This window comes from Tachypleus tridentatus, chromosome 10, assembly GCF_004210375.1.
Source record: "Tachypleus tridentatus isolate NWPU-2018 chromosome 10, ASM421037v1, whole genome shotgun sequence".
NCBI classification, from domain to species: domain Eukaryota; kingdom Metazoa; phylum Arthropoda; class Merostomata; order Xiphosura; family Limulidae; genus Tachypleus; species Tachypleus tridentatus.
Window position 1 is genome coordinate 86019645 of NC_134834.1, and position 72089 is coordinate 86091733.

A 72089-nucleotide genomic window follows, 5' to 3' on the forward strand; every position below is an offset into this window, starting at 1 on the left:
TACCAACAAACATTTTATGTGGATAGCACTGTGTTGAAAGAAAAACATCATAAATGTGTCATATAATTTTGCTTAGAATTATTGATAGGGAAAGATTTCTCAAAACACTCCACTTATTTCATTTCTGATTTTAAAACCTCTTATCGTTACGAGATTCCCAGAAAATGTGATTTCGATCGACAAACAAGGTGATGTTGTATTTTTGTTTCAAATGTACATCACGATGCAGTCCTTCACGATGAGATACGTGTAGTTCATCTACGTCCATTGTAAATAAATTTAAACGTAAAAATAACGAACAGAAAACATGCTAATCCAGCTAATAAATCGATTGGGAGTGTATTGAGCATTTTTATAAAGACACGTGTCTGTCGAAAGTTTAAATAACTTCTAATATAAAAGTTTTAAGTCTTAAATATGCTTTAAAATCATGCATAGAGCATAAAATAGATAGTTAAGAAAATCTGGAAAAGTAGATTATGCTAAGATAATTTTGAAATTTACACAGGCCCGTGAATTTAAACTTCATAAAAGTTGTTTTGGTTTTAAAAACGGATTTTCTGAAATTCAACTATGAAATTTTCGGAAACAATAGTAATTTTTTATCAAGTAAGGGTTTTTACAAATCGAGAAGAAAAAACTCTAACTTCGTTCAAATTATTATTTCGTTTATCATAACGAATATTTTTCATTATTACGTTAGGGTTCTAGAACGATCGATAAAATTCTCACGTCTCGATTGGTCTAGAGAAATCTATAGCCAGTGGTTGTCAACATTTTAATTGTAACAAAATGTGACCAGATTCAATGAAAATAATTCATTTATGTAAAAGTACATATGATATTTTGTGAAACATCTGTACGCGATGGAGAAAAATTGATATAATTTTCGATTTCAATTTACAGGAGTTACTGTAAAAAAAGTAAAAATTTCAGGACAGTAAAACCATCACAGGCCTAGGCTATTGGCCGGTAAATCCTGTTTTACCCAGTACTTAAGCTTTTAAAGGAAGACCAGATTTCTGTGAAAAAGCTAACTTCAGAGGATAATGATAACGTCTTTTACATGACAGTTATGTTGTTTTGAATTACTACTAGTTATTACGATTTAACGATGACATCGGGCAGATTTAGGTTTAAACTTACTTTAGCGATAGAGTAGTTGTAGAGTTATATAGACTGAAACAAGAAGAAAAAAACGAAGAATATGGTAAATTGGTCAACATAATAATAAAAAATATACACTGTGGTAAACAAAATAATAATTTGATCTGAGTAACACTATTTTTCCTTCCCAATTTGTAAAAAAAATCCTTACACGATAGAAAAAAGTATGAATATTATTTTCGAAATATGCGTACCTGAATTACAGAAAATCCGTTATTGGAACCGAATTAACTTTTATGAAGATTAAATTTGCAGGTTTGGATGTTATGTAAAAGGTAAGTCAGAGTAGGAAAATGATTGTTTGTTTGTTTTGGATTTCTCGCAAAGCTACACGAGAGCTATCTGCGCTAACCGTCCCTAATTTAGCAGTGTAAGACTAGAGGGAAGGCAGCTAGTCATCACCACTCACCGCCAACTCTTGGGCTGCTCTTTTACTAACGAATAGTGGGACTGACCGTCACATTATAACGTCTCCACGGTTGAAAGGGCGTACATGTTTGGTGCAACAGGGATTCGAACCCGCGATCCTCAGATTACGAGTCGAACGTCTTAACCTACATAGCCGTAGAAAAATGAAACTAATATCATTGGGAAGATGTGACGTCATGTAAGGAACGTAAAACAAACATGTTATGAAAGAGATATGTCTTAGAAAAATAAATACGGTGATATAAGTTGAAAAGTCTGGGAAAAATAAATCTATGTGGTATCGAAGGGTTGGATCTAAGTAGTTAGAAGGCCATTTTGGTTCGAAAGATGTTCTTCTGTTTCGAAGAGTAAACCGTATTGATATAAAAGTGCAACATTTAAGTATAGGTAAGTTATGATGGTATACTAGAGTGTCACCTTTACAGGAAAGTAAGACCAGAGTGATATAGAAAATATAACATCTAGTGTAACCATAATGATATAATAAACATACTTCTAAAGTCTAAAACCCATGAAGATATGTAAGAACGTCTATTAAGGTTAAAATAAGGTCACAATAGAATAGAGTAGATATTGCTGTCAAATAAGTTTATACCACTTCGAATTCTTTCAATTCGCAATATATATGTTCAACTAAAATCGAAAGCGAAGTTACGGTGGTATGAAATAGTTATTGATATCGTGGTGCTGGGGAAAAATTAGAGACGTTACTGTTTTAATGGCATTTTACCAAGTGTGTATTTTCTTATAGCAAAGCCACATCGGGCATTTTGCTGAGTCCACCAAGAATAACTAAACCTATTATTTTAGCGGTGAAAATCCAGACTTGTAACTGTCTCACCAGGGGACCTTTACTGAGTGGCTCAACTGTTCATAAAAAACAAACAAACAAAGCAACATTAAGTTTCAGTGTATAAGGGGATAATTATCGAAAATGCCTGCATTGCAAAGATGCCTGTATATATATGTATAAAAGAAGCAACAACAGTAACTTCCAGTGTATTATGAAAAAATTAATTTTTCTTTTATGGTCAGTACCATTAATCAACTGAGTTGCTGATTAAAAAACTGTCTCAAATATTGATGTAAAAAAACAAATCAGCAGTGCCTTCCATTGGAAAATATAAGAGCTATTATTTTGATACAAAATCCAAGAAATAGGGAACATTAGGTGTTTATAAAGCAGTTAAAATAATGGTACGCAATGTTATGAAATACAATATGCATGCAACATAAATATAGTCAAGATAGATATTTTTAAGTGATATTATTAACAAATGCTTAAAACGAAACTTAGAGATTTTACATAAAGATTATCTAACGAATTCTGTATAAGGTAAAAACTATACTTATGTATTTCTCTAAAAATCCAGCATTACATATTTAATTAAAGATGCTACTAAGACTGACAGTATGAGAAAATTGATGAAGTAATATTCATGATTGGAGAAAGAAAGAAATATTTGATTTATCACAAAATATAAACTGTTAAGGGATTGTTATATCGTTACTGATGTTAACGCCATATTAGCATTTTATTTACTCTAGTGTAAATTGTACATGGAACTAACAAACTTGACATAGACAACTATCTCGGATATCTATCAAAAAATTTCATGTTTAGTTTTTTGTAATCCGAAAAATTTCGCAGATATTCAGACATTTTTTTTCTCGTAACATCAAAGACTTTTAACTCAGAAGCTTCTGAAATTCCCGGATGGTGGAGATACGAGTACAGAGATTAAACCATATATACTTCTCAAAACATTAAAGGAACAAGTACATGTTTCAGTATATTTTTGTCGTAACTAAATTTATGTATGAAAAACATATCTGTTTGTCTACAAGTGTATTTTGTTAGCTTGCGAGTGAAGTTTGAATCAACTCAAACGAAACTCACCTCACTCAAGAATAATACAACTCAAGGTATCCTATATAAGGTTGTTACGTGAAACTATACATTCCTCATTAATTCTCGAAACAAATACCAACATGGATCTTTTACTGCTCGTTTTGTGTACCTGCATCTTGTGTACCCAAATAGTCAGGGGCCATTTGACAGAGAATGAGATAGCAAGGGCGGTCCAGATGCTGGAGGATGGCCAGACCCAAAGGAGGACGGTGTGTCACCAAGCGTCATCATCGCTACACAACAGCCATAGAGGACTGTTACATCGTGACTACCGCTCTGCGGGACAGGTTAGCTACGGCTCGGTCACTGCAAAATGACCTTCAGCATTTCACTGGAACCCGTATGTCGACCCAAACAGTTCGCAATCGTCTGCACGAAGGACGCCTTAGGGCAAGACGGCCCGCAAGAGGTGTTATTCTGACAGTGCGACACCGTACAGCCTGGTTGGAGTTTGCTCGTCAGCAACTGGACTGGGAACTTTGTCAATGGGCCACCGTGCTGTGGACAGACGAGAGCAGGTTCACTGTGTCTCGTGATGATGGACGTGCAAGAGTGTGGAGACACCGAGGAGAGCGATTCTACACCTGTAACGTTGTGCAAGTCGACGCTTATGGAGGAGGTTTTGTAACGGTCTGGGCAGGCATATGCTTGGGTGGCCGCACGGACAGGGGTGTTCTGAACGCATGACGATATAAAGACGAAATTCTGGAACCCATTGCGAGGCTTTTGCCGGTGCTGTCGACCATGGGTTCATTCTCATGCAGGTTAACTCACGAGCCCACGTCGCCAGACTGGGCATGAACTTCCTTGACGAGAAAGGAATAGAGACTTTTGAGTGGCCCGCCAGATCTCCAGATTTAAATCCGATTGTACATTGTTGGGATATGTTGTTGAGGCGTGTTAGTGAGCGCCAGCACCATCCTCAGAATGTACAGGAACTCCGACAAGCCCTGGTAGACAGTGGGCTGCCATACCCCAAGATAACATCGATAGACTGATTCGAAGTGTGCCTAATCGGTGTCAGGAGTGTGTTACAGCCCGTGGTGGTCACACTAGATATTGAATGTTTCAAACATTTCTTAGATAAACGCATGTAAACTGTTTGAAGTATTGTTTCATATGGGATATCAGTTTTGGTGATATTGGCCATTTAAAAAATATTATATATCCATGTCTCATCACCCATTAAAAAATAGATACAGATGGAACTGAAAAGAGGCAAATTACCTAAAAAATAAAACTATTATTACATTTGTTCCTTTAATTTTTTTAGCAGTTTATTTACATATTTCAAAAGAATGTTTTTCTTTTCGAAAACTAAGTTATGATCTGTTCTAGATAAAACTTTTCCATTTATTAATATCTTTAATATTTTTACACATTCATGCAAAATAGTTTATTATGCGAACAAAAGGATATTTTATCAGGTGAGTAGTAAATATTGTGCCAGGACAGTAACTGTAAATATTAGTTCATTAATTGGCCTATTGGAAATAATTACGTATGACGCGAAAGATTATTTAGTTTCTGATAAATATTTTGTGATTTTAACTCATGTTCATTTGACTTTCTTAAACATTTTTCGTCTTCTGACAACATTTCTTTCTCCCATAGTTTCTTGTACTTGTGTCTGATCAGGTTAGTAAGTATCTTTTGAAATTATTTCTACAAAGCGATTTATACCGACGCAACCATTTCCGATTTAAGCTACTGAACATTTATTTTCCGTCCAACAATACTTTTCACGGAAGACGTTCTTTATGAAAGAATTGTTGTGTTATTATTGTGTTATTTTTTGAATTTCGCGCAAAGCTACTCAATATCTGCGCTAGCCGTCACTAATTTAGCAGTGTGAGACTAGAGGGAAGGCAACTAGCCATCACCACCCACCGCCAACTCTTGGGCTACTCTTTCACCAAAAAATAGTGGAATTGACCGTCACATTACAACGCCCCTACGATTGAATCGGCGAGCATATTTTGTGCGAGCAGGATTCGAATTGTTGTGAATCAGAATGTTAAAAACAATGAATACAGAACACGTAAACCAATTCGTGCATCGTAAAAACAACAACAAAAATATTCGAACTCGTTTTATAAAACATTTTGAGAAGTGGCACAGAAGTCTGTGGTAAGAAAATATTAATGTTTATTACACAGTAAACCAGTGAACCAACATTTTTTAAAAACTTAAGCCAAAAAAAAAACACGAAATTGGCAATGATTTTGGATAAACGATTTAACAAGGTAATTAATTAACCTGTTAAAAAGATGAAAAATATTCATGAGCAATCAACACACAGCTTTTTAAAACTTATCAAAATATCTTTACACACTATATATATATAGATATTGTAATACACAATGAACAAATTTAACACCACTTACACCAGAACAGACAATAATACTGATAAACAAAGATCGAGTCACATGTCACGAAACTGCCACCCAGTAAGTGATATACAACACGCACGTACACATGCCTACATAAATCGAGCACCACCTAGAATACTGATATTTATGGTATTTTTTATTGTTTTTTTTACCCCTCCTTTAAGTCTTCTATATCGGACTCCAGTTCGGGAGGGCTTTTTGGGAACCAAGACTGTCGTCTGTAGTCTAAATTATCACAGTGAATTTCACAACAATACGCAATCTTGCTGGCAAGACGAGTGCAGTCAGCTAAGTAAAGCAAGCAACAAGCGCTCTTCTCTGAGTCACCGTTATGTCTCTCTTTTCACTCTTTGCTTTGGATTCGCTTCACTGTGAGTGGGGTCATCACTTAACCGTTTTCACTATTTTAGAACTCGTCACGTGATTACCTTCTTAACCCGACTGTAAGCACGATTCGTTCAATTAAACTCATGTCAACGACAAAGTGAAAACTAGAGAAGCTGAAGTTTCGCTGCTAAACAGACTTTTTGAAGAAGTGTCACGTTTTTACTGAAAAATTTGTCACCCTATTTGATAATCCACCTTGCAATGAAACCATGGAGAGTTGCATAAATAAAATACGTTTTACTGTAAATTTACGTTACTGTTTTAAGAATTTCTTTATACGTTTACTTTCACAATATTTTTAAGCAGGTAGTGAGAATATGATAGCCATTTAATGACCACGCGACTTACGTAAATAACAAGACATCGTAAACATACCATTTTACAAATACTAAGTTAATTAACCTTTAACTTCAGACTGGAATAATTGGTAAAAAAACAGTTCATATTTAGCAAGAAAGTTAATAGAACGATACCGAACAAAAGTCTAGTAGCGTAACATGTACTTTTAACATTTCAGTAATAGCTAAATTTCTAGACATTATTGGTTTGCATCCTAGATTTACATGATTTATAGTTGCATTTAATTTAACGTATACAATTTGAGAAGAAACGAATTTTGGAGGCAGAATCAAAACATAGGATGTAAATATTGCATTATATAATATATTTCTAAAAGGCTAGGAAACAATAGCTTTTCAGACATGACCACTGAACATATAATACAATTATTACATGTAGAATGCCATCTTTAATTTTTCAGAGCGCTACTGGTTATATTTCAGTCTTTATAATATCATAGTTAAACAAAGACTTCGTGGTTAGGATTATTAATTGTTTTTTAATAGATCCAGTATTGAAAGATTTTAGAATTGATCCTTTCTTTTCTATCCAGTACAATTCATCCTAAAATAAGATTTTTTGTCGTTTTGTAAAATTTAATTTTTCACTTTTTTTGAGGGGAAAAAGGAAAGAGTTATTTTGACAGGAATATTTGAGACTATTAATGATTCAATACACTTTGAAACATAGTGTATGACCGAAGAGAAAATAATGTTATTATTTAGCTTTCTGTGTGTCAAAAAAAAAAGAAATAAATAAGTTACGATAAAAACATAAAACCATCTTAAATATTCTTCTGTTGTTTGGATGATAAAAGAACTAAAGCGACATCACCAGTCTCGGTTCTTCTGCAGCTTGTCACCAACTACACCTAACAGTTTTCAGTTCGTGAACCAATGCATGCAGTCTTGGTTTTGTTAAAACGATGCAAAATTATATTCAAAATCAACTATGTGAGAGTTTGTTAAATATATAATAAATTTATAGTCTGGAAGTCTAATATTTGATAGATAAATCTGTTTTGAAGCACACATTGTTGAGGTATCCTTACATACCCCTCTAGTTTACATACTGTAGTTTTGTTTGAGGCTAGTGCTAGTTTCCTAGAATGTTTTAGATATATCTTTTCAGCATAATATTTATCTTTAGTTTTCTTTGAAGCAGAAACTATAATTTCTGAACCTTTCTTTTTCTGGTTTGTTACGATCATCAGGTCTCAATGTAAGCTCTTCCTCCATATTCAAGCCATTAATCTGTAATTACTTCTGATTTTTGATCAACACAGTAGAACAACATATTTCATAAACTTTTCACAAAAATTCTTGTGTTTCTTTAAAATTAGCAACTCCACCAAACTTTCGGCATGCTCTTATTTCATATAAAATCTAAACTTTAAAAAAACAAAGACACAAGTGTCAACCGAAATAATTTCTATATTAAACACAAATATAGTAATTTCATTATCTAGTCAGACCCATTCTTCCAGCCGAGATTAAAACCAAAATAAAATTTGTGTTTAACTTCAAACAAACAAAATATTTTTATATCTCTTCACCAGTTTTGACTGTCACCCTATGTCTCCTTTAAACCTGGCTTCAGTTCTTTCAGTCGGGCAAATTTTAATTACCAGTCGCTCTAAGTTCTCCACAAAATCAACAATAAGTTTCTATTAAACTACTACAGGGCGCATTGCTGTTCGGTCATATTTTGTGCTTTGTAATTCATTTTTATTTTGTCATTTTTTCAGAAAAAAGTAAGCTGTCCCTCTGTCAGAGAAAGCAATATTTTTCATTACACAGAAAAAAACTAACAAAAAATCACAAAACGTATTACACAAAAAGTGTTGCTACCTTTTTGAAGGGTGCACTACTTTTTTCTGCGCTAGCGTAAATTTAACACCTTTCACGTTACTTTATACCGTTCTCGGATTTTCTCAAATTAAAAAACAAACAAACAATACAACAGTTAATTCGCTCCTTAACTTCCAGGTGAAACTTCTTCAGTCTTCAATCATATAGATACTTATACAACAGACCAAGAACGAGCTGTGTGCGACTGCGCACATGAGTTCTGTCGTAAAGGTAGACAGCAACGAGGCAGGTGGTTTGTAAGTAATGCCAATAGTTTCTGTCTTTCCAATTTCAGACTCTGGATTTCCGTTCTTAAAGCAAAATTATCTGCTTCTAGGTGATCCGACTCCTGAAAATATAATGGCAAAGCAATTACAGAAATATAAAATGAGAAAAGTTTTATATTTGAAGCTACTGATATCAAATTACAGGTTTTAATCACTTTGCAGATCGCATGTGCAATCACATAACCACAAACATAATTTGCTTGATTGGTAACGCCATTAAAAAACCATCTTAGTGACCTTAGAAGTTTCACATTCTAACTTTACTGAAATTCGTCTCTAGGCCTTACCAGTTTTCAAGACAATTAAAGCACAAGTGTTTGCGGAAGTGTCTATCATGTGAACACCTTTTCTAAACTGTCGAAGCATGGTTATATTTAAATATACCGAAGCATGGTTATATTTAAATATACCGAAGCATGGTTATATTTAAATACATATGTCATAAGACATTAGTATTAGGTCTATCATATTTTTAACACTACATATCGCATCTAGTTTCTTAGGAGTTTCCAAGAATTAGAATAGTGTACAAAACTAATATTCCATCCACATCCATTGCCGACGACGTGTTTCGTTCAGTCCAGAGCTCATCGGGCTAAAATGGGAGTTTAGAACGTCTCGACAGTAAAAGAGCAAATAGCCCATCTAATAGTTTTACGCTCAAACATACAAACAGACAAATATGTGGCTCGATAATGTCTTAATTGTTACCATAACGGACAGTCAGTCTCGCTGTTTAATTAGAAGCTGCTGCTAGCTATCGGCTTTGAAGCGGATGAAGTGCATAGGATGGCGGTGAACTCAACAGATAACCAAATGTGGCTTTTCCTATAAGAAAAACACACACAAACACACGTATAAGATGGTGTTCAGGTGAAGAATGAATTACATTTAATTTTCCTTTCCTCCTTCATACCAGCATTCATTACGTCATCACTGATTAAGAAAATGCGTCCCAACTCGCCGAAATTCGTTAAAAAGAAATCTGTGAAACGTGTAAGTCACGATTTTATAAGACTCGCTGAACAAACCACGAGTTATTAAGCAGAACAAGTCATGACACTCTAGGATTTATCAGAAACATTTCGTTAGGTACACGAACAGGTTCTGTACGTAATACATCAGAACTTGAATGTAAGACGTCGACACAACAGAGCCACACTAACGACAAAAATGTGAATCAAACCGGTAAGGCATGCTAGCTTTCATTAGGCAGGAAAACAATGCAGAAAAAAAAGTAAAATAAAGCCTAATATCCAAACATCGTTGGTAAAAACACAATCATTTATCAAAGAGAAACAGGTGTGTGATAAATGGATTTTATAGAAGATAGATTTAAAATGCTAAATATTCTTTTTTTCTACTTAATTGGTAAGGTACTTACTATATAGCTATAGTAGGTACTTACTACCGTTAGTTCATGTGGTAAGGTGCTTACTATAGCTATTTCATGTGGTAAGGTGCTTACTATAGCTAGTTCATGTGGTAAGGTGCTTACTATAGCTAGTTCATGTGGTAAGGTACTTACTATAGTTAGTTTATATGGTAAGGTACTTACTATAGTTAGTTTATATGTTCTTTCCTTCTTAAGTTTCCTGCATTTGGCGGCTGCTACTTTGTTCCTCTCTTTTCGTTTCATCCTCCGCATTTCGTCCTCTAGGGTAAGCTGTATATATACACATGAGGAATTATTATATTGAATTTTTGAAAACACAAAGAACTGCATGTTACAAAATGCCTAAAAGGCTTCAATTACGTGTATATATGTATATACATGCAGTATTTGTTTATATATATATTATTTATTTTTTAACAATATCTAACGGAAAAGTGTGCAGAAGTAATACAATCTCGTTGTGAAATATCGAGAAAAGCCAATTAATCACTGTGTGCCTCAGCGACATCTTCTGGAGGTAAAGACAACAAGGTATAGTTTATCTCAACTCATTGAAGTTTACTTGAATTTTTGTTATGGCGCCAGAAAAGAAGGAACGCATCAGTCATAATGAACACGTCAGTGTAGAGAGGTTTTACATGTTATTACATAGGCTTAACAAACTAGGCTTTTCCGATTGACGTTTTTACTTTAAGGTTAGCGATTAATTTTACTGGTACGAAAGACTCAAAACTTGTTATTCAAAATTAGAGTGTGAAAGTTTAACATTGGTGTTAAAGAATGACCTGTAGAGAAAATTTAAGACTATTTTTAGACTTAGGCGTTTAGTTGATTTATTTTGTTTTAGAGTTTACGTATTATATACGGTGTTCTGTAACTCCTATCCGAACTTAAATATGCTCAGTTCTTACTGGTACAATTAGTTCGAGCCCTTTAGAAAATCAATAGCAAAACTAAATTACTGCCTGGAACAACACCGAAACTTTCTTCCAACGTAATATCTATTTTCTTTAACAAATCAGGATATCTTGAATGGAATCGCTAAAATATTTGATCCTGGAACACAATTTTAAACTGATGAACATAGGCAATTTACCTTCAATTTATATTGAAACAGCTTTGAATAAGCAAATCAGCCAATCACGTGAAAACCACACCGACATAAACTTGAGGTAGAACGGAATGTATCAAAACTACAGTTGACGATGTTCGGCGGTCGTAGATAGTATGACGTCAAAAAACTGATTTTTTTTTTTGAAGACTATATAATAAACCTTTTCAATGCAAAATATCCACACACTCAGTTAATAAAAAGGGTGTTCAGATGGGGAACCTAGAATTTCCAAGATGGGGATATTTATAATTAATGGCATTGAAAACAAAGGAATATGAATTAATTTAGGGACAAAGACCATCCAATAAAATAATAGTAATAATAGTTGGGGAGTTTCCGAACAAGTAAGATTTCACAAAACACAAAGGTCAATAGCAAAAGCTGTCTATGTATCCCAAGCAACAGTACGCAACATGAAAGTGATACAAGGCACATGTACATGCTTAATTCTCTAGCTGCTTGATGGATATTCATGTTGTTCCTTACAAATACATTGCTGGTCAAGTTGATGAATCCAGTACCTATAGATTTGTATATGACTGGACTGTTGAAACGGTCCCTCTGATATCATCATACCCGTACACAAGATGGTTTGTAGGGAACGACAAGGATGGTAAGTGGGCCTTGGACATGACAATCTTACGACGTAGCGTTTTGCAACGGAAACTACGCTGCAGTGCTTTTGTCCACATGTATAGTTATCAGACTGAACACAAATGTATGTGGCGACATAGATATAAACGATGTGGTGAGACTCATAATCTAACATACTCAACGCCTGTGTTCAGTTTGTTATTGTTTAAACGCTTATCTAGTGATGAAACGGTTAAGTATACGTTAATGACTGGTAGGTGAACCTACTTATACTTTAGTTTATGATTTACAATGACATCTTACTTATCACTAGAGTATTTAATTTCGTATTACCAATGTTCTTTCAAATCTAGATAAATTTAACAACCAGCAAGAACAAGTAATGGATTATTGCTTTTCTACGCTTTTGTATGAATTACAACCAATATATTGGGAATACTTTTTATAATTTGTTCATCAAATATCTTTTGTATATAAGGTTTAATTTAGTGTAAAACCATATTAAGATATCTGTGCTCAGTTCACCGGGTGAAATCAAACCTCAAATTTTAACGTTGTAAGTCCAAGAGCTTAATGCTGTCTCACTGGAGGATCCCATTATCTCACATTCAATAAACATTCAACATGGATTACAATCAATATCTTGTGAATATTTCCAGAGCTTTTGAGTATAATATTTTAATATCTGCTATCTGATGCCTAATAATCAATACGAATTACAATAAATATTTTATGAATATTTCAGGGCTTATTTAAAGAAAACATTTAATACCATGTTCCTCGGTAATATTTGAGATCCCTAATTTGTACAAAGATAGAGCATTTTTCTCAAGATTAATTAAGATCACTACAAAACAGCTAAGAGAATGCATGTGGTGTTTTAGCATCCATTCACCCATTACTATTCTCTGGTTACATTGTTTTTGCTTGTAACTAGCACCCCCTTAATGACCTGGTTACAGTTTTCCAAGTGTATCTTCCTTATCTTCCTCAATAGTGGGGTGTTGAAGAAACATCGTTCACCTTTCAAGAACGTTATGTTGATGATTTTGTCATGCGTTAATATGCTAGTATTTCTTTTTTGGTATTTCTAAAATTATATATCCAGAGTTATTTGGAATGTAACTGCAACAATTGTGACTAGACAATACAGTAAAGATTAATTAGCATATTTTTATTAAAATGTTAAAAATCGACCTTATTATTACAGACAGTTTGGATCAAATGTATTCTTATTTCCAACAAAAATATCAGGTGACCACTCACTGGTCAAATCTGACCTACTTGTTTTCTAGCTTCTCAAGTTTGTCTTTAAACTTGGCAGCTATCCAGCAGGATGTTACTACGACGACTTTCGTAAACACTTAGTTAATCCGTGTTTATTACCATAGACGGTCAGTTCATCCGTGTTTATTACCATAAACTCTCAGTTCATCCGTGTTTATTACCATAACAATGAATTGAAAGAATTCCAGTGGTTCGGACCATCAGTCTTTCAAGAATTTTTTCTTGTATTTTATATGTGGTTGGTGTCGATATTCATTTGTTATTTTATTTTTCCTATTCATACATATATAATCATTGTATTTGAAAATAATGATGGTATAATTCATTTTACCTGTTATCATATAACACAGAAATAGATAGATTAATTAGTTAAACACTTTAACCAAAATTATTATATATTTTATATCCTAAATGGTTTGGTACGTATGAGACGGCGAATCAAAGGGGCATGAAAACGTACACTCTGACGTAGAACAATAGACATTAGAAGCGACAACGATGCCAAAATGTGTTGATGAAACAAAATGTCACAGCTGAACAGTCAAGTATTATGTCATTATCCTCCATGTTGACGCACCAAGGTAATAAACAACAAATACAGAAACGCCGAAATGTTACGTCTCTTGTCAATATTTCGTAGAATTTATGCCTTCTATCAAAGTGATTACATTATTCGTTAGACATGTATTGAAGCATACGTCAATCAATAAGTACCTTGTTTTAGTTTCTACGTGTGAAAGGGCTATATTGACAAGGATTATTTTAAAACAAAATTTATTCCGAGTAAATAGATGATTAATAATGATTATTTCTGGAAGAATTATTTATACCAATTTTTTATTTTCAAGCGTTTAAAAAGCTGTCAGTAAACCCTTGCAAATTAGAATTTTAAATGTACGGTCGTTATTTTTTCTTTGAATTTCGCACAAAGCTACTCGTGGAATATCTGAGCTAGTCGTCCCTAATTTAGCAGTATAAGACAACAGGGAAGGCAGCTAGTTATCACCACCCACCGGCAACTCTTGGACTACTTTTTTACCAACTAATAGTGGGACTGACCGTCACATTATAACGCCCCCACGGCTGAAAGGGCGAGCATATTTGGTGAGATTTGGATTGGAACTCGCGACCCATAGATTACGAGTCGAACGCCTTAACCCACCTGGCCGTGCCGGGCGTTAAATGTACAGCTGTTTGTTTTCAACATATGTATATATTAAGAATTAAAACTGTTCGTTAATCGTTTTCGCGTCTTACAAACAAGACTTTTTTTATTATTATTATCATCTAGAAATCTAGTTTTAAGTCATGGATACTATTGCGTCTTTCCTTTTTTTTATTTTTTTCAAGGCGCTACCTCGCCAAATAAACATCTTGTATATCACTTGATAACATAACATGGAAGGAGAAGCCATGTATCCTTAAGGAATATTTATGGTTCATGAAATGTCTCTTCACTGATAGTTACTCCTGTGTTATGCAGTGATAACGTAAATTGGACTATGGCTTTTATTAGTCTAACGAAGGTACACTAGCAGATATCCGTGTCTGTTTCGTATAGCGTGGTGACGTATGTCAACGAAATTATCGATTTCAAATGTATCATGTCGAGTTCATCAGATAAACATTTGATGCCAGTTTCTATTTTGGTGCTCTTGACTCTGGAACTTGTTTTTATTTTTTATCTTTGGTTATTTGGTTTGAATTTTGCGCAATGTAACACTTGGGCTATCTACGCTAGCTGTTCTTAATTTAGCAGTGGTAGACTAGAGGGACGATAGCTGGTCAACACCACCCACTGCCAACTCTTTGGCTACTCTTTTATCAACGAATAGCGGAATTAATTGTTACATTATAATGTCTCTACGGCTGCCTAAGCACTGGTCATGCATGGCTACGACAAATGAAGCTTGCTTTCTTATGCTTTATTACATGTATTTTTCGGTATACTTTTATAACTTTCATCTAACTTAAAAACTGACCTGATCTTGATAAGGTTCTCGATGTTCTGGTATAATCTGGTCCTTGCCCTGAATCTTTCTCTTCGTCTGTATGGTCATCTTTAACCCTTCCTTAACAAGTAATGACATGGTGGCCTGGACACTAGGCGGTCGACTAGTGGGGGACGGGATACTGCACGAGCTAGTGGACGAAGAGCTTGGACTCAGAAGAAACTGCGGGGGCGAGTTCAAAACCTGTGAGGTTGGTACTTCTGGAAGAATTGGCATCTCGATTAATTCGCTGAGAACATCGGGAGTTTGGGGTCTCATTCTATTTTTCTGGCTATCTTCTAAGGGGTGAGTAATGTCCAAAAGCCCCCATGTGTCAAACTTAGGATAGTCGGGAGTAGTGGGCGACGTGGCATCATAGCCAAACATGGTGGCGTTAGTGGAGAAAACTGCTAAATTTCAACTCATTAACTATGGAAAATAAGTCCGTGTAGCTGAATATTTCCAGATTTCTGCATCAAATCGTTTTAGATGGTCTCTCTTTTTTCTTACGTGTCATTACCCTTTGCATCAGGATCCAAAGGTCACATCAACCTGAAAAACAAATTATAATATGGATGAACCACTTGTACTATCCTCATTTGCATTGATATTTTATAACAATAAGAAAGACACGACCAGCGTTTCTAATCATCAACGGCGCTGATAAAGCAAGATTATTTCAACACCACTGACTTATTACAATACCTTTTAACATTGAACAATGAGACGTTACAATAAATTACATGTTTAATTGTGATGAAATATCGTAAAATATATTATCATCAAAGTACGCCTTTAAAGGATCCTCACGTGACCATTCACAGATTTTGCAATATTATTAATCATAAAATGGCTTAAACACGTCTTTAAAACAAAATTCGAATTTCGATTAATTTTACATTACACATTTAGGAAAATAAAATAAAAAGTTATAACCAACTTAAAGAAACAGTCTACACAAAAAAAATGTTCTCCATCGAAAGAAAAGTAATATAATCATAGGATTTTGAATATAAAGATGATTGGCAAGAAATCATTTAAATAATGTTACGATTTTGTAAATGAAGAAATAAAAAGTTGACAAATAACTGGTGCATGTCCGATATATGGAAGTAAACCTTTGCCAGATTCTTAAACTGATGTTGAAAACAATGTGTGTTGCAGTGTTATTTAAACAGTAAAAGACAAATAATAAAGTGTTTGATGTTTTAATAAGAATAATTTCATTTTCTACAGTTCACGACTCTTTAAATTCTGTGCCATTAAAGCCTAGAATAGTAGTTGTTAAAAAACTACTGAAAGTCCAAACTTAAACATACAGAATAAGCTATCTTTGGTAAAATCACTTTGTATTATGTGCATGACATTTAAGCATGACGTTCATTTAAGTTGCTCCAATTCACCCGTTTTTGTTTTTGTTTTTTTGTGTGTTAAGTCAGATTATATTTATTTATTATAAGAGTCAAGTGAAGTTACACTACAGTCGAGAGCCCTGCATGGCTAGGCGGTTAAAGCGCTCGACTCGTACTCGCGGGCTTCGAATCCCCGTCACACCAAATATGCTCGCCCTTTCAGCTGTTGGACGTTATAATGTAACGGTCAGTCACCCCATTCGTTGATAAAAGAGTAGCCCACGAGCTAGCGGTGGATAGTGATCACTAGCTGCCTTCCCTCTTGTCTTACACTGTTAAATTAGGAACGGCTAGCACAGATAGCCCTCCTGTAGCTATGCGCGAAATTCAAAACAAACATTATGGTTATATGCAATTTTTGAAAGACCTTTAGAATTCAGCACATTATATGAAACTTTTGAAAGACTCTTGTAAGTTAACAAAACGATTTGTCAACAGCAGTTTCTCAGAAGAAACTTTTCAGATAAAAAGCGAATCGTCTGAACCAAACTGTCAAAATAGAAATACTTCATTTGTTTATTATTAAGCACAAACTACACAAAAGGCTGCCTGTGATCCGCATACCGCGGGTATTGAAACTCGATTTTTAGCGTCGTAAGCATGTAGGCTTCCGCTGGGCTAGTGGGAAGATGTAGAGGATTTAGTTTGGTTTGTTTTGAATTTCACGAAAAAATACACGAGGGCTATCTGCGCTAGCCATCCCTAATTTTGCAGTGCAAGACTAGAGGGAAGGCAACTAATCATCACCACCAACCGCCAATCTCTTAGACTACTCTTTTACCAACGAATAGTGTGATTGGCTGTTACATTATAATACTCCAACGGCTGAAAGGGCGAGCATGTTTGGTACAACGGAAATTCGAACCCGCGACCCTCGAATTACGAGTCGAGTGCCTTAACCACCTGATCATGCCGGGGCCTGTAGAGAGAAAGACCGGAAGTTCCGTGATGTTTTTCTTAGTATGTTTCTTTAAACATAATATTAAAATAAATACACTCTGCGGTTTATTTCAGAAATGAAATATTTGATTTTACTTATTTACTGTATTGTTCATTATTAATAGTCTGAACCACAAAGCTAGAGTACCTTGGTCAGAAATTGTTAAAACTGTATACACCCTGTGCACCAATGTTTTTAATACTGTAGATATCGACGGGAAAAAAAAAAGTATAATGTAACAGGTACAAGTTACAAAAGGGTTATTATTCCTCTGCGTATAACACTTTGTTTGTTGAATTTTGCATGAAGCTACATGAGGACTATATGAGTTAACAGTCCCTTTTTTTTTAAATGATAAACTCTAGGGGTAAGCAGTTAGTTAAAACAATTTATTAAGTTTTAGGTTGCTCTTGTCTGATCCCAAAGTGGAACGTGGCCATCACTTTTATAACACAACCATACCTCCACCGTGAGGAAAGCGATTTTGTTTGGCTAACGATACGAACCATAAAACCTCGGCATGTTAACTACAAGGTCACCCTCAACCATAAGAAACAAGCAAAAAAATAATCCACAAGATATGTTCTGGTATTGTATTCTGTAACCATTGGCTGAAAATAGTTGAAATATAAAAAAAAACAATATGGGAAAAATAGCAGTATTTATAGGGAAAACAAACAACAAAAACACGATCAGAACACCATAAGAGTTAAGGGGTAAAAAAATAAGATAAATGAGACAAAAGCTTCCCACAACTTGCTACAAAAGTCTACAAACAGTATGATTTCAACACGTTTTGGGTTTAAACACATGGTATCTGTCGTCTCTTTATCTTCTCTGTCTTCTCTTTAATTTGTTTTTATTTTTAACGTCGCTTTGGTTCCCACTTCCGTAAATAACTTTCTTAATGAGGAACATTTTACTGTTCCCACGTTGTAAGCAGTTTTGTTAGTTATTTCTTCTTTATATATGTTTCGGTTTTGGCATAGTGTTCGAAAATTATATATATATATATATATACACACACACACAACGAAATAAAGTAATACAATAAATTGTAATGTCATGTTTATACATAAATAGTGTAGTTCTTAAGAAATTAATAAAATGAGTTATTTTGAAACGTATATCAACAATCAGATGCTTGTTACAACAATTAAAAGGTATTTTTTTAAATAGCAATGAATAAATGTAAAATGTGCAGTCAATTCCATCTCTTGGATCATTGGCCCGGCATGGCCAAGTGTGTTAAAGCGTTTGACTCGTAAAACTATGATGTTATTCTATTCTGGGCAAGTGTACTACCCATGCGACTGTTGGTTATTGCAGTAAAAAAAAACGGCCTGGCATGGCCAAGCGCGTAAGGCGTGCGACTCGTAATCCGAGGGTCGCGGGTTCGCGCCCGCGTCGCGCTAAACATGCTCGCCCTCCCAGCCGTGGGGGTGTATAATGTGACGGTCAATCCCACTATTCGTTGGTAAAAGAGTAGCCCAAGAGCTGGCATGGGTGGTGATGACCAGCTGCCTTCCCTCTAGTCTTACGCTGTTAAATTAGGGACGGCTAGCGCAGATAGCCCTCGAGTAGCTTTGCGCAAATTCCAAAACAACAACAACTGCAGTCAAAGAAAGAGCGTTTTTACAAATTTTTACCAGTTTCACTAGTAAAAATATTGTTGAACGCTTTTATATAGTGTAATTTATTTCGTGACCCGGCATGGCCAAGCGTGTTAAGGCGTGCGACTCCTAATCTGAGGGTCGTGGGTTCGCAACCCCGTCGCGCCAACCATGCTCGCTTTTTCAGCCGTGGGGGCGTTATAAAGTTACGGTTAATCCCACTATTCTATGGTAAAAGAGTAGCTAAGAGTTGGCGGTGGGTTGTGATGACTAGCTGCCTTTCCTCTAGTCTTACACTGTTAAATTAGGGACGGCTAGCGCAGATAGCCCTCGAGTAGCTTTGCACGAAATTCAAAAAACAAACAAGGAACATTTTAAAAGAGTGTTCATATTCAGTAACAAGTCGTGCGGAATTTTTTCCCGCTGGATGCAGCCGTTCCTTGTCATTTTATTGAGTGCAAGAAAAGACAGTTACGGAAATTCAACACAGTACAATAAAGTCATGCATGTGTATACTACCCACATTAATATATGTATATAAATAAACCGAACAACAACAAATATCTACTAAAACAGGTGCTTCTCGTTCTGCATTTCTTCCTTTCATTTTTCTATCTTCGAAACATTTCATTCAATCGGTCAATGGAGCAAATCCCGTTATATTGGTGAAATTCAGTCACAGAAAGAGACATTTTTGTTTGTAATAAATTTTTCTGAGATTGATTGTTCAGCACGTATTGTAAAGAACTGTAATTTTCCTGTATTTTACTCTTAAAAAGAATGCTTTATATATATATACTACGATTAATCGTTCAGGAAATACAAAATTGCAGATAGACACTTGGCTTTTATATATATATATTGATATACAGCAATAATTATTTATCTACTGTATCCCAAAGGCACAAAAACTTTTCTCCCTACAAAGAAACGCAGCGGTGGAATGACGTAACCCAACATAGCATAAAACCAATCGTATGGTGGGAAAATATAAAATATACCCTAGTTTTGGAGGTGTCTGAAAACATACAATCCACACGATGGTAGGGATATACGTTTGCCAGATCGATCCTCACTCGGCCTACCTTACAGCTTGGGAATATAGAACCAGATGTGGGTGCTCTAATGAAAAACATCCCACATCCTTAACACCTGTCTGCAGCCGATTGTGGGAAAGTGACTGATGTAGAAAAAATTAATAATTATAAAAATATATACACGTGTGAGAGTGTGTGTGTGTATTTATGACTTTGACATCATTCTAGTAAAATAGTTTCTGTATGATCAACTCAGACCTTAAGTTATTGGAATATTATCGTTGACTAGTAATATTATTTATACGAGTATGTCTATCATAATATTTTTAAATATCGTCAAATGGTTTTAAATGAAAAATTTCGCAAGGGAGAAGAGTAAAAGAAATACAAGAACGAATTTATTTTCCTACTAAAATAAGCTCGTCTTTAAGAACAATCAGCTCATATATTTTATTATTTGTTTTTTGGTGTATCTTTACATCTGTGCAGAAAGCAAGAGTTTTTATTTTCAGGTTAAGAAGTTTAGGTACCATGAAAGTGGAAGAACGTGGTTTCTTACGAGTTTCGATAATCGAAGTAGTTATATTGTTATTTAGATAAATATATTTGTACGTAGAAAAATTATAATTGAACTAATAGTTTGCAAGATTTATAATATAGAGGGTGTTTCATATCTGAAATAAGACCAAACAACAGTTTGTGTGTACATGATGTTAGAAAAAAATACATAGGTTCAAAAAGTTTTGATAGAAATGTGAATTGGGTTCATGTTCTTCAAGTGGTGGTACATTCATGATGTTAGAAAAACACGCAGTTATACATTACGTGTAATCGAAGATGGTTCTAGTCATTATCGTTTGATGGTGTAAAATTCCTATATCCGAAAGTTTAATTAAAATTAGTATGACATAAATAACAGTAATAATAAGCTATTGCAGTTACAAATATACCAGGTACCTTATGTCCCCATTACTTAACTCTGAAGTTAAAAAATATTTTTTCAGATGTATAACCGGCATGAAGATTTAAAGTAAAATGTTGGTTAAGAAAGTGCCTAAATTTTCTTTCACTCTAGTTACCTATTGTCCTGAGGCACTCCCCTTCGATGTCATGTGTATTTTCTCCTGGAAAGATTTTTACAAAATAAAGCATACTATGTAAAAGTGTTCAACAATATTTTTACTAGTGAAACTGGTAAAATTTGAAGAAACGCTCTTCCTTATTTTTTGACTGCAATAACCAACAGTCACATGGGTAGTACACTTGCCCAGAATATAACAACATCATAGTTTTGTGTACTCTCTTTTTTTTTTTTTATTGGAATGGCCAACAATAGCATAGATAGCACCACAGCCTGAAAATAATAGCTTGAAAGTTCTGTATATACAATAGAATGCTTTGTTAGCCTGGGGAAAAAATTCACCACTTACAATGGATTGAATACAGTAAAGGTGTCGTCCTTTGTGACTACAATTATTTTAAATGTATTTTGTGATATTAATAAAGATTGTCTTCATTGCATTTTTACAGTTATTCAGATTTGTTTCATTTCATGACTCAAACAAAATCAGAGAAATCATTTTACCTCACAGAAGATTTCTGGTGAATTTCCTGGCTACACGTAAAAGAAATAAATAAACTTGAAAATACCACACTACTGATGTTATCACGAAACGACAACTCCGAATACAGTAATGAGTTAAACTAAACTTATGTTTCCATAACTTAAAGCCCATTCAGGACTAAAGCGGTGTAAAATCCTTTTAATATCGAGTTTTATTCACAGCCAAGTTCTTAGTAGCTTCAGGAAACAATTACGCAACAAGCATATTTTATGCAAACATAAACGTTAGATAATGAATAGTAATAGATTCTATACATTTTTTAGTTTACGACATATTAAAAATTTGAAATAACTAAAATTAATATAAACTATATTTACAAGTGATAAAATAGTGCTATTACTATAATTAATCATGGGGTTCCCGCTAGTACAGCGATAAGTCTGCGGATTTACAACGCTAAAATGAGGGGTTCAATTTCTCTTGGTGAATTGCCTGATGTGGCTTTGCAATAAGAGAAACGTACATACAAACCTACATTAATTATGGGATATTTATATCTGAGTGCATTAAGTTGAAGTAAGCAGAGTTAAGTAACGTTTCGTTGTGAAGTTTCCACATTCAGTTATTACCAGTTTATTATGAGTAAGATTGTAGTTGCCATATTTATTCAAATCATCAACTAAACTATATTTTGTTACTTAGTACCTGTTTCCTTATTAGAGTTGTGTTAACAGTCTAACATTGTGAACAAAAATTGTTGGCAAAAATAAGGTTTGAGATAATTTAAATTATTGTTGTTATCTTTAATAAAATTTTGACATTGAAATAAAAGAGAAACTTTGAAATAGCCGGGTTGTTATGGCGCTCGTCTCCCATTCTGAAGGTTGCGGGTTCAAATTTCCCTCACACCAAACATACCCTTTCAGCCATGGTGGCGTTATAATATTCGATCAATCCAACTATGCGCTGGCTAAAGAGTAGCCCAAGAGTTGGCAGTAGCTGATGATAACTAGCTGCCTTCCCTCCATTCTTGGCCTGGTATGGCCAAGCGCGTAACGCGTGCGACTCGTAATCCGAGGGTCGCGGGTTCGAGCCCGCGTCGCGCTAAACATGCTCGCCCTCCCAGCCGTTGGGGTGTATAATGTGACGGTCAATCCCACTATTCGTTGGTAAAAGAGTAGCCCAAGAGTTGGCGGTGGGTGGTGATGACTAGCTGCCTTCCTCTAGTCTTACACTACTAAATTAGGGACGGCTAGCACAGATAGCCCTCGAATAGCTTTGTGCGAAATTCCAAAACAAAACAAAAAACCCTCCATTCTTACACCACTAAATTAGGGACGGCTAGTGCAAATGGGCCTCGTGTATCCTTGCGCGTAATTTAAAATAAACGCTTTCGATGAGGGCTTACGAACGTTTTGCTATAAAGTAACAAATAAATCAAACATAACATGCTGGCCTTTCACTGCTTGCTATTTGGTTCCCAGCCTTCTACTACCCTCATGTAAGTACATGTAGGTTTTATTGCGTCTTAATATTTTATTTGACCTAAATAAAATAAAATCACACCTATTTTAGTTAGTCTACATGTTACCAAGACTAGCATGCCATGTAATTTATAGAAAATCCATAAGAAAATAAATCCTTGAATGTCTATATGTTTGTTAGGGTTTTTATAGCACGCGCATAGCAGAACATTTACACGAGTGTTTCTATTTGAGTATAAACGCTTAACATTAATTATTAATGTTAGTTATTTAAATTAAAAAAATAACCCTGTTAATGATGGATTTAGACTGCGACATCTGGGGCTCACCAACAAAAAAAGTAAAATAATATTCATTACCAGTTAATCTTGAGTGAATGTTGTTTTATTGTTAACTATGCTAAGTCTGACACATTAAATGATCATGTGTGTATTGGATTAGTATGAAGAATAACTTATCGAGGCAATGTCTTACCCATTACGTAATCATGTGCATATTATATTAGCATCAAGAATAAGTTTTGCCCACATTTTTAGTGTCTGCCTTTTCTCTAAAATTAATGTTAGAAAATCACGTTTCCACCAATGCAGTCTTAGTATTTTTCTGTGAAGTGAAGATAAAGTCAATATACGTTAAGACTTACTCTTATGTGGTGAGGAGATTTAAAATAGATTTCAACAGCGATATCAACATCAGTTACTCACACGTATGACATTTATTTGTTAAGCGCAAAGCTACACAATGGGCTCTCTGTCATGCTCAACGCGAGTATCGAAAAACATTTTTAGCGCTTTAAGCCTTTAGACTTATCGCTGAGTCATTGAAGAAGGGAATATTTATTTCATTGATGTTATCAAATTGGTTGGAATTATAGGTTGCGTTTTGTAGTGTTCATAAAATTTATTAGGTATAAAATGTTCGATTAAGCAGATAATTCGAAACGTAGAAACACAAGTGACATATAAACATTGACTGTGGCTTTGGTTTGCTGGGACACTAACAGCAATACAAAAGACGGTTTAAGAAGCTTACTAACTTGGTTACTTGCTAATAGCAACTCTGTTAAACTAAGACGCATTTTGGCATTAAGATTCCTGACGTTAAACCTGTTTTCAATAGCAACTCTGACTTTGAACCTCTGTAAGACTGTTTAGTTTTAATTTACCATATTTGTATGACTGGGTTTCTGGTTTATCTACTTATACCCTGTCAACAGGATTAACGCAATTTGTTTATCAGTTTCAATAGACGTAGTTGCGACTAAGATCTCAGTCACTGCCATTACTAATAGCCTGTACGAGCACCTAAGTCTATTATTGTATCTTACAACGAGATACTAACTACTAACTAGTTCCATTCTATGATTCGACTGCTAATATGCTGCCATGTTCTGGATTAACTAATAGTGTGCAGGTTTCGATCGTTGATCATCCTGAATAATGTCTTGAATTTTATTTAATTGACAAAAGATTGCCCATATTTATAATGAAATTGAGGACTTAGAAAAACTTAACTGTAAATTAGCCAATGAAATAGACAGTAAACCTTTCTCCATAAATATAAATATATAATTTAATTTCCAAAATACCGAAGTTTAATTTACCTATCGACAATCCATGATGTCAGATATTAATGGAAAAACGTGATAAAGCCATCCTTCAAGATATGATCAAATCTCGCCATACAAGGTGTAGAATAATATTAACAGCCTATGTCAAAAGATAGGTAAGGCAATAGATAACGTACGTTTTATCAAGATGCATACAACTATTCAAATTTCATACGAACAAAATAACTACACATAAAGAATCTCAATTCACTCGTCAACGTTCCAACAGAAAGCCTCCTAATGCCATAAACACACCTAAACGTAACTAACGACCATTAACAGGGCCTGGAGAAAGTATGCTAAGTAAAGAAATAAACTTCGTTCTAACCCATAAACTACTCATCTTATATGAAGCTACAGAAAAAACTTAAAACCTATCAGAATAAGAAAAAAAAGAATTCAGAATAAAAATAAAGTAAGCAGTCCAGAAATTAATGAAATTTAAACCCATCCAATGACATTGTCCAAGTATAAAATAACTGTCCTCAGGAACTTAGAAGAAGACAACATTGCAACTACGGACAAAGAGGATTACTCCATCAAATCCAAAAGTTGAAGGTGACCACTCCATAAAGTCTAACTGAACTGTTAACATAGAGAGAACAATTAACCAACTGGGAGTTTGATAAAATGAGAAAGAACCTGTAATAGAAACAGTTAGACAATTAACAGTACAAAACAGCACCACACGCGAGAAACAAAGATAAAAGACATTTTACAGGTTTATTTACCTGGTAACAAACTCAGTAAACCTGACATAGAAGTCAGCAAAATATGAATACCCCTTTTGAAACCATTTAAATATTTAGGTGAAGAAGACCAAATATCAAATCACAGTCACACATGATTTCCTGAAGACGACACTAGTTTAGCAGATAAAACATGTTAGTAATTCGTATCGATTTACAATAATAAATAAATTGTGAATTGTGAATTTCTAATTATTGGTGCAATAAAAACCTGCTGGTTTATAGGTGTCCCTGGATGTCTAGTGGTGCTGTGTTTATCCATGTTGGACATAATAATTAGATTAGACTGGGCCCGGCATGGCCAAGTGGGTTAAGGCGTTCGACTCCTAACTTGAGGGTCGCGGGTTCGAATCCCCCGTTACACCAGACATTTCGTGGCGTGGGGGCTTCATAATGTGACGTTCAATTCCACTATTCGTTGGTAAAACAGTAGTCCAAGAGTTGGCGGTGGGTGGTGATGGCTAGCAGCCTTCCCTCTGGTCTGACACTGCTAAATTAGGGATGGCTAGCGCAAATAGCCCTCGTGTAGCTTTGCGCGAATTTCGAAACAAACAAACAAGAATAGACTGGAGCAGTCGTACAGGTTACTAAGGATAATAATGATATCTATTACAGGTTAACACTGATTTCCTGCCAATAAACATGTGCACTGTGCTTATCTATCTGTAAACCTCTTGGTAAAACGAGCTGGTTATCAATAGGAAAAAATATAAGATTCTACCTAATTTATTTTTTAATATACGCATCCTCTTACACGTTGATCTTGACCTGAAAAGGTAAGATACCGTGTTTCTCCGAAAATAAGACAGAGCTTATATTAATTTTCACTCCAAAATATGACACTAGGGCTTATTTTCGGGGGATGTCTTATTTTGATATATTAAAAAAATGAAGTTACAAAGTAAAACTATTAAACTAACCATTTAAAATAAACTATTATTAAACTATTAAACTAACTGATTAATACTTAAACAAACTAATTAACTAACTATTAAACTAATTAATAAATTAATTTTTTTATTTCTTTCCTCTTCCTGCCACTCTTAACTAGGGCTTATTTTAAGGGTAGGGCTTATATTAAAACTATCCCCAAAAATCGCACTAGGTCTTATTATCGGAGAAACACGGTACTACATGGACATCTTCCCTCCTTGACAATGTCATTTCTAACGGACACTAGAACGTTTCTCCGTAAACATGTCCAAGTATATTGTACGTTGCGATTCTCTTAGCTTGAATGTGCATGCAGTATTTTATTTACAAGTTACTTCACACACGCACAACTGATAGTCTTTTGATATTGTATTTAGACATAGATAAAACCTTTTTTTTTAATACAAAATTAAGAACAATAAGTCTAGCAATGAAAATTAGCGACTGGTTTTTGTATAAAATTCCTTGGAAATATTTGACCGAAATGTCAAGAAGTCTGTCTAACAAGTAATGTATAGTTGCGTACCTGTGTAAGAATTGTGAATTTCTAATTATTGGTGCAATAAAAACCTACTGGTTTATAGGTGACCCTGGATGTCCAGTGGTGCTGTGTTTATCCATGTTGGACATACATGTTGTTATATGCAAGCTTCAGATATTTTGTACAAACGAGTCTTGATTTTTGTCAGTAAGAGTACTGACATAGTTCGTTGTCTCACTGATTTTATAGATTATCATTTGGAACTATGTAAGTTTGTAGTCAAATAATATATCAGATTTACCTCAGACTCAGAATATGCGCTGATAAAAAGCATTATTTGTCGATGAAAGATATCCCGAATCATTTACCGTATAAAATTAAGTTCAACAGATATCAGCATATCCAGTTTAACTACAGTGTACCAAACCAGCATTTACATCTTGCAATTAATTATATTTAACGTTATTATTATTATTATTATTATTATGAGGTAATACATCACATTACTTCCAAGTGATCGTAGACGTATAGGCTAATGTAACCCAATGATTAAACTCTAGACAGTTTCAGGCCCGCCATGTCCAGGTAGGTCAAGGCGTTCGACTCGTAATCTGAAGGTCGCGAGTTCGAATCCCGGTCGTACCAAACATGCTCGCCCTTTCAGCCGTGGTGGCGTTATAATGTGACGGTCAATCCCACTATTCATTGGTAAAAGAGTAGCCCAAGAGTTGGCGGTGGGTGGTGATGACTAGCTGTCTTCCCTCTAGTCTTACACCACTGAATTAGGGACGGCTAGCGCAGATAGCTCTTGTGTAGCTTTGCGCGAAATTCGAAACAAACTGAACCAGTTATCTATCAAATATAAATTTAAGCGAAGAACGAGACTGAAATTTGCCTAAATCAAAATATAGCTTATATTGGATTTATTATTTACTTCATAAGACATATAAAACTTTATCAATGTATCCAGGGGGAGGAGGCTCTTAACTCCCTTACCCGATGCGAAAAAAAAAAAACATTGAAACGAATAGAAAAATTGATATGCAAATAGTAAAAATATTCAATTTTTGTGTATGTTATGCATTGTTCATATTCCTGCGTGAAAAAGGCATCTAGTCCGCCTGTTATTTATAAATGATTGAAGGTAAACGTAAAGAATTTCTTATTTTAAAATATTATGACCGATTTAAACCTCAACAGAGGTCTATGAAAGAGTCCATTTCATCGGTTTGGCCATCACACTTTTCACCACTCTCTCATAACCCATTAATTTATTCCAGATACCTTGTTTGTTCGTTTGTTGTTAAGCAACAGGCTATCTGTGCTATGCCCACCAGGGGTATCGAAACCAAGTTTTTAGTGTTAAATTTTCAAAAACTTGCCACTGGTGGATTCTGTGATTCACTTTAAGATTTTGATTCTAACAGTTAGCTCCGAATATGAAAGCATGTATGTTCTCGATAGTAACAGAAAGTACTGGACATTCATATTTATTATTGCTCATTCACAGTGGTAGTGACTGGTAAAAACACAAACATGAAGTGTAAGGATTTAGACTTAGCGAGATGTCGAAAGTTTTAGGACATTTTGTTCTGGCGCATCAATCTAGTGAAAATTAAGTGTCCTAATGCAAGAGCACTAGAAGTTATGGATCGAAAGACTTGAAACTTTGGTAGTCACCTTTTGCATTTTTATGATAATTATAAAGTGCTCTATGATACTGTCGTACTCCAAAATATTTTGTTGAAAATGTTTACACTGAGTAAAAGAGGGAGCCACGCATATATATAATATATATATTTTCTTTTTCTCTTTTTTTTTATACAAAACCGGAACCTATTACGTCACGTTTCCTCCAACTCGAGTTTTACGTAGTACAAAGTGATCTCACTCAACGTTCAGACGTAACTAAATCTTTGACGTCAACAGTGACCTTACGTAAAATGACGATTTAGTGACGTACGTTATTGGCGGAATTTGAATTAAGGAAGTGTAATTCAGTTCCAAAAGTTGTTAATATTCTAAAGAAATATCAAATGGTTTAGATTTTGAAACTAAATTTAACATTTTTATGTGGTTTCAAATGTTTTCTATACAACGATACAAGTTTGTCAGTGTGCATATCTCCACTTTTCCATTTAACCACTACACAACTATACAAGTTTGTTTATAAATTTCGCGCAAAGTTAAACGAGAGCTATCTGCGCTAGCCGCCCCTATTTTTGTAGTGTAAGACTAGAGAGAGACAACTAGTCATCAACACCCAACGCCAACTGTTGGGCTGCTCTTTTACCAACGAATCGTGGGATTGACCGAAACATTGTAACGCCCCCACGGTTGAAAATGCGAGTGTGTTTGGTGTAACGGGGATTCGAACCTGCGACCCTCAGATTATGAGTTAAGTTCAGCTTACTGTACAAGTAAACCATTGTACAAGGCTCTATTTAATAACAATAGAGTACACCAATGAACATATTTTTACTTGCTTACAAAGCAACTATAAAAGTATATCAGTTTACATAGTTCTGCTTACCTCTAAACTTCACTGTACAAATAGAATAAAAAATGTTAGTGTTCCTGAAAAGCACGTGCTTTCTTTTTATAGTTTAAATTACAACATTGTAATAGAATAATAACATATATAACATCTTTTAAATTTGCTTCCTTATATCTAAAAACGATTTAGATTACTGGAATACTCTGTTTCGTTTCTCAAAATGGCTGATATGGGTAATAAAACTTTAATTAAAATAAAGTGTTACTACCCATAATAACTGTCGTCATAATACATTTTTACTGCAAGTGGGTTTCTCGTCATCACGAATCTGTTCCGATTCCTTCCTTCTTTTCTTCCTTACCTATCTATTCAGTATATTAATATTTTACGGTTTCTAGTTACTTAGTGGTTAGAGTAATAATAATAATATTTTACGGTTTCTAGTTACTTAGTGGTTAGAGTAATAATAATAATATTTTACGGTTTCTAGTTACTTAGTGGTTAGAGTAAAACTAATATTTTATGGTCTAGTTTAGTGGTTAAAGTTATAATACAGGGTGTTCGGAAAGTCACTGTGCAGTTTTGTAATCATATTTTATTCAGTCTATTTCAAGCCAGCATATGATAGCGGTGTTTAGAAACAAAATAAGAAGGATCCAGGCCTGTATTGATGCTAACGGGGGTCACTTTCAACATTGTTTATAATTGTCATTCATATTTACCTCCTGTGTTCTATATTGAAAGAAGTCTGTTAATTAATATATAAGTGCACAGTGACTTTCGAACACCCTGTATTTAATGGGTCTAGTAATTTAGTGGTTCGGGTAGTAATAAGAATATTTAATGGTCTCTATTTATTTAGTGGTTAGAGTAGTAATAACAATATTTAATGGTCTCTATTTATTTAGTGGTTAGAGTAGTAATAACAATATTTAATGGTCACTAGTAAGTGGTTGGAGTACTAATCATAATATTTTATAGTTTGTAGTTATCTTGTGGTTGGAATACTAATTATAATATTTTATGGTATCTAGTTATTTGGTAGTTAAAATACATGTAATAATATTAATATTTTATGGTCTAGTTGCTTAGTGGTTAGAGTAATAATAATAATAATAATAATACTTTATGGTCTGTAGTTATTTAATGGTTAGAGTAATAATAATAATAATACTTTATGGTCTGTAGTTATTTAATGGTTAAAGTAATAATAATAATAATATTTAATGATCTAGTTAATTAGTGGTTAAAGTAATAATAATAATATTTAATGATCTAGTTAATTAGTGGTTAAAGTAATAATAATAATATTTAATGATCTAGTTAATTAGTGGTTAAAATAATAATAATATTTAACGGTTTCTAGTTATTTAATGGTTAGAGTAATAATAATATTTAAAGGTTTCTAGGGTTAATAATAATATTTAAAGGTTTCTAGTTATCTAATGGTCAGAGTAATAATAATATTTAAAGGTTTCTAGTTATTTAATGGTTAGAGTAATAATAATATTTAAAGGTTTCTAGTTATTTAATGGTTAGAGTAATAATAATATTTAAAGGTTTCTAGTTATTTAATGGTTAGAGTAATAATAATATTTAAAGGTTTCTAGTTATTTAATGGTTAGAGTAATAATAATATTTAAAGGTTTCTAGTTATTTAATGGTTAGAGTAATAATAATATTTAATGGTTTCTAGTTATTTAATGGTTAGAGTAATAATAATATTTAAAGGTTTCTAGTTATTTAATGGTTCATTTAATGGTTAGAGTACCTGACTGGTACCTGGTCGAAAAGTTTTGTTATCGTAATGTTGAAATTGTAATTGATGTCATAATTGTTTCATGATTGAAGTGTTTATGAACTCCATGTAGTTAAAACTATACAAAACCGTCAATATTTTTAGGCTTAAAAACTTTACAAAACCCTCTCTTTCGAAAATTAGGCATCACTTCATGCATGAATTTTGCATCGCTGTTTTGCATTAGGAAATGTCCTTCGACGCCTTAGCGATAAACGTGAGATCTGATAAACGTAATACTAAAATTTGAGATTCGATCTTTGCGTTAGGCTCTAAATAAATAGTCCAATATGCAGATTTGTGCTTAAACAAACTTCAGAAAACAGATTTTAGGAAATTTAAATTCAATTGAGTGAGGCACAGGAAAGGGCTGTTCAAACAACAGCCTTGAACCACATGTATTTTCTAAATGTTGAATATTTAAATTACTTCCCTTACCATAACAAAAGCGCCAGCTCAGTTTTGGTCTAATTACCAAGTCCAGGAAAGAAGTAACAAGGCGCTGTGTTGAAAAGAATGGATTTCTTCAACACTAGATTTGTTAACATTCACTTTGTCTTTACTTAATATATTAGAGATACATTTTTTGGTTATATTTTACCTTTCTATCAGTTGTTATGGTTATATTCACAGAAATGAAACCTATGTTGTTCGCAATTTAACAGTCTTTTGAATGAATCAACACCATTGGTGGAGTAGTCATTTAATTTCACGTGCTACTCAATTTTTCTTAGTTTCAATAACCAAAATAACAATGGAAAACTATTTGTACAATACAAACTGAACAATTTCTAAGAGAAAAGCAACTTATTTACAAGTCTATCAGTATACAAGTTTACAAGTATATAAAAATTCTAACAACCGTAAATGTCTATCGGTGTACAAAATTCTATTTAAGCACCATACATGTCCACCGGTGTACAAAATGCTATATATATAGCCACCAGAGATGTCTACTAGTGTACAAAAATCTACTTAACTAATATTTAAGTCCGCTAGTTTACATAATACTAATTAACGAATACAAAGTCTACCTATTTACAAAATGGTACTTAACCACCATACATGTTTACAGATGGGCAAAATTCTATTTAAATCTATTCACAGTTTACAAAATTCTACTTAACTAGCATAGAATACTACGAACGCATATAATTTTGTTGAAATCTCTCTATTAGATACCAAGCACTTTGAATATTAACTGAAGATAGACAAAAACATATTGTGTTCAAAAGATATTTTAAGGAGAGTTTGGTTTGTTTGTTTTAAACTTCGCGCAAATGTACACGAGAGATATCTGCGTTAGCCATCCCAAATTTAGCAGTAATAAACAACATGGAAAGCAGCAAATCAAAACCACCCACCGCCAACTCTTGAGCTACTCTTTTACCAACGAACAGTGGGATTGACTATAACATTTAACATTTATATATTGGAAAGGCGAGCTTGTTTGGTGATGATGGAATTCGAATGCACGACCATTTCAAGGAGAAAAAACACAGGAAACCAAAACATAGCATTGGCTAAAGGTGGAAATTCTACGATTTGATGTATTTGCACAAGGGTAAAAAATAATGCTAGTGCAACTCTTATTGTATAGAGGTTTCTTTGCACCATGAATATATAAGATTGTAAAATAAGCATCACGTCTGCCTTTAACACATATTTAACAAATTCCGTGTGTTATTATTTAGGAACTACCAGCTTCAGTGAGGAACATTCAAATTCTGTAGTGTAGATGTCATAACAGCACTTTATTTCTATTAATTGGACAGAATGATCAAAAAAGTTGGTTACGCTTTTAACCAAATAATCATGGCATTGTGCCAGAAAATTATACAGTATTGTTAGATCTTTTATGAATTTTTTTTAATTTTGCGCAAAGCTACTCAACGGCCATCTGCGCTAGCCGTCCCTAATTTAGCAGTGCAAGACAAAAGGTAAGGCATCTAGTAATCACCACCCACCGCCAACTGTTAGGCTATTCTTTTACCAACGAGTGGTGGGATTAACCGTAACTTTATAACACCCCTACCATGTTTGGTATAACGGAGATTCGAACCCGCGACCCTCGGATTATGAACAGAACGCCTTAACCCACCTGGCCGTGCCGGACATGTGATAATAATTACAATTACTTTGTGAAATAATTTTATATCATGTTTTTTTTAAAAAAAAGCATAACCAGTAAAAAAAAAAAACATCGATGTAAACAAATTAATTAATTTTATTTAAATAATTCGCACAAGTGTTAGAGGAGAAACAGTTTGTTGAAAAACATGTTTAAAATTTTTTTATTATTTATTTATAATGTATATAACTTAACGTAAACAACTGTATTAGTATTTTAGTCACGTATTTATTTTATAGGAAATTAAACTTGCCTCCCAGTGGCTCAGCGGTATGTTTGTGGACCTACACCGCTAAAAACCGGGTTTCGATACCCGTGGTGGGCAGAGCACAGACAGCTCATTGTGTAGCTTTGTGCTTAATTTAAAAACAACAATAACAAATTAAACTTATGCTTGAAAGTTGATAGGTTCACATATTAAAGTGTTCTAGGACGTTCATTGCGATATTTTACAGTGACTCCTTCAGAGGAGTGGCCCTTATGCCCCCAAACTGTCCCGTTTTTTCTGTCGTAAAATTGACAACTACAACGAAAAGATAATCTGAATTTACTTACTGTTAAGGGGGAAGAGGACCTAATCTTTAAAATAAACGAAATACAGGATCTTGTAGGAGTTTTCGTTTAAAAATTGTAATATTAAGTTTTGATACCGACAAAAATCATTGTTTAGTCTCAGATCATAAAATAATTTACGATTTATTTATTTACAAATGTGCTACAAAGACAATCGACAGGGTCAACGGTTTCCTCTAACACTCCCACCCCCAAACATCTCGTCTTGCAATGCTTGAAAAGTGCTCTTGTTTTGTTAATGAGCCTTTGTTCTTTTAATGTCCTCCACGCAGTACTGATGTTTTAATTACCTTCAGTTTATCTTTGGGACTCCAGTACATTTAGACCTAACTCATTAGAATTATAAAACAAAGCAAGAGATTATTTTATCGATACAATTCAAAAGGTGTGAATTGTTAAGATAATACTATTTTTTTCTGTTTGTGTGTGCATTTCAGTACACTTATGTCTGAATATGCGAAAGAATTACGTACACAGCAGACACAATTGAAGATATTTTATCTAATCTATGCTACACACGACGACAACTAAATGTATACAAGAACTGAATGTTATCGACATTACTATCGACAAACAAGCAAAGAAACGTAAAGGAAGTTTACATGCTTTCCTTTCTGATAAGGATTTGCACACCTGACTGAAGAGTTAAATCGGAATTAAATGTTCAGAGATAGCGCTAGTCATATCAGGAAACATTCCAATAAGACGTTATCAGATCGTGCAACATTCCGATAAGACGATATCAGAATTAGTTGCCACCTGATCTATCAACCAGGCTTTCTTTTTATTTTAAAAGAGTTTTGTAGACGAACACCTGTCACCAGATCTATCCACTTTAGAGAGAGAAAGAAACAAAAACTTAAGAGTTAGCCATATAAAATCTACCAGAGATGCTACTAGAATAGCTACCTCTTACAACTATTCTTGGAAAACTTAATTCTGAAAAGTTGTGAAATGAAACTGAAACCAACAGAATAACGTATTTCCCAAAGATAACTGAATAATCCTGAAAAAAATCAGATTAATTTTTGTAGGTTTGTCCAAATCGAAACGATGATTAGACCATCTAGAAGTTCGTGTTACTCGTTCTACAAAACTTCTTAAAAGTTCAGCCTTTTTCATATATATAATCTTCCTTTTATAGAAGAACAAAGATGGCATATACTTAATACATATGAAAATAAACGCCATGAAGCACATAAATCTGAATAGTAAACCCGACAGTAGAATAACCCAGTAGAGTATTATCGATCCATGGTGGAAGATGTTACAATAGAATGTTAGTAAGAGATTTGTGGAATCGCATCAGAAAATAAATATCTGCTGCCTCTCTTAGCTTAAAAGTTGAAATATTATTTTTATAGAAACATAGCAGTTATAACTTTTTCATAAAACTTACCCTTTCGATTTATGTTTTATTTACACAGAAATATTTGTGCATGTTTTATGCCAAGTGACAAATAAAAGAAACGGTGCAACAAGAAGCAGTTGTTATGGGATCAAATAAAGGAGACGACAAGACATGCGTTATTTTTATAAGTTCAAATAAAAGAAACAGTACGGCAGGCAATAGTTGTTATGGGATGAAATATAAAATGGTACAACAGGCAGTAATTATTGTGGTATTAAATAAGGTAAACGACAAGACATGTAGTAGTTGTCATGGGATCAAATAATACAACCCATTTAGTCATGTACTGATAACCTAATTGTGCGCTTCTCCTAAATTATGAAAGCACTATCACTTTAAATTTTGTTTTTAATTTAATGGAAATTATTCATTATGAACATGAGAAATTCTAGCACCTGTTTGTGAATATTCACAAATTTTATCGCACCAAAAGGGTAATAGCCTATAGCCGAAACGTTGCACCATAAAAGTGTGAAAGCAGTAGCCCCCAGTGGCACAGCGGTACGTCTGCAGACTCGCATCGCTAGAAACCGGATTTCAATACTCGTGGTGGGCAGAGCACAGATACCCCATTGTGTAGCTTTGTGCTTAATTCTAAAACAAACAAACAAATCAAAGTAGTAAAACTGTGCCAAGCTACATAATGGGCGAGCTACACTGTGAGAAATTTAAACCCCGAATTTGAGCATTATAACTTCTCAGTTTATCAGAGAACTACCGGATAAATGCGTTAGCAGTTTTAGGCCAGTACTTCCATCTTTTCTCGAGATATTTCGAAAAATGTGTATGTCGTAGAAAACTTATTTTTTCTCTCATTGTCGTTCAGTTATTTCCCTTTGCTGAAGTTTTCTGACAGGGCGTGAAATCCTCTGAAACCTGTCGGACTCAACAGAAAGCCTGATATGACAAGGTGGTTAAGGATCGTAATCTAAGGGTCGCGGGTTTAAATCCCCGTCACACCAAACATGCTCGTCCTTTCAGCCACGGGGGCTCTATAACGTTCGATCAATTCCACTATTCGTTGGTAAAAGAGTAGCCCAAGAGTTGGAGGTGGGTGGTGATGACTAACTGCCTTCCCTCTAGTCTTACACTGCTAAATTAGGGACGGCTAGCGCAGATAGCCCTCGAGTAGCTTTGCGCGAAATTCGAAAACAAACAAACTGAATAGCAAAACGAAATACTAGTACAAGCTTGTTGGCATTTGTTACTTGCCAGAAACTTGTTAAAACTATCAAAGCGTAAAGCTATTAATGTGAGGTGGAGAACAAAAAAAAGTTTACAACAGTTTGTTATTTAAGGTTAAACATATCTTCGAAGATGAAACATCTAAATAACATCTTCATACAAAAAAAAAAAACAACTTCACGCTTAGCATTGTCTAGTATAAGGTCTTGGCTGGATGTCCATAGCTTGAGTTCAAATGTCAAACTTGTGATCCAACATAATGATAGAAATTATAAATACTTTGCAATTTATTAATCAAAAACAGATAGAATATTACGACTATAAGTATACGAGTGCCATTTTTAGTACTACCAAACATAAAAACAAAGTAAGCATTTTTTCATAGTTTTCTTCTGTTTTCTTAACTTCAGAATTTTTTTTTTAACTTGGTTATTTTCTATCATAAGAAAACAATTACAAGAAAAGTGGGTTGTATCACATTTCTTGAAATTTAGGATTGACGTGTGTATCTGCGGGCGCATTAGTATACATAATGCGTGCGTATTCTAACCTTTACTGAGAGCGTGGGCTACCGCTAGAGGTCTTGATTAAGGACGAGGGGTGTGATAAGTACGAGTCATGAGGGCATTTCTCTTTCATGCTCAGTTATGATTAAAATGATAAAATGTTAGGAATTATCGCTGACAAAAACAACACAATCAACACGGTAATTAAACCTACTTCAAAATCTGTTAATGCGTGAAGTAAAATTTTAAATCTGTTGCCATAACAGCAACAAGATTTCATTCTGTTAAAAACTAAAGCGTTAAATAGGCTAGCGAAGAAAATGGTAATGGAAGATTGGATTAGCTAATTGAAACGATAAGTGCTTGAAAGTAAAATTGGATGGCCGACATTTGAATAGATGTGAAAAGATTTAAGCTATACGACACGTAAAAACATGCTAGTCTACCTTGAACGTCCACTTGTGATAAATAATTCTGTAAAATGTATTAACGATAAAACAATTCTAGCAATATGCAAGATTCAGTCGCTTCTTTTAAAATCTTCAATAAGTTTTATACAGTGGTGTCGGAAGGGGTTGAAAAATGGGGTGCTTTTCGAGACATGCAGATAATATAAAATATAATTGCTATTTTAGTCGTACATATAAAACTGGAGGTACTGCAGTACCCCCGGTTACGACGCCTTTGTTTTAATATTTTTCGTGCGATTGTTTTGAATTTCGCGCAAAGCTACACGATGGCTATCTGCGCTAGCCGTTCCTAATTTAGCAGTGTAAGACTAGAGGGAAGGCAGCTAGTCATCACCACCCACCGCCAACTCTTGGGCTACTCATTTTACCAACAAATAGTGGGACTGATCGTCACATTATAAAGCCACCACGGCTGAAAGGGCGAACATGTTTGGTGTGACGGTGATTCGAACCGGCGACCCTCAGATTACGAGTCGAGTGCCTTAACGACCAGGCCATGTCGGGCCCTTTTTCATGAGATAAATTCAAGTTACTTTGTATTTAAACAGAGCTTACTTAACAGAGATTAAATACTGATATAAAACATGTCATAAATGTAACTCCGACTAGAATTTCTCCATGGATAATTTTTATGCTAAGCTGTTTTATAATTCAGCATTATACAAAATATTTTAAAAAGTATACTTGTATATTGATATGAATATTTTTATTCTAGTCCTCTGTACTGCCCTAAAATGTATCTTCCCGGACTCTTTTTGAACTATTATAAAATTGTTCATCTAATTAAATGACTTTATGTCGTTCAGTATCTTAACATCGCAATCTACATGATATAAAGACGTTTTTTTCTTCTAGGTTTTAACCTGCATTGTGTGTCTGAGGAATGTTCTATACACATTTTGCAACCTTTATTATAAACGTAGTTACTCTTGTGTTGTCGTTTATATGCACAGGGTCTACACCAATCAAATATTTGCATTTGAAATTAGCAACGATTACGGACATAATTACTCTTATATTGCTGTAGTTTGCATGTTCAAGGTATACACCAATCAAATATTTGCATTTTAAAAATATTTCAGTCTACTAGACTGATTTATTCTCACATTAAATAAAAATCATTATCAACCTGTTATGTTTCAGACAATATCACTATGATACGTATATAACAAACAGACATATAATAAAAAATAATAATACCTAAATTATTTAGTCTCTTCTGTGACTGTTAATGTAAATCGTAATGAACAGCACAGTGCCTTCAACCTTCAAATCCTTTATATGTGGTGCAATTTCCGCAGTTCATATCTATTCAATATATATCTAAAATATTCCATTCACTGTTGAAATATCAATATTTTAACTAAAGTAAATTAATATATACCACGTGCAAGATAATGTGAAATACACTGGCAACCTGACTATTATTATTTATTTGAATATAATATGATTGTACTAGCACAATGTATTCTTAAGGGAACGTTAATACAAACCCACTGCGAAAACCCACAAATTTAACTTTTATGATAGAAACGAGAAAAATATTTTTACACTTTTAAAATAACTAGTTTGATCAAAATACACTATTTTAATAGATCACTTGTAAGTTTTGAAAGTATTTTGTAAGAAGGAAACTGGACGATTTCAGTCAGTTTTATTATACATGTGAATATATATATGAAGATGAGATTGGAGCAGGAAGAAAAGATATGCAAAAAATAAAATTAACTTAATAAAGGCGGAAGATGTGGAAAAAGAGAATGTGTAATAAGGCGGAAGAATGTGAAATATTGCTCGAGTTAAAATGATTAGCAACAGGAAGGAAGATGAAACAACAGTGTTAAACAATGCGTGTTTCTTATACCAAAGTAATATCGGGCTATCTGCCGAGTTCACCGAGGGAATCGAATCCCTGATTTTAGCATAGTAAATCTATAGACTTACCGCTGTACCAGCGGGGAACATGAAATTAGGTTAAAATACAAGAGGACGAATAGGAGAACAATAAAAACCTATTGGATGAACACCTACAAAAATAATTAACACCCATAATTTACACGCATCAAACATGCAGATAGCGTAAATAAACACCTACTTACTTTATTTTACACTGCAACTGCATAATAGACCGACTTCGTTGTAATGAAACACGATATCTACGGTTGTAAGACCTCACTGTCATTCACCACTGAGTCACGTGGGTATATAAATGTGTATATGTATATAAAAAAAAAGTGTCATAATGAAATCAAACAGGATATCAATATTTTCTGTGACAAAAAATAAACGAATTTTGTTTCGTAAAGTGAATATATTTTATTCATTATTAAAAGATTTTAAACTAAAACAAAACACGTTTTTACGATATTAGGTCATCGCGTCTGTGTACGCATGTAGTGAACACTTTTCCGAGAAACGTACAAGCAAATCCAGATCTACTTAAAATTATTCAGTTTAGTTTGTTTTCGTTTTAAGTGCAAAGATACACAATAGACCACTTGCTCTGAACCCACCAAGAGATCGAACTACTACTTTTAGCATTATAAGCCCTCACGTTTACTCCGAACCGTCGGGAAGATGGGAACAACATCCTTTAGTTGTAAAGTTAAATTAGTGATCAAACTTTCCAGTTAATTAAACTTGAATAACCAAACTGTCCGACTGTCCGAAAAGTAAAGATTGAAATAGAGTCTTATTAACTTTGGGAATTGTGATAAGGAACTGCCTAGAAATAATAATATAATAAAAAATTATTATGGGTAACTAAAGATAATATTTTAAACACATGACTAAAAGTAAAATTCTAGAATGTTTGAGAATATACAGTTAAAAGTTCTTAACTTAATTATGTTCAATTGTGTAGAAAAATAATTACCCAATAGTCAATACGAATGTTCTAATAGTCATCAAATTAGGCTTACATAGCGAACCATGTTCCTGTAAAATGTGCAGTCTGTTAGATTAGGAAAACCTGTACACTCTACACCCACAGATAAAGAATGTTTGACGCCTGCTTTTTGAACCTAGACTGTATGGCGTTAACCTACCAACCGCTATTCTCTGAGTCAACTGCCGGATGTAAACTTAGTGCGTGATACTTATTTGCATGCATATCCACGTGTTAATTAATTTTATATTTGTATTGAAGTTACAAAAGAAAATGATTAAAATAAGTTGTTAAGAGATCGTTTAAATACGTTTTATATATTGTTATTTTATTTACATTTACATTTCTTCTACAGTATTATTCAAGCTCGTTTTTTTATCTGTTTTAAGGTTTACAAATGAACTAGAAATCTCCATCCCAGTGAATAGCCTAAAATAACTTGGTAGTTAGGGAGTTCGACTAGCAACCTACGTGTCGTGGATTCGAATTCCTGTCACCAAACAAGTTCATTTTTTCAGCAGTGAGGGTGTTATAATATGACGGTTATTCCCATTATTCGGTGATATAAGAGCATAACTGGTTTTTTAATGAATTTCGCACGAGGGCTATCTGCGCTACGTATCCCTAATTTAGCAGTGATAGACTAGAGGGAAATCAACTAATTAAGGTCATTCATCGCCAACTCTTAGGCTACTACTTTAACAACGACTAATGTGATTAATCCTCATGTTATAATAGCTGAAAATGCAAGCATGTTCGGTGACGGAGATTCGAACTTACGATCCTCAGATCACGAATCGAGCACTCTAACGACCAAGCCATGCCAGGCTCCTGGTAGATGAGTAGCCCAAGAGTAGGTGGATGGTGTTGATTACTTGCTTGCCCTATAGTTTATCACTGCTAGGTTATAGACAGCTAGTGTGAATATTCCTTATTGTAGCATTGCGCGAAATTCAAAGCAAACAATCTATGACGGAAATGACGTCTTGTTTGTGTTGAATAACACACAGAAGAAACCTAAACAATGTGGAAATAAGGCACATTTAACTTAATATGAATGTCATTCAAAACTAAATAACTTAGAGAAAAAAACGAATTATTATTTAGAATGTTGTATATAAAAATATTTTTAAGTATAATTTAATTGTCTTCCAGTTTGTTTTTTTCCAATACGGACTTTTTATTGTCAATCTGTTTCATTTTGTATGGAACGTTAAACTCTCTCTTCTATGTCACTATTATCTCTAATCATCATTTGGATTTTCCAATTGGTCTCTTGTCACTTGGTCGTCATATGTTCACTTTCACTGTCTAGAAAAGTTCATCCATACGCCATACTCACATCACTGGACTTTAATGAGCAGTATTTCAACTATTCCTGTCATCTTCGATACCCTTTCTCCTTTCCTTTCAACTATATATCTCCTATAATCTACCTCAAGAATCACCAGTTTATTTCCATCAGAATTTACTCATATGGTGCCCTCAGAGGCTTAGCCGTAAATCTCAAACACTGTAATCCTTAAAAACGGGTTTTGATACCAGTAGTGGACACTGCACAGATGGTCCCTAGATAACAACAAACACGGTTTCCATGGCTTCATCAGAAAGCTTTTTGTTTTACTTCAAGCTCTGCAGCTACCCTGTCTTCTTAGCTTTCCATCATCATCTGAATTTCCTTATTACACTATCAGTCGGAGAAGTTTAACATTTTTCAATAAGAATACCTTATGTAACCCTTAATTTATAGAGAAATATTTTAACCAGATCTTTCTCTTTTACTCAGCATGAAAAGCATGCATGCTTTCGTAATTGGCAAACTCTGTTTCGCCTCGTCAATGGATTAATATTGTTTTTAAGCTACTCGTAATTTATTTCCAGGAGTCGGAGCTTATTTCACAGCTTTTGTGTTATTTGTGGTTGCATAATTAATATGAATGGAAAATGTCAACAATATCCCAATGATTTATATCTATCTGGAATTTGTCTATGTGTTTCGTGGTTTGTCATGTTAGGGTTAGCTCGATTGTGTTCTGATACTTCTGAGATTTAATTTCTGTCTCTGCTGTGAAATATGAGGAAATCTTGTTAGTTTCTGACATTTCCGCTAGGCTACACTGCCACAGGGAAGATAACTTGTCAATAGCACCCAACATCAACACTTGGAGATACTCCAATCGAGTATTGTAATTCGACTGTCACTCTTATAACTCACCAATGGCCCAAAGTGCAGAGTTTTACACTGTGACAACGAGAAGTAAGTAATAGATCCCTGGATTCACATCCTGGCGTTTTTATGTTGGTCAGATCGCAAATATTTTCCTCTGGAAACACTAGATTATTCACATTTTATATAATCTCATTATCTAATTAGTTTTTTTGAAAATACGCCTTGAAATATCATTGTTATGGTTCATGGCCTAAACAATGACCTCAGTCTGGTTACTAATTACTTCCTAATTTGTTTTTATTGTTAGGTACGAATTAGTTTATATCCCACGTTTTGGTTTTTAGTCCTTTGCAGTCGTCAGCGAAATATTGAATTATATAGTTTTATGGTTTATTAATATTGCTCTGGTTTTATGTTGTTTGGATGTGAGAACTCTTTACTACCTCCTCTTAGCTTTTTTCTGTAATTTCTTTATCATCGAATGGTGATAATTTACATTGTAAAGGAATGTTGCCATGTTGTGTTTTCTTCCTCCTTAGCATTCCCTATATTATAATCAGTGCTCACTCTGGAAACGAGGCAGTCTACGACGCTCGTCTTTGGGTGGTTTTATCTATATTTAAGGTATCTTTAGGTTTCTTGTGAGCTTCTGTGATTTGAGTTATTGTTCCTGGTGATAATCACGGCTAGAATCTTGTAAACTTTTTCTTTCTGTTTCAATCGTGAAATGTATCGCTGTGTCTTGTGTGTTCAAATGTGTGGTCACATTACGAGTCTTTCATCAACATCTCCCAGCTAAATCCTAGGTGTTGAAGATGTTGGTTTGAGAGCATTATCCTCGAAATGCTCAGGAAAGAGGTTAATGAGAACTGGTGAGCCCATGGCTGGGCCTTTTTGGTGTTGGTAATACACTGTATTATCTAGTTGTAAGGAAGTTGGTTTGATACAGAAAGTTCTGTTAGAGCGAATATTGTCGGGTAAGGGGGGCACGTTCTTTGAGAGTTATATCATTTTCCAGCTGATAATAGAAAGTATGTAATGCGTCAAGAGTTCGTGCGTTAGTGCACAAGTTAGATATATCAAAACTGACCATTGTATCCTATGAGATTGTCGTGCCTGCTTTTAATATCTCTACAAACTAGAATTCGACATCTACAAGATAGCAGGCTGAGGGATGCAGCCGTGAATCTCTAGGTGACAATGGGACAGAAAGTATAGCGTTCTTTGTGAAATGTATGTTTACCGTCGTGGAAAATAAATTAAAGAGTCTCTAATTCTTTTACCCGAATCCATTTCGACCAAAAAACGACAACAAAAATGGGTGATTGAAAAATAAAACAACAGAATATATATCTAGAAATAGTATACTCATACATATATGAATATTCTCTTATTGTCTGTTTATAAATTAAATTTGCTAGCTCTTCAAACACTAGCATCCCACATTTTAACAACTTTCCATTCTTCAATGAAATCAAATAAAACATTTTACTTGGACTTCCTAGACCGATCCAGGCCCGGCATGGCCAAGTGGTTAAGGCACTCGACTCGTAATATAAGGGTCGCGAGTTCGAATCCCCGTCACACCAAAACATGCTCGCCCTATCAGCCGTGGAGGTATTATAATATGACAGTCAATCCCAATATTCGTTGGTAAAAAAGTAGCCCAAGAGTTGACGGTGGGTGGTGATGACTAGCTGCCTTCTCTCTAGTCTTACACTGCAAAATTAGGGACGGCTGGTGCAGTTAGTCCTCATGTAGCTTTGCGCGAAATTCAACACACACCAAACCAAACCTAGGTTTGATAACAATACACTGTTTATCAGTTTGTTATGTATGTTTGAATAAACTAAATGTTATGATTGAACAAACCATATTCATTTCTTCAGAAGATTCCTTTTCTCAGCTTTAAAATTAAATCAGGAGTAACGAATACTCATTAATAGAATTTCATTTGAAATATTTGACATGGAACGAAAAATATAGCTGAGCACAATTACGCAAAAGGAAACAAATGTTTTAACGGTGTAAGACATCATTAAAACTAATTTCCTTTAGAAGGTTCTTAAAATACAAATAATATTAGAGCTTCCATTATATGTATATTAAGTTTTGAGCGTCTATAGTCAAAGCCTCTGAAACTATCCCGTTTGTAATGATTAACTGAGAGATAGGAGAGCATTGATTTAATATTGTATCCGTTATATCCTATTAATTTTTATATTCTGTTTCATTTATTAAGGTTTGCGAGAAATTGTGTTTCGTTTGTTTTTAAAATAAAAAGTTTTTGCATATCTTTATTTTAGTACCGTATTAATTCATTTCAAAAACAATGTGGGACAATGGCTAAGTCGAGATCTAATGTGACGACTAGGGTAAACAGCCACGTCACAGACCCCAAATTTCGGGCAGAACTGTTAACCAGAAGAGGGACAGCTAGCCAACAGCACCCATTACATATGTGACTACTCTTAACCGTATACTGTTTGTTTTGTTTGTTTAAGAATTTCGCACAAAGCTACACAAGGGCTATCTGCGCTAACCGTCCCTAATTTAGCAGTGTAAGACTAGAGGGAAGGCAGCTAGTCATCACCACTCACCGACAACTCTTGGGTTACTCTTACCAACGAATAGTGGAATTGATCGTAAATTATAACGTCCACACGGCTTAAAGGGCGAGCATGTTTGATGCGAGAGGGATTCGAATCCGCGACCCTCAGATTACACCGAATACTAAGTGAAGTTGGTGAACAAAGTTATAAGTCCTAATAGCTGAAAGTTCAGCACAGCGGTCTGCACTCAGACATCATAAACATTAGGCCTATAGGAAATAGACAATTGAGAAAGAGCATAATTTCGAGAAAAAAAAAAAACAACTTAAAGTATTTTTAATTTCAAAAAAAGAAACAAACAACATTTCATTTTTGATGAAAGATACAAACCATACCGACTTATAAATATGCCATACAATAAACACTGGATTAAATGTTTGAAAGTTTTCAGCATATCTTACTGTTAATTCGTGATAACAACTAGCTACAGTTGGAACTGCAGTTGGTTCCAATTTAGTTGAACAAGAATACTCTACAACATGCGTTTTTCTTACAAATTGTAACAAAATGTGAAATTGTAAAGTTTGAAACCTGGAGTTTCAACAGGAAAAAAAAGTCTGTTCCATCGGAAACTAGAATTTCAAGAGAAAAAATACAGTCTATTCAATCCGAAACTAAAGTTTTAAGAGGAAAAATAGATAGTCTGTTCCATCCGAAACTGGAGTTTCAAGAGGAAAAATAAACAGTCTGTTCCATCCGAAACTGGAGTTTCAAGAGGAAAAATAAACAGTCTGTTCCATCCGAAACTAGAGTTTCAAGAGAAAAATAGGCAATTTGTTCCATCCGAAACAAAAGTTTCAAAAGGAAAAATTGACAATCTGTTCCATCTGAAACTAGAGTTTCAAGAAGAAGAATAAACAGTGTTGTTCCATCCAAAAATAAAGTTTCAGTAGGAAAAATAAACAATTTTTTTCCATCCGAAACTAAAATTTCAATAGGAAAAATAAAGTTTTTTTTTCCATCTAAAACTATGATCGAAAACAATTAAAGAATCCTCTGCGTTAGCTTTTAGCAATCAGGAAGAGCAACTTGTATTAGAAATATTATAAACGCTTTAGTGAATGTATTTCCAGTGACTTTCAATATTATATATATATATATATAATTGGCTTACTTCTGCGTTCTGAATTTTAGAGAAAGGTGTGAACGCTTAATAGCCATAAGTCACCAGTAAGACTTCACAGGAAATAAATACGCAAAGTCATTTTTTATACATAGTTTAGAGTTATTGTTTATGTGATATTTTAAGTAATCCCGTGTAGTAAATCCTGGAAGCAATATATCCAACTCCCTTGATCCTGGTACTCAGTATTAAACTTTAGACAACCTAAATGTAGGTACTTTGTTTCAATAAACCCTTATACATCTATGTCAATTTGCGCGTATGTCAGTGGATTCTATGGAGACACGACGACACCTACAGACAAAATGTCGAGTACTCTCCTAAAAAATGCAGGATAAATTTAAACATTTAATTACTATAACTTATAGCGTTCCCTTAAACAAGTCCTTAACAAAGATTATATAGAGTTTTATATATAGTGGTTATATAGTGTTTAATTACTATAAGGTATAACGTTCCTTTAAACAAGTCCTTAGCTAAGATTATATAGTGTTTTATATATAGTGGTTATGTACTCTTTAATTACAATAAGTTATAACGTTCCTTTAAACAGATCCTTAGCTAAAATTATGTAGTGTTTTATATATAGTGGTTAATTTATATAAGGTATAGCGTTCCCTTAAACAGATCCTTAGCTAAGATTATGTAGTGTTTTATATATATTGGTTACATAGTGTTTAATTACTATAAGGCATAGCGTTCCCTTAACCAGATCCTTAGCTAAGATTATATGGTTTATAAGTCAAACTGTTAATTTTTGTTACAGTAACACTTCATTAGTGGATGATCTGATGTCACGGAATTAGATAGAGTTCGTGCTTCACGCTATCATGACGCATAGATATGTAATGTGTGTATACTTAATTTAAGTATTTCACAAGAGAAACTGTAATGACTAATTCTTTTTAAATATTATTTACGATTTCGGCTGCAAATGTAAACGTTTGGCGGTAAAAGAAACTATTTTTACTACAAAGAAAACTAAAATGTTTTTAAAAACAATTGGCAACTTGATGAAGGTTTTTTAAACTTTTGATACTGATCTTATAGATAGCAAGATGCACTAATGATGAGCTATATTCTGAGAATCAGAATTTTAAAAGATGTAGCAAATAATTTTAAACCACCAGCTGTATAGAGAAGTTTACAGAATTCACAACGATTCCTTAGTTTAGGGTGTGGGAATAAATATTCTTCCTGTGAGAATATTAAGACGGCTCCTCAAATACTTTGTAGTTCACTATCCATGAAAATATTTTAATAATTCGTACAATTTCTGTCAATAAATCTCCGAAAATATATTAAGCGTTTAATCCGACCCGAGTCTAGAACAACACGGATTCACTGTGTTTTGTCAGATTTTATCTCCAATCCATTATCAAAAGTTTATATCGGATAACTTCTAAAGCCTAGAAATCCGAATACGGGACGGAAGTTTGTTATATGTTAAAATAATTTATCATTATGCAAGTTAAAGTGTTGAACATTGTGACAAAAAATACACTTACCAACTTTATCAGGACTATATTCTACCTTTCATGTTCAAATAATAGAAGTAACATACAAATGAATAGAGTATATTGTCTAATGTGAAAATCCGAACTATTTATGGTATTTAATCATTACTGCTAAGGCTTAGAGCTATTGTGTTAACATAAATAAGATTGATTCCGTTTAGTAAAAGGTATATAGTTTTACACTTTATGAATGTAATAAAATATGCTCCACAGTAATTACTGAGATTCGATAGCTAACATCACGTGTGTTTGTGTACTGCTTAAAACTGTAGGCAGAATATTTCTCCAGAGTCTAGAGTAAAAGTACGTATAACTCATATACTCATAACGAGGAAGTGAAAATAGTCGTAATCAGACGTGAACGTGATTTGTTAGTGAAACGTAATACATGATAATAATATGAAACCGTACAGAATCAAACATACGTTAACACGATTTCCTAGCAAAATGTAATACATAACGAAGAAGTGAAGCGTACAGAATCGAATATAATTGAGTTTAATATACTTGCAGAATGTAAGTAACAACAAAGTGAAACCGTCTCAGATCGAATATATTTTTAAGAAGATGTCCTAGAAAAATGTAGTATATAACAAAAGTGAAACATTCAGAATCGAACATACTTGAACTTAATTTACTAGTAGAATCCACTTAAGAACAAAGAAACCGTTTAGAATCGAACATATTTTTGAGATGATTTCCTAGGAAAATGTAATATAGACAAAGACGTGAACCCCCTCAGAATTGAAAGTACTTGAATTATCTATACTTTAAAACTATATAATGTTACTTATAATAAATAGGTAAAGCTTTTAGAATCGAACATACTTGAACTTGAAGTGCTTGTATTTTAAACTCATAAAATAAAACACATAACAAGTTAGCGAAAGTGCACAGAGTCAAACATACTAGCAATACATTTACTGAAAGCGATTTGTTATTAACTGAAGATGCTTAGAACAGAAGATTATATATATCTCGATTTCCTAAAAGAATGTTGTTCACAGCGAGATCATAAATTTACTGGTAATCGAATTGCCCTGAACTTGATTTTCTCGTACTTTAAAATCTATAAAATGTTCCTCATAAAAAAGAAATGAAATCACCCAGATTCGAACATACTTGAACTTCATTTGCTAACAACTTGTTATCTTATCATGATTAACTGAAATATCTTAGAGCACGACACGCTTGAACTTAATGTTCTAGCAAAGCGTTTTATAAAATGCTAACAACAACCACTAACTAACGAATGAGCTTAGTTTTCAAGATTCGGGTATACCATACTCATTTCTTTTCAGTGATGGTCATAAATCGACGGACCTACCTGTGAAAGGATTGTTGTTCCTTCCCTTAGAGTAAAAAATCTTGCCTGCTGCGGTAAATCAATGTCTTCTTAATACATGCGCGATATTGTACACATCAGTTTCCGTACACTGAATGTCAACTTGTAACTCACACGTTTCTCTTACTACATTGGTAAGCTTTCTCCTCCGTTTTCCTGGACCATTATATGTCATTTTCCCCAGAACATTTTATACGAAGGGGAAGGGCGGGAAAGAATGATGTCACACTACTTCTCTGTGATTGGACAAGAGTTGAGCGAACGCCTTCAGTGTTAATTAAGTAAAGAGTTGAAATACACACCATAATGGCAATGGATCAAGGTCTTTTCCACCCTAGGACTCTTCCATTAAGTGAAATAACCACTTCCTAAGATAACACTTGACGAAAGCTGTTGCTATAGGTATAGTCCAACGAAAACATTTTGTTTGTATAATACGCAATCTTCGTCCCTTGTCTAAGCTTGTTAAATTTTGCCACAAACAATACAATAACATTAAGTTATTTATTAGTGTTTTACATAAGGTTTTGATAGTTGTAAGTGCTAGCTAAATATTTGACGGAAACAGCTGTTGAAGTGAATTTTTAAGGAACTTTATATATGATTGTTTTTGGTTTCCACTCAAAGCATAATTTAATAGGTAGACAAATTGCTTTCTTCAAATATTTCATCGTAGTTTAACCAGGTAAGGAATGGTCACGTGGTTAAAGCACTCGTCTCATACTTTGAAGGTCGTAGGTTCGAATCATCGTCACACGTGTTCGCCTTTTCATCGTGTGACGTTATGTAACAGTCAATCCCACTATACGGTGATAAAAGAGTAGCCCACGAGTTGGCGATGGGTGGTGATGACTATCTACCTTCCTTTTAGTCTCACACTGCTAAATTAGGAACGGTTAGCGCAAAAAGCGCTCGTGTAGCTTTGCGCGAAATTCAAAGCAAGCAAAAATTCTAATCCTTTCATTCCGCCATCTAGTGGCATGTTACTAATTTAATTTTTTTACTTTCTGTACTATATTTTAGAATTTGAAATACAATATAATTGATGTAAAGACAATTTCGATTGGTTCCTTTTTATTTCGTAATTACAGTATACGATTTATGAAATAATTTGACGATTTCTATAGGACTTATTCTTTCTTTCACAAATTAGAAGTGAGAAATGTTTAGTTGCCTATCCAATTGTACCAGTAAGTTCGTTAAAAAAAATTTGCTTATTAAAGTTAATCTATTTATTATTTCAGTGAAGTATATTCGTCTTCCAATGAGTCCATCCCTAGTACAGCGGTATGTTTCCGGATTTACAACGCTAAAATCAGGGGTTCGATTCCCCTCGGTGGGCTCAGCAGATAGTCTGATGTGACTTTGCTATAAGAAAACACACACATCTTCCAATGATAAGAACTCAGTCACCGTTGGTAAACAAAATAACTGCGTGTTCAAATTCTGTCTTGTTAATAAAATTTCATTTAATGTATTAAAATAAACAAGTAAGGTTATATGACTACAGAAATCTCCTACAAAAGAAATCATTGCATAATCATTTCTTCTAGCAAAACACTGTTACTCACACACTAGTCCAATATTTTCAGTTTCACATGTCTCAGTGCTTCGTATTTTCAATTATTTCAGTTTTGAAAAATAGTTTAAGATTTTGCTTATTCGTTTGTTGAATTTTGTGCAAAGCTACTGGGGTGGCAGGTTTGAAGAAAGGCAGGGAGTTAACACCAACTTTTGGACTACACGTTACCAACGAATTGTGAGATTCATCGTCACGTTATAACTTCCACATGTCTGAAAGACTGAACATGTTCGGAGACGTGGTTCGATCCCACAGTGTGAAGAATGCAATTCGAGTTCCATAATAACCAGGCCATGCTACGTGTCTATTTATCAACAAATATTTTAATCAACATATAACACGTCATGAGATGTGCTAAGATGTATATGTTTTATATTACACTTACACTTGAATTATGATAGAGTAGTCTGCTGTGGCTCAATAAACGGTAGTAACGGCTAGCTGAAGCTAGTACTGATGTCACTTAGTACTAAAGCCATTAAGTAATGAACGAGCATATATTTCGAGATTCAGATATACCACACTCATTTCTTTTTGGGTCGTGGTCATGAAAATCGTAAATGTTCCTGTATTTTAGTGTTGTTCTGTTAATTCAGTCGACAGTCTTTATGTAAACCTATGTTGTGGCTTGTATAATATATTACATTTTTAACTGGTCTGGTTACTATATTTCATATATCAAAACTGGTCTGCTTTTATCAATATTTTCTACACCACCAACTACACAAATATAGGGTTTCTTTTAGCAGCTTTTGAATAATCCAGAACTACTCCCTTTTTCTAAATTATTATTGCTTTCCCTAAACGCCTTCTGGTGACTAAAATTCAAGTTTCGAAATGCGAGGTGGGTACAGAACAAATATACTATCGTGTAAGATTGCGCTTAGCAACAAATAAAATAAGTAAGCTCTAAACAAAGAAACAGCAACGTCACAAATGGTTTGTGTTATTCAGTCGGGAACAACATAAATGTGGTATGAAAAATATATTTAGTATTTACTCATCTCCTTTAATTGGTAACGTAAATAATCCATGTTCACAAAGAGTTTTCAAAAATTTCGCACATACACGTGCATGTAGTTTTTACATGAACTTACTCGCGGTCAATATTACTACAAGGTGAATAGTGATTTTATTTTCCACTGGCAGGTTAGGTAATACCTTGAGATCATATGCTAACAACAACACTGTTAGCTGATATTATAGTACCAAGTATATATTGCTGTGCTTTCGTTGCTGTACTATATTGACGTTATTGTTCACAAGAGTAGAGTGGATATTAAGTAGCTGCCTGACAAGTAACAGAGAAGGTAGCATATAATAGGACAAATATGTAGGAGTTGTTGTTCTAGTCTGTATGAGCTGCTTTGGGTATTTGTTCCACAAAACACACATACACACCTGTTTCGTATGAAACACTGCACTTTTGGTATAACCTTCTTCAAAACATATCAACGTTTTTTTTTCCAAAAACTTTCTCTGTACTTGGTATATAGTCATGCGCAGTTACATACCAGAAGTTATAGAATATCAAATTGTTCGTCGGTTTCATATGGTTTTTGGACAGATATTGCGCCTCTAGGAAGCGCCATTGACGTTTTCCTAATAGATCGAAGAGTAATTTTTCCACCAAGATGAATAGCTGCCTAAGCATGTACAACACCACATCCTTTGAGTTTACTATTGAAAAGACAGTCTTCTCTCATCTGTTCTCCACGCAAACGACGAATACGAATTCTACTATCAGCTTTAACAAGTAGGAAACAGGATTCAGCAGAAAAGATGACATATTTCCAGTGTTCTAACTGTAAAGGCATGCTGTCTTGGTGAAGTAACACGTTTTTACAGAACGTTCTACTGTAGATGCCGAAGAATTATTGCTCAAGATAATCGTTTCTTTTTCTTTCTGGTTACCGCTTCAAGGTCAATAAAAGTTTTGAGACATCTTACGACAGGAATGGCATAAACAAATTTATTCCATGGTACCCAGAAAAACAGCAATAGGAAACTAACCAAATAAGACTGTTTTGCAAGAGAGATTATATGTAAGCCGATATTAACTACCATTTACTGCTCGTCACTGTGTTACTTCAGCAAGACAGCATGCCTTTACAGTTAGAACACTGGAAATATGTCATCTTTTCAGCTGAATCCTGTTTCCTACTTGTTAAAGCTGATAGTAGGATTCGTATTCGTTGTTTGCGTGGAGAACAGATGAAAGAAGACTGTCTTTTCAATAGGAAACACAAAGGATGTGGTGCAGTACATGTTTAGGCAGTTATTTATCTTGGTGGAAAAATTGCTCTTCGTATCCATTAGGAAAACGTCAATGGCTCTTTCTACAGGCGTAATATGGAGATGATATGTCTGCCATATGCTCGAGAAAGATTTAGAAACAATTTTATGTTCCAGGATGATAGTGTTAGTGCTCATAGCGCGTTTTCTGTACAGGATTATTTCGATCAAAAGGATGTTAAAAATTGCAATGGCTAACAAAGTATTCATATTGTACTCCCATTGAGAGCTATTCCAAAACTAAGCTGGAAGATTTCTAACCACAACCCTAAACCAGCAATTATAGCTAAGTTGCAACATTTTCTATAAAAACTTGAAATAACAGTATACTTCAATAATCTTTTTGGAAGCATGTCACATCGTTTCGGAGGTTATTAAAGTAGAGGAAGACTAACCAACTAGTGAATGATCGATATATATAATATGAGTTGGTATAAGGTTATATACACTACTTATAATAATTTTATGTAATTTTTGTAATTACATAAATTTAGATAAGTACTTGTTACGATAAGTAAAAGGCTAAATTGCACATCTTTCTACAGGTATTTCATAAAATTGTTTACTGTCCTAATGAATCGTTCATGACGTCCATAGAATTTTGTTTAATTATGCAAATTACAGATATAAATGTTTAATATAACATGCACTTCTTAGCTTGAAAACACTAAGTATATTTGTGTTTCATCTTAATAATAACGGTCTTATATATTACAAAAAATATGCAAACATTTAGGCCAAAACTGTAGATAAAGATTATTTTACACTTTCTAAAACTAAAACACATATAATGTCTATTCTCCTGCTTTCTTCAACACAGTAAAGTCGGAAAAAACGTATTATTTTGGATGTCAGACTTTCACCAATGCTGTGAGGGCTCATGAATACAATCTTGCTCCAGCTGAAGATCCAGGAAGGGGAACTGTAACAGCCTGGATTCTATAGTGTTGTTGACTGGTTTCTACCACTAATGACTGATGCTGGTACACAGGAGGTCTTAGTGACTTAGGATTATCACACTGACTTGCAGTTTGGTAAATATGAGACTGAATGAGGTGGTGGCTATATAACACTCACACATTCGCTGACCTGAACAGTTCAGATCCATCTCTAGTTCATGCCATCCTAGACGAGTCAAATGAGACTGGAAATGCTATAAGAGGACGACATTCACCAGTTTGAGTAATTTTACGAGCATGGAAAGACATTGCACTATGACATTTCAAGTGATGGTAAGCATGCTTTCAGTGTTACCATGAGTCATGAGGAAACCTGGAGTCATGCAGAACGCATGTATACACTGTCTTTGGAACCAAATGAGGGGTTTGACATCGGTTCAAACACAGGTATCCCTGTGTATACCTTGTACACTGTATTCCTTATATTTAAGACATCTCATTATGGTGTTGGCTAATATCTATGGCAGAAAGGTTCCCGTGAATGAGGTTAAGTAGACTTCTCCCCTATGTTCAAAAATGCAACTAAAGAAAACTCTGGCATGTTATTGACTTCAGAACAGATGGCGCAAAACAAGATGGTGAGTTTGAATGATCTGGCACAAGACCTGAATGAGCACTTAAAAGGAAGAAGCTTTGTAATTAAAATGTTTTGACTCAATTGAGTGCTAAATCATCTAGTTGGTGGAGTTCAAGAATTAAGAAGGGATCCCTCAAACATCTAGTCCACTTATAGAGACACTCTACACTGCCTATAGAGGAAAGTATTTTGTAATAACGTCGACAGATCACAATTTTATTGCAGGAATACCAAGCAAGTGAGCATAACATCAACTGAGTGTTAGAAATGTTTTTCACACCAACAGAGGCAGTAACTGTGGAGGCAATATACTCAATGTTTAAACAACTCACGAAACGAACAAGACCATAATGATGATTGTAACACATTCAAGCTGCTCTTTTAAAATATCTATGTTGCAAGAAGTTCGAGGTTTGTTGAGGTAAGATAGCTAGATTGAAGTCTTGACATAGCCCACTAGGGCAGAGTTTCTCAGATCCTCCTGTATTGTTTGTTTCACAACAAATGCCAATGTTGCTGCAACTCAGACATTTTCTGAAATGGAAAATTAAAGCATATGTTTTGGTTGTTAGCACTGATATATCACTTTGTGGTGAACTTCCTGTATCTTGCAAGATATAGTAAACAATTTACTTAAACAGACTGCCAAACAAATGCACAAAAGTCACTGACAAGGTGTGGTTGATGCCACCTTGACTAAAAAATTAATAGAACCTAAGTTGGGCCTGGCAACTGACTTGTAGATTGCAAGAAGTAGCTTTTAACAAAAGATTTGGTAATCGGTTTTGCTGTTTCAAGGATAAGTTATATCATTTTACATCCAATAAAAATATATAAGCAATAGATGAAGTTCCTAATTGATACAAAAGCTTTCAGGACATTGATTGAAACTCGAACAAAGCCAACATACTGGCCAGTCATCACTGTCTTCATTCTGGTAAATGGTGAACAAATAATTATGAATTTAAAGGCACGTCTCTAAGTACTATCAACATGTGAATTGTATCTCACTGAAAAAAAAATTCAGTTATGACTAATAACAATAGCTGCACGTGTGTATATTGAAAAATGACACGACATTCAAAAATATAATTGATGTTTTAAGTTTTGTTGTGAATACAGTGTAGTATATTGTTATAATGCAGCCAAGACCTGACATGCATTGTTTAATATGCAAAAATTATGCATTATTAGTTTTAGCAGTAATTTGTCTAAGAGATGACAAATTTCAGGTTTTGCTTTGTAATTATGGGCATTCAATTACTCAATTTCATACTGGAATAGTTACAAGCATAATAATAAAAGTAGAGCTAGTCACAAGTAGCATTACCACTAGGTTGCTTCTTTAATGCCGCATCCAAGAGTGATTACAAAGTTGCTAACGTATCTGAGATCACCACTTTATGATTGTGAAAGTGATAAAGGATAACCTGGTTTCTAACATAAAACACATTAAGCCAGGTTTAACATGAAATGCCATTCCACGCATGACCGTGGCTTTCACCTACACATACTAGAGTGATTGAGAAGGGAGGATTTGTTTTGTTTTTTTAATTTCGTGCAAAGCTACACGAGGGCTATCTGCGCTAGCCGTTTCTAATTTTTCAGTGTAAGACTAGAGGGAAGGCAGCTAGTCATCACTACCACCGCCAACTATTGGGCTACTCTTTTACCAACGAATAATGGAATTGACCGTCACATTATAACGCCCCACGGCTGAAAGGACGAGCATATTTGGTGCAATGGAGATTCGAACCCACGACCCTTCAATTACGAGTCGAGTGCCTTAACCATCTGGCCATGACGCGCCATAAAAGCAGGGAGAAACCATGGACCATTACCAAATTTGCCAACATAAAAGTAGCTTTCTATTTCTATATGTCAAGAGAGAACGGAAAACAGTGATACCATATTTCCTTCTCCTTCATCTCCAAGTTGACTAGGTTTTCTCAAATTCTAAAATTACCAAAAACCTCTATCAAATTTCAATTGCTTGTCACAGAAGAAATGGTATAACTCATCCACTTTCTATTGAAACCTCTTGTCCAACAATACTAGTCAATTACAAAGGCAAAACCAACATTAAAATACAATAAAAAAAGGTTACACAGATCACCTTGGGTGGGATAGTATTCTGTGCGTCACAAAGCAAAGAAATAGAAACAAATAAAACACCATTAACAAGGAGACGTTAAATGGCATGAAACGTTTTAACTATGAAAAGCATACTTTTAACATTACAATATAAATAAAGAAAAATAAAACAAAACCTCAAACAATAAAATCTACTCACTAAATAAAAAATATTTAACAATACAGTTAAAAATATCTTTCGCCACCTGAGATGTCTATCCTCTTTAAAAGGGAATGTAGAACAATAAGTTTAGCACAACAAACAAAAAATAACTTTTAAAATAAAATAAAATTCAACAACACAAAAGTTACCATTGCAACTTGCATTAAGGCGCCAGACTCAAGGTATAAAAACCTTCTGTTGTTAGACCCCCGCTAGTACAGCGGTAAGTCTCCGGATTTACAACGCTAAAATCAGGGGTTCGATTCCCCTCGCTGGGCTCAGCAGATGGCCCGATGTGGCTTTGTTATAAGAAAAACACACAACACACACTGCAACATACATCAGAAATTCACAGACAGAGTCAAAAGTAACCTCTCAAACAAATCACACGAAATCCAGTACCAAACATATCTTCAGTAATGGTCGAAAAATCTAAATTAATACATTGAAAATAATAACATGCGGGTTCGAATCCCGGTCGCACCAAACATGCTCGCCCTTTCAGCCGTGGGGGCGTTATTAGTGACGGTAAATCCCTCTATTGGTTTGTAAAAGAGTAGCTGAAGAGTGGCGGTGGGTGGTGGTGACTAGCTGCCTTCCCTCTAGTCTTACACTGCTAAATTAGGGACGGCTAGCGCAGATAGCCCTCGTGTAGTTTTGTGCGAAATTTAAAACAAACAAATAATAACATAGGAAGAACAGACATAAAATAATTTTCAGAAGTAATAAAATTGTTTAAATTTTCCTCAAAATAATAACTCTTGAACATAACAGGTAAACAAACCATTCATGGTATTAAAACACCATGATATAGAATCGTTACTGTAGTACATCATCAAAATCAAATTGCCCTCTATACAACAGCTTTCAGATATCCAACACATCGTATCACCTTTCACTGTTGTACATCTCGCTAATAATGGAGTATGTATGACAGACAATACTTCAGATCGTCATAAAAGCACGGTAATTTCAGGAGTAACAGACTTGAATAAGTTGATTATTTTCTCATAAGAAACTATTTGATATTAGTTTTGGTTCATAAACGGCAATCATTTTGAAAATAGGTGCCAAAGCAATATGTTCTCCTGATTTAGTTATACACCTTTCATCTAAAATAACCATATTTAATAATTTCTTAATTGTTTCTTCCATATTCAAGTCGGTATTGTATACATTATTATTGTAACTTGGTTACATAAACATTTTTTTGCGAAAAATATTGTCAATAAAGTTTTCTTTTCAGCTGTTTTGATACTTCCTATGAAATGAAATACATTGTTTTATAGTGAAGCTTTTATAACTTAAAAAGGACAAGATGATGGTAAAATGCACTACATAGATGATTTTTATTTTGGATACAAGACACTTTGATGTGCTAGAGATAAATGTGTGGAATTCATATACTGTGTAGAGTAAACATGCGACAAGTAAAGCTTGTTGAGCAGACACATCGTGGTCCTTCAGAACGATCCATTCAAAGTTCTGATGTCCAAAACACATTATTTTTTACTAAACAAACAAAAATAAACGTCTTTAGTGTTTATTTCTGGCTAAGCACAAAGCTAGACAGGAGGTTACCTGTGCTCTGCCCACCACGGTATCTTTTTTTAAATAACTCAAGCTGTAATGACGTTCAGTTTCATGAACCACAAGCCATGAGGATGAACCATGAGGAGGGAGATGGTACGTAGGTTGTGAAAAGTATCTACACTTTTAATACTAGGAAAGACAACACCTGGGGATAGATGGGAAATGTGTAATGAAGTTAATGGTGCATTCATTCAAATCTTGAAAACGAAAGAGGTGTAGCACTGGTTTAGTGCTTCACCACCCTTATGTATGACAGAACTGACAATACTAAAACTTTTAAAGAAGCCCACAAACAGTTATTCACACTGAAGGAAAGATGGAATGAAAACATTTTACATACCAGTGTGCTTACACCTGCGAACAGATTATCAATCACACACCAAGGTGCTCATACCTGGGAACATGTTCTCAATCAAGTACCAGGGTGCTCACATCTGGGAACAAGTTATCAGTCACACACCAAGGTGCTAACATCTGAGAACAGGTTATCAGTCACATACCAAGGTGCTAATATCTGGGAACAAGTTATTGGTCACACACCAAGGTGCTCTTACCTGGGAACAGGTTCTCAGTTCAGTTATGACATTATTCCCTTCTACTAATAAGCCTCAACTAAACCTAAACACTAGAATCTACAGTGAAGCACTCGACCAGACGCCAACGATGCTTGCAAAAACCTTACATGTTGCAGATACAAGAAGCCCTGCCAAACGAAATCAAATGAAAGAAAACAACACTGAGATGCACTAACCTGTCTCAGTACCCAAGGGAAGATGACACTTAAACGATATTGATTGTATCGATATTGAACTACTTGTAAATTTACACGCAACTTTCCATCATATTACGAATAGTTTACTGCTACGTCATGTGTTTAACTAATTATTTTGAATAATTCGAAAACATGTTCAGATTATTCTTACAGATTAATGCAGTTATCTGTTAAATTTCTGTCACTTAATTTTAGTGATTTGAGTTTTATTATTATTGATCTGATCTGATAGTATTTTAAATCAAATTTTAAGAACTTTTTATTTGTAAATTATTTTCATTTCGTGAGACTACAGTTGCATATATGTGTATTATATTACATAATGGAATAATAAAAACTGCTAAACCTCAAAATATAAAGAGATGTTTGAAAACGTATCTGATAATAAATTTCGTTTATTAGTTTTAATACAATTGTTTTATTGTGGACTTGAAGTTCTTTGTTTCCACTAACAACTTTAAATACATTTCGTTTTATTAGTGGGTACGAGTATGTTTCCTTACAGCAAGGCCTACCGAGGGAAATTGAACCCATGATTCTAGAGTTTTTGAAGTGACATGAAGTTACTTATTGTTTAATTGTACTCTTAGGTGCTTTCAATCTTTATATTGTTTCTGGCATGTTTAAAAAACATCTTTTATAAATCTCCCACTACATCGCACGGGTACATATGCTAGTATATTTTCACATTATCAAGTTATTTAAAATGTCTGTATAATCATATTTTTAGCAAAATTTAAAACACTTCACTTCATATAAGTGTGTCTTTCTTGAAAGTATACATAACGTGTCTAAAAAAGAAATTTCTCAAACGATTGAGGGGATTTGAAAACGAAATGAAATTGTATAATTAATGTTAGTAATGATTGAAAGTGAATAAAACTTTTGTATACTATGTGCAATTAAATATGGCAAAACTGATCCCATCAATACTACTCTCGGCAGCCCTCATTGACTGATTTATATTTAATCAACACTGGAGCTATGCATTTTAAAAGAAAAATAACTTCTTGTTTCACCCCAAATCATTCCTAGTTGATTAAACAAAATCTGACAGGTCCAAATGCAAAAGCCTGGGAGAACTAAAGAACAAACACACGTGCAAACAAAGAAACTTCTTTCAAATTATAATAGGATTCTATTGATAATTTCCTTAAGGCCGTGCAGATGAGCCACTTAGAATGGTTAAAGTCATAATACTGTTTATACCAGGGGCGTATATCCTGGGGAGATGGGGGATACATCCCTCTTCATTTTAGGTGGGGGTATGGTGCATACAATCATCTCCCCCTACAGGTTGGTCTGTTGAATTGTTTTATTGCATCACAGACCTACAAACTGTGTGTTTGTTCTTGTGATTCTCGTGTTCTTACCAATCGAATTACATAATTAGGCCTAGATGTAGGCTTTTTCAGTAGCCGAAATGTACATCTTTAATATAGGCATGCTTCTAAGCTTTTCGATGTAAGTTCGTAAGCATCACTCAGTAGGCCTAGGTATACATGTAAGGCTTGCAAGAACTATCACAGAATCTACCTACGTCTTGTACGTAGTGTAAGATTAAGTAAAATTTTCATCACAACAGATTGAACAGAGCATGAAATTCGAAAATTTTACTCCCAAGCGTAAACTCCTGTGATCTAGATCTGACAGGCCATTTGTAGCTTGTAGCTGCATCAATCTTATGTGTATATTGTGCGGTTTTCTTACGCCATTTGTTCTTATGCATGTCTAGCCGGTTTTATTGTCGAATGCCTTACTCTCCTTAGCTGCCGAACCGCTGACCGTAGTGTTCGTTTATTGTACAGTTAACGACAGGTTTGGGCCGCTCGGATCCAGACGCGGCCTACATCATCCCCCTCCACTCCCTTTAATCTGAGCCTCGATTTTACAACAGGGCTCATCAGATCTGTGTTTGTGGCCCTCATTAATCCATGAAATTTCAGATTATCACCGCCCTCTAATAAAGTGCTGGTGCTTTATGGTAAAAGAACAATATATTTTCTTATCATAAATAGTAAAAATATTGTATTTTCTTGTATAATTAGAACACAAAAGGAGCGATTTCAACGGCCTGAAGCCTCTACTATTGCTAGTTTTTGTTTAGATGTTTTTATTTAATAGACTTGCTTATAGACATTATATCATAACGTGTTTGTCTTTTGATGAGCTTTAACAGGAATATAATATATTTGTGATTGTTTAAGTATTTTTCGAGAAACTTGCAATTACTTGTGTTGTAACTAACACACATTATTGTCCCAGCGATGCCCAGGCGGTCAGTCGGCTCGGTAATCACTGTGAGGTTCGCGCGTTCGACTTAAATACATTATACAGTTCAGTCCTACTTCCATTTTGTTCTATCTTCATTCGTTGTACGTTAGAGTTTTTCAATAAAGACTGTATTTTAGCCTGTTGAGTCATCTGGTAAACAGATTCCAAGTATGACAAGCAAGCGTCTGAAACTTTCCGATATTAAACAGTTCTACAAGCCAGTTACTAGTACTACAAGTGACAATGCAGATGCAGATAATCCAACAACCTCAAGCAAAGGAATAGAAACTTGCCATACAGAGGAAGTACCATGTTCATCAGAGGACGAGTCTGAAAATGCTTGTGCAACTATTGCACATCATGAACCACCAGTTAGTTGTGAAACAAGTTTGTGCAGTAATGAAAAATCTGACACTCCACGGATACAATGTGGAAAGCCATATCATCCAGACGCACAACTAATACCACAACAGAAAGCAGAATCTCAAAATATGAACTTCCAGGGCAAGTGGTCTGATGAGGTTCCCATGGCTGCAGTTCAACAATCAGACTCAAAAAGTCATATGCTTTCATTGTGCCAAGGCGGAAAATAGAGGCCTTTTTACGAGGAAATTGGAGAGGCCAGTGGAGTATACCTTCATATCCACCGGTTTTTGCAACTGAAAAAAGGCAAAACAGAAATTCAACAAACATCAATCCTCCTCTCAGCACAGATTCGCTATATCTCCAGAAGGTTCACTTGATGTAACTCCAGTGACTGTCCAGCTACATGATGGAAAAATAGAAGCAGCAGGAAGAAGGCAAAAAAAGTCTAGCCAAAATATTCAGAAGTTTACGTTTCTTACTGTGTCAAGGTTTAGCATTACGTGAACATACTGATACGGAGGGGAACTTCTTGCAGTTAATGAAGCTCCTGGAAGAGGAAGATCCCGAGTTGACGGCCTACTTGTCAAAGAAAACCACATTCACATCACCCCAGGCTCAGAATGAAATAATGGAGATGTGCAGACATCAAATACTGAGGAACATAGCACACGAAGTGCAGCAAAGTAAAATCTTTGAATTAATGGTTGATGACACTCAAGATGTTACAGGTGCCAATCAGGAAGCAATATGTGTACGATACGTAGATGAGACATTTCTTGGTTTGTACAATGTTTCCAATACAACTGGTGAAACAATATCCTCGACTGTACTTAATGTACTGATTAGACTCAATTTACCACTGTCAGGATTAAGAGCACAAACTTATGATGAAGCCGGTAACATGAGTGGCGCGTACAATGGATGCCAGGCAAAAATAAAAGAGAAGCAACCGTCAGCTTTGTTTTTTCACTGCGGAGCACACAATGCTAATTTAATAATGCAACATGCAGTTGAAGCTTGTGAATGTGCTCGAGATTCTATTTAGTGAGTACATGAACTTGGTGTCTTGTTTCAGAGGTCAGGCAAATACAAGACAATCTTTGAAAATATTGTATCGTCAGACAGCCACAGTGGTCCAGTTAAATACCCACTGTGTCCAACACGCTGGTTGTGCCGTCTATCTGCAATTACATGTGCTAATGATCACTACAGTGACATTGTTGATTCTTTGTCTCAATTAGCAAAAAAAAATTAGATGTAGCAGTGAAAGCACGAGGTCTGCTGGACAGATTTGACAAAGGAAAGACAGTTTTAGGATTGTTGATGGCTCAGCATCCATTAGCTGCATTAGAGGAAATAAACCGTGCATTCCAAGCAAAATCAGCAACAGTATCTGGCATGATTGAAGCATCTACAATGACAGTTGAGCAATTGCGGGTATTGCGAACAGAGGAAAATCACAACAAGATATTTTATGAAGCTGATAGAAAGGTAACTTTCCTAAATCTGGTACCTATTGAACTACCACTCATTCGCCGACCCCCCAGAAGGATCACAGGTGATGGCTCAGCACACTATTCTGCAACAGCTAGAGATTACTACAGAAGCCAATATTTTGAATTTGTGAACACAGTCATAGAACATCTGACCACTAGATTCAATGCAGACGACAATGACTTGAGGCAATATCTGGCACTTGAGGACATGATCACATCTGGCAAGATTGTCAACTCGGTTATAAACTTCTATCCAGAAATCTCTGCACAACGGCTCGAGTTTCAGTTGCCCATGTTCAAAGGAACAACAAAAGCAGTATCTCTGAAAGGTGCGAAGGATGCTTACAGTAAAATGCATGAAACAAGCCAGCAGATGTTTAGTGAAGTGTTTCTTCTCGTGAAAATTTTGCTTCTATGTCCAGTATCCAGCTGCGAATGTGAACGCAGCTTTTCTGCATTAAGATGGTTGAAGACGTGGTTAAGGTCAACTATGTCTCAGTGCCGCCTCAACCATGTGGCAGTTTGTCACACTCACAAAGATGAGGTCGACAAGATAAATATAGAAGAGCTTATGAAAGAATTCATAAACAGATCATCACAAAGGAGGTCTACGTTTGGGAACATGTAGACTAGAGAACTAAATGAATCTTACTTCAATGAAAAGTATGAATAATTATGTGCTACATTGTATTGATGTGTAATTTTCAAGAGTTCGCAAAGACATTTTAATTATTTTTATCAAACAACAAGAACAGTTTTTCAGCAGATATAAACTTATCAAGGGTAATTACTAATTTTATTAATATTTGAAAACGTAGTTCATGCAATGAAAGTTATTAGTAACCTTGTCAAGTATAATGGTCATACTGTGCAGTGTGCAGGAATAAATTCATGTAACAGTTAATTTGTGACACATTTGTCTTTATTCTATTAACATTTTGAAAACTTCACAACACCTCACTTATACAAACCTACATGGAGACCTTGAAGTATCGTTGGAACAAGATTACTCTCTGACTGCATGTTCACAGCTTTCTGGTTCACGTAATCAGAGATTACCAATTTCCAAATTGAACAGTCCACATAAGTGGTTGCAAAAATCATCCCCCCATCGGGTGTAAAAAAATCTACTCCCCTGGTTTATACATGTACGTGGTAGTTATTTTTCTGTACTTATACTCGAAAATGAGCTGCTTTTTGTTTTTATAAGTGCAAATATTAACCAAAGAAGCAGAATAGATGTAAACATCGTACTTATGATGCAAATACATAAATATATCATGTGTTTAAAATGATCACAATCTGTATTCACTGATAAAGGCAAAACTATAGTACAGCATGCATGTGTGCAAACATTCATACAGTTGCTTCTTCAAATGAAGGGTTTTAAATGGCTACTTTCTTTTCTCGAGATAGGTTTCTGTGAAGCTAACACTAAAATCACAAAAGTCAGAATGAAAGAGAACTAAATTCTTGAGATCGTAGCTAAATCTTCGTCCCTTCTTTGCAATGGCATCACCACATGTTTGGGCATTCATCAGATATGACATACAGACATCATTTACTCGACCAACGAAAGATATGACAGTCGTTGATCATTTTCAAATCAATATGCGATGTTACTGCAAATTTCTTCGGGCAAAGACACAGAGGCTACTTCAGACTTTTCTTGAACAACGTGCCTCTGTCAAATCTGCATAGAAACTAACTAAAGAAAAAAAATTAAAACTCTTACATTAACAAAAGCAAGTATAAAACCTATGATATGTCTTCATGTCATACTTTCCTTTTTCTACTCTTTCAGGTTTGTCCTCAAGTTGGCAATTAAAAACAAACTTAAAACCAACAAACTTTAATTTCATGATATGTTCAAGGAACACGTTAACTTTCTTTTGCTTTCAAAAAAATACATACTGCATGGGTGGCTCGATAGCAATGAGCTACACTTGAATACACCATAAAACCTTCTAACTAGAATTTAGACTGAAACACAATATATTATAACAAAGCCCTTTAACTTCAATATACCCCAGTAGACCAATAGTAAGATTACGGACTTACAACGCTAAAATCCGGGATTCAGTTCTCCTTAGTGGACACAGCAGATAGCACAATGTGGTTTTGCTTTAAAATAAAAAAGCAAAGGAAAATCCTCTATTTGTGCTTCATAACCACCCACAATTCAGTAGTGAAAGAGTAGATTGTGCAACAAAATCATAATATAGAATCACAACTTACATATTGTTTTATTTATATTATTAAAGCAGTCTGTGGGTTACGGGTTTGAACCACTCTCATAGAAGAAATTCGTCCTTTCAGCCGTAAGGTAGTTATAATGTTACAGTTAAATGCACTACTCGCTGGGAAAAAAGAGTAGCCCAAAATTTGGCGGTGAGAAGTGGTAACTATCTGCCTTCCCTGTACTCTTCTAGTGTTAAATTAGAGATGGCTAACACAGATAGCCCCCACATAGTTTTGCGCAAAATTTAAAACAAACCACACCTTGCTTAAATACCAAAACGAGCAAGTTTTTAGAAAACTTTGACTACAGACACTTTTGATAAAAAAAAGAAATAATTTTTTATTGTATAGTAGAATAACTAAGTGTCTCTCTCCTGATCTACCTAAATGGTTTGGTTAACCACAGCAGACTTGCAACTGTAATCAAAAGTATAACTGGAAGACAGCAGACGAAAGGTTTGTTTAAGGCGCAAAATAATTAATAACAGGCCTGAGTACAATTTATTTTTTCATTTTAACTTAATGACCAAAAAATTATTGATAGTTGTACAGTAGATTTTACAGTTAGTTACTGCTATATAACGTAATGATAAACCAACTTTGATACATATTTGGAGCCTTTTGACGACATATACATTTGACGTCTTGATATAACAGGACATGTTTTCAAGTGTGTGCAACAGGAATGGATAGAATGCTAATAAACTGCTTAAAGAGTTAACAAATTATCGGAATTTATAATTCTATAACTACTGTGTTTCTCCGAAAATAAGTCAGGGCTTATATTAATTTTCACTCCAAAATATGACACTAGGGCTTATTTTCGGGGGATGTCTTATTTTGATATATTAAAAAAATGAAGTTACAAAGTAACACTATTAAACTAACCATTTAAAATAAACTATTATTAAACTATTAAACTAACTGATTAATAATTAAACAAACTAATTAACTAACTATTAAACTAATTAATAAATTAATTTTTTTTATTTCTTTCCTCTTCCTGCCACTCTTAACTAGGACTTATTTTAAGGGTAGGGCTTATATTAAAACTATCCCCAAAAATCGCACTAGGTCTTATTTTATGGGTTGGTCTTATTATCGGAGAAACACGGTATGACCATTCTCATAAAACAATTTCAACTACCCCCATTAACCAACATGCGTATACAAACCTTTTTCACAAATTCAGATAGTTTAAAGAGCTTTAAGATAATTAAAGTTGATGACTAGGCCTAAAGAAAAAAGATATTTAATGTTTTACTCCTGTGAATTAATTGAACAAATGAAAATCAGCCATCACAGCAGGCTACTGTCAAATCGCTAGATGTGTTTCAAACTGACGTTAGTAGAATCTGGAACTTCTTCGAATCCAATGGTGTAGTTATTTGGACATGTGACATGCCGTAATCCAAAACACGAGCAGGTGACCACTATCTGTCAGTAGTGACTCGCCACAATCGTAAATCGTGGATACCTACTCAGACACTTAATTAGACATTTTCAGCTTACACTTAGTCTTTTGTCAATGTACAAGCAGTTAGAAACGGACTTCAGTGTGCAGTGTATGTATCAGCTGCTTAGTTTGTTTGCTTGTTTTTGAATTTCGCGCAAAACTACACGAGGGCTATCTGCGCTAGCCGTCCATAATCTAGCAATGTAAAACTAGAGAGAAGGCAGCTATTTATCACCACCTGCTACCAACTATTGAGCTACTCTTTTACCAACGAATAATGAGATTGACTGCAACATTATAACGCCTCCACGGGTAAAATGGCGAGCATGTCTGGTGTGACAGGGATTCGAACATGCGGTCCTTAGATTACGACTCAAGCGCCCTTATCATCTGGCCATGTCGGTCAGTTATAAAAATAAATAGCTTGTTGTGTTTTACAATGCAGTCAAATGTGTCTTTAATCAAACGTGTTAACTGTACCTTGTTATTATTTATAGTTTTAATCCTTTGGAACATGCAATGCTTACCAATCTCGCCTTGATCGATTAATTATGAGTAACACAATTCTAAAGATACCTGAAGTATTAATACAATCGATAAAGGATATCATATTACAAGTTTAACGTGGTAAGCTCATTCATTCATACAAGATATGGTTACACTTTTAAAGCGGTCACTATACCAATCCAAACGAGTTAAAATCACAGTCCTTAACTCATCAGTGCATCCATCCGTACCAGATAAAGTTGTGTTTGATTTGTTAAAAGAAACAAACGTACACACCAGACAAAGTTATAAATATGACCTTGCCAGAACAATCATTCACATCAGATAAACTATAAGCTTGACCTAGTCAAAACAAACATCCACACTAAATAAAGCTATGAATCTGACCTGAACAGGAAATCATCCGCATCAGATAAAATCTATGAGTCTAGCCTGATCAGAACAACAGTCCGTACTAAATAAAGTTACGAGTCTGACCTGGTTATAACAACCATCCGTACCAGATAAAGTTTTCAGTCTGACCTAGTCAAGACGTCCATCTGTACCAAATAAAGAAACGAGTTTGACCTGATCAGAGCGTCCATTCGTACCAAGATAAAGCTATAGATAAAGTCTGATCTGGTCAGAACAACTGTCCGCACCAAATGAAGCTATGGGTTTGATGTGGTCAGAAAATCAGGTAAAGATACAACACTAGATTATGATTCAAGACTTTAATAAAAGTTTCGTTGGTAAGGTAGAATATGAAATGTTTGCTAAACTAAAACATCAGCTTTTTACCAAATTAAATATATGATGATCAGAAACACAAATGATGATGTAGGAAAATAGTTACTGGGACAGTATGTACTATCATTCTCCATCTCAGCATACAAATAAGGCTCTAAGCCTAACCTGAATATCACATCCATTGAATGGTACATCTAGGGCTTACTGTTGGGGTTGGTGTTAAATAATGGTCAAATTTTATTGGATAAAAAAAGGTTTTCGTTTTAAAAAAATTTCTTTTTCTTCTTTTTAATTACCAAAATTTCATCAAATTCTATTTACACATTTTGGCGGTAGTCTGACGCTGTTTCAAGCTGCCATTAAAAACATCCCAAAAAATATCATGTTGTGGGACTTCTTTCGATTGAAGGAACACAGTATAAATATCCTTTCTGTCCAAAAAAATAATAATACTTCCACATTTTCACATCACTAAACCTTATATCAGATGGGGAGCTAATGTGGGGGGAGAATTCTCCAATGAGAAAATCCCCCCGATGGGCACATCTCTGTATCCATTCACAGCAAATCCTACTATGTATTTCATTTAATTAGCACAACTATATATACAATTACATAATAACACGCACTAACACTAAACTGGTGAGACGTCAGTCCAAATCAACTTTATCTGTGTGCTCACACTAAACACGTCCCCAAGTGGCACAGCGGTATGACTTCGGACTCACAAAGCTAAAACCTGGTTTCGATATTCGTGGTGGGCAGAGCACAGATAGCCCATTGTGTAGCTTTGTGCTTAGTTATAAAACAAACAAACACACTAAATGCTATTATAGTTATTTTATATGTCAGAAGCAAAAAAAAACAGGTTCAGGTTCGCAAACTGCTATGTTCGAGACTGTCACAAAAGAAGCTCGGATTTTCTTGTGGTGTGTAGTTGTTCAATACCACAAGGTTTCTCCTTGCAATATAGACAGTTATCGTAAACTTTAAGCTGGCTACCTGTCGTTGTCTTTTGAGACCTTTTGTTCATAACGTCGATGTTATCAAGTGTTCACGTCTCCACCAGTATTTACGTCTTGCGGAACTTTGCTACTTTATTTTTATTATTCGTTGTAAGTTAGTTAGCGTAGATGTTGAGGTGATGGTATTTCTTTCACCTAAACTCCTGCTTGACGTGTGTGTGACGTCATCGCCTACTTTATATATAAGCACATTCCACGAAGTACAACAAGACATTACACACACACCTTGACCTTTGAACAAAAAGTTGTACTGAATTTTGATTCTAAGCGACTGATGCCTATTGTCTGAGTCTGTACTTAGCTAAAACATAGTAAACGAAGTTGTATTTGATGGGTTTGTTGGACTTTGCACAAAGCTACTTGAGAGCCATCTGCGATATTCGTCCCTAATTTAAAAGTGATATAATGAAGGGAAGTATAACTCTCAGCTATATCTTGAACTACTCTTTTAAAATAGAACAATGAGGGCCCGGCATGGCCAACTGGGTTAAGGCGTTCGGCTAGTAATCTGATGGTAACAGGTTCGAATCCCCGTCGCCCCAAACATGCTCTCCCTTTCAGCTGTGGGAGCGTTATAATGTTACAGTCAATTCCACTATTCGTTGGTAAAAGAGCAGCACAAGAGTTGATGGTGGGTGGTAATGACTAGCTGCTTTCCCTCTAGTCTTACACTGCACAATTAGGGACGGCCAGCGCAAATAGCCCTCGAGTAGCTTTGCACGAAATTCAAAACAAACAGAACAGTGAGATTGACCGTCATTTTATAATACCTTTGCAACTAAAAAGACAAGTACTGTCGGTGAGAAGATTTGAACCTACAATCTGTATATTACGAGTCCCATTTGATAAAAATATTTCGCGTTTTTTGGAAGTTAATCGATTATAGTTTGATCACTGTTGGCTGAAATTCACAATCAGTACAAATAATAAACACTGCACGAGGGCTATCTACGCTAGCCGTTCCTAATTTAGCAGTGTAAGACTAGATGGAAGGCAGCTAGTCATTACCACCCACCATCAACTCTTGGGCTACTCTTTTATCAACAAACAGTGGGAGTGACCGACACATTATATCATCCCCATGGCTGAAAGGGCGAGCATGTTTGGTGCGATGGGGATTCGAACCCGCGACCCTCAGATTACGAGTGAAACGCCTTAACCACCTGGCCATCCCGGGCCTTTTCGAATGAAAAGTAAAATATATCTCTTGTGAAAGTCTGAAATGATTAGAATTTCTTTGCTTCAATTCTTTCGTAAATTATTAAATCCTGAAAAGCGCAATCTTTTGTTACAGGTCCTCCCTGTGGGTCAGTGGTAAGTATATGGACTTTCAAACGTTAAAATCCTGGATTCTATTACCCTTAGTAGACAGAGCGTGGACAACCAGTTGTGTAGCTTTGCAGTACAAGAAACAAACAAACTTTTGTCATACAGCTGTATCTACTTAATTTATTAAGGAAACCAAAACCTACCAAATTTAATTTCTCCAATATGCATCTCCAGCTTCGGCAACCGTAAACAGACATAAGAGCTGTCTGGCTTCGGGAAACTAAAGTCCATCATGAACTATATCTAGATCTTAACCTAAAGTGGCTTTTCCCAGCATCAATCATTCTTCAAACGTTCACTGATCACGATTATTTTCAACAACATTTTGCATTATTGAAATTGTTCTCTTAAAAATAATCAGCGAATTATTTTCACTCGGTGCTAAACAAATACTTGACATAAAAACTCCCTCCTTGACAGGTGTACCCTCAGTAAAACAGAGGAATGTGTTCGGACTTGCAACGATAGGAACCGGGTTTTGATACTCGTGACAGGTAGAGCAAAGATAGCCCATTGTGTAACTTTGTACTTAATCATAAAGCAATCAACATTGAATCCCTGTCGCACTAAATATGCTCGCCCTCTCAGCCGTGGTGGTATTATAATGTTACGGTCAATCCCACTATTCGTTGGTAAAAAGAATAGCCCAAGAGTTGGCGGTGGGTGGTGATGACTAGCTGCCTTCCCTCTGGTCTTACACTGCTAAATTAGGGATAGCTAGCGCAAACAGCCCTTGTGTAGCTTTGCGCGAGATTCAAAAAATAAAAAACGAGTCATTCTATTAACCCTAAAAATAAAAATGCGTGTTTTGCAAAATAAATAAAAGCAAAGGAAAATACTGGAACGTTAATTTATTAATGGAAATTAATAAGTACAAAAACATCCAAAACTAAATTGTGATAAATACGAAGTCCAGGAGGGGACATGAAGGAAAATAATTCATCTCGTGATGATGACTTATTTTACTGAGCGCACGATAATTATTTCAAAAGTTTGTTTGTTTCTGAACTTCGCATGAAGCTATACGAGGGATATTTGTGTTGGTCGTTCATAATTTAGTTTCATAACCACCCACCGCCGACTCGTGGGCTGCTCTTTCATCGTCACATTATAACGCTCTTACAGATAAAAGGTCGAGTCTGTTTGGAAGTACGGAGATTCAAACCCGTGACCCTCAGTTTAAACGTCGAATCCACTAACTACCTGGACATGCCGGACCTATTTCGAAAAGTAAAAATCCTTTTGTAGAAATAATAAGTCGTATGGTTTGGCTTGTTGTTAAGCGCGCAGCTACACAATGTGTTATCTGTGCACTAACCACCAGGGGTATCAAAATCCGATCTTTTGTCGTCGCAAGCCTGCTGACTTAACGGTGAGTTGAAGGGGGTAATATGCTTA

General features: G+C 34.8%; 1 protein-coding gene across 3 annotated transcripts; it reads right to left on the bottom strand.

Moving 5' to 3' along the window:
- Positions 1-5632: 5632 nt before the first annotated feature.
- On the bottom strand, positions 5633-49364 carry LOC143229787 (activating transcription factor 3-like). Of its 3 annotated transcripts, none has more exons than XM_076462566.1 (4): positions 49177-49364; positions 15138-15698; positions 10323-10430; positions 5633-8826 (listed from the first exon to the last, which is right to left on the bottom strand). In XM_076462566.1, the coding sequence occupies exons 2-4, from the start codon at positions 15531-15533 to the stop codon at positions 8650-8652; spliced, it is 681 nt and encodes a 226-aa protein (XP_076318681.1). In that variant the 5' UTR covers positions 15534-15698; positions 49177-49364; the 3' UTR covers positions 5633-8649. The 3 variants fall into 3 exon arrangements, with proteins under 3 accessions (XP_076318681.1, XP_076318682.1, XP_076318683.1); XM_076462567.1 differs by lacking the exon at positions 49177-49364 and adding an exon at positions 40416-40571; XM_076462568.1 differs by lacking the exon at positions 49177-49364 and adding an exon at positions 39640-39742.
- Between the last annotated feature and the right edge of the window lie 22725 nt (positions 49365-72089).

What these genes read in the sequence shown, in the direction of transcription:
- LOC143229787 (XM_076462566.1), bottom strand. Translation starts at nt 15,533, where the DNA reads ATGTTTGGCTATGATGCCACGTCGCCCACTACTCCCGACTATCCTAAG. An exon ending in GAGAACCTTATCAAGATCAG is followed by an intron (nt 10,431 to 15,137) that starts GTCAGTTTTTAA and finishes GTATATATACAG; the next exon opens with CTTACCCTAGAGGACGAAAT. An exon ending in GAACATATAAACTAACTATA is followed by an intron (nt 8,827 to 10,322) that starts GTAAGTACCTTA and finishes TTATATTTTCAG; the next exon opens with GAGTCGGATCACCTAGAAGC.